At 27.8% G+C, this 63,637-nt stretch overlaps 2 protein-coding genes across 2 annotated transcripts; both read left to right on the forward strand.

The window, feature by feature from the left end:
* The first annotated feature begins 1,822 nt into the window (after positions 1-1,822).
* On the forward strand, positions 1,823-16,690 carry Osi1 (Osiris 1). The gene is made up of 3 exons (XM_088191219.1): positions 1,823-1,888; positions 12,285-12,765; positions 16,111-16,690. Exons 1-3 carry the CDS (start codon positions 1,823-1,825, stop codon positions 16,569-16,571), a joined length of 1,008 nt encoding a protein of 335 aa, XP_088047345.1. The 3' UTR covers positions 16,572-16,690.
* Positions 16,691-25,035: 8,345 nt separating this feature from the next.
* Positions 25,036-41,953, forward strand: NPFR (Neuropeptide F receptor). Its single transcript, XM_088192260.1, has 4 exons — positions 25,036-25,176; positions 35,523-35,723; positions 38,198-38,431; positions 41,027-41,953. Exons 2-4 carry the CDS (start codon positions 35,523-35,525, stop codon positions 41,801-41,803), a joined length of 1,212 nt encoding a protein of 403 aa, XP_088048386.1. The 5' UTR covers positions 25,036-25,176; the 3' UTR covers positions 41,804-41,953.
* The last annotated feature ends 21,684 nt before the right edge of the window (positions 41,954-63,637 follow it).

The raw sequence follows: 63,637 nt of genomic DNA on the forward strand, positions 1-63,637 counted from the left end.
ATGGCTATAATACTGTTCATATAATGGGAATGATAAAAATAATAACTCCAAAATCTGAAGTTATATCTGATGACCGCATAAAGAAATTTACAACAAAACCAAGTGCAAAGGAGTTAGCAGCACTATCACATATACCCCTTCTAGTGTATGAAAATCATGTCGTACCCGGATTGAGCAAGAGATTCAAGTTCAAAATTTTAATGATGTAGAAGAACTAACCGAACAAATATTAAATGTAGTTGATTTGTTGTGGAAGTACGGAAAGTGGAAAAATATCTCACCGTTGCCAGGGTGGAATAGATTTATTGAACAACTTACAAAAAACAATGAAAACTTTGTAACTTCTCGGATTCTGTTTCTTACTTTTATTCATCATCCTGTGAGTAATATGGACACAATTTACACTACATTACAGTGTGCTATAAACACTGCCAAGAAACATGAACAAAGAACATGCTTAATAACTTTTGATCAGCCGTTGTACATAAAAGCACGTGAAATCGTAGCAGCTTCAGATGCTAGCTCAGACTTGTCCAGAGTAGTTGTGAAACTAGGAGGCTTTCATATGCTTATGTCTTTTATTGGATGCATAGGGTATATAATGAATGGAAGCGGAATCAAGGAAGCTCTCAGTACAATTTATGCATCGAATTCTGTCGACAAAATGTTGGATGGTCCCGCTTTTGCAAGAAGTATCAGAGGCCATACGTATTACTTTTTGCATTATCGATGATGATTTTTGAAGATATGGAGATTGAAAGTTATAATGCTTTAGATGGGTTCATTCAGCAGATAACAATTTGCGATGTTTTCTACGAAACTGTGGAAGAATGTACAGGTAACTCTGGCTCCGTAGTTTACATAGCGTTATCCTATAAACGGATGCGCGCTTCCCACTCCCCGCGCTATATCTCGAAAACCATTAACCATACGAAGAAATAAATTACAACAAACTTGTAGAAAATTTTATTTTCTATAAGTTTTGTTAAACATTTAATGACATGCGACGCAAAAGAGGTGAGATATTTGCAAAAAAACGATTTTTATGACCTTTGACCTTTAATATCTTGATTAGCAGACACGATATCTTTTGAGACTTTTCACCATATATTTAGAACGCCAAAACAAAGGTCTGTGCAAAATTTCAGGTTGTTATCTTTCATTCCGAGGTTAAACCCTTATTTGACTGGACTAGTTAGACTCTTTTTTATCGAGGAGGAGAATTATTGTTTGCTTTACAAATTACACATTGCCATTTGGCAATTTTGACAAGCATCGCGTATGAGCCTTCGGCGGTGATAGTTAAGAGAGTAGAGAATGGGTTTGTATTATACTATTAAAAGAATCACGATAAATTGGTATTTATGGCTTATGATAGATAATGAGGAAATGATTCACATTAATCACTAAAATATTGTCCCTAATAGATCTATTTATATTTTTTTATTATTTAAAATATATTTGAGAAGCATAAATACAAAAATATGTATTTTTTTTGATATGAATCTTTTGTTACCGTGTTAATTTTGATTCCTAATATTATTTTAAAATAAAAATTAATACATATTTAATTTTATAGGTACATTTTTATATTTTTATTTGCATTGTAAAATATAATAAGAAATGTAAAGAGGCGAGACTAGTAAAAATTGAAGCAAATCTTTGTTAAGTCATGCAACACGCATGACTTAACAAAGATTTTCACGCCTCAGTCGCAACTCTGTACTAGCATTGTGTGCTTAAAAATGCAGTGAGTCTAAATACTTGGATAGTCTTCATTCAATTAGGATACTTAACTAGTTAGGATTTAACACTGCGCGTAATGAGACTAGTTCCGACCACCTACCTGGGCTCTCGCAAGTGTCTGCGAGCGAGTGGCTGCGGTTGGGTATGTATTGTATTCAGAAAAAAGAACATTATTTTTGTTTTCATTATAGTCACATAACGGATGACTTGGTGCATTAATTAACAATCAGTATTAAATGGTAAGTCGAGTATGTATATACATATATGTGATTTATAAGATATAAAATTACACTCAAACTATTTTTAGTTCAATATGAATAAAATCTTGAAAATTAGCGTATCTTGAAATACAATAAAAATAAGGAAAATAGCGGTGAAACTTTTTATCAAAGCTTCGCTTTACATCATTGACATACTAGTTTGAATACGAATTACAGACCCCATGGTGTAAAAGAAGAATTACATTATTCATGTGTATAAAAAAATAGTCTACATTCCACATGGACGGGACATACCTTCGGGCTATTCTTTTGATTCTTACGCACAATATTTTTAATGAAGAAAAAAACCAATTGGTTTACTATTGTCAAGAAACTAATTAGAAACGAAATCTAAGTGTATTTATAAGTACGCAATGAGTTTAAACTCATTACAGAGCAAATATATAAATACAGATTTGATTGTATCAATTCACTCATATGCAACTATCTAGTCATATTATATTTACTTTCTCAAAACAAAAAAAAATAATTAAATAAAATTTTTTAGTTAAACTTTAAGGTTAATATATTTTTATAAATTAGACTATGCTTTTTAATACGCTAATAACCGTTAAATGAAACATATCAGTGTTAAATATTCACCGATAACTACTCTTGATTATATTAATTTACTAAACCGGATTTTTCACACATCACATCATCCTTGCTTCGAAAAGTTTCACCTACGCACTTTTTTTGCTCGACAGTCGTGATTTTCTTGACTTTTGTATTGGGGTTGGCTCGGAATTTCGTACAAAAAAAAATGATATTCCAATATTAAAACTTAAACTGTTTACGATCAAAAAGTCGACATGATTGCTCATCATCCTTTCATATCCGGTTGTTTGTTAAAAATGTGTGTCGTGCGTATCTTTACGATCAATTTTCGATTTGGCGCTACTGTCGGAATGTTTTTAATTAAAGCTTTATAATGGAACTAGATTGAATCAAACGGACATTCAATTTGTTAATATGTTGCAAATAAAATTTTCAGCAAAGATCTTTTTGACCTGTTTTAAATAAATCAAATTTAGACGCTCAGCAAAGTTGCTTATTAAATTCAATTTGCTCACACGTACATATATAATTAAATAACGAAAATCTAATTTTTTCCGGAAAAATGTCAAAGCTCGGTATGATTTTTTAACACATAAAATAAAATATTTTTATTTAAGATTGTGTAGGTTTTTTCATGAATTTTTAACGAAATGTTGAATTAGTAATATATTTTTTCAAGCGAAGTTTATTGCTCTTTGCGGGTCGTAATCGGATAGATGAGTCTGGAGAAACTGAAAAATTTCCAGTGTCGAAATTTTCTCACGTATTTACTTTCGAACAGTTTCATTTTGTTTGATCGTGAAAATGTAATGGAAAAGATTTTTGTTGGTATATTAAATTATTTATTTAAGCTGGACAAAGATTAAATGTTAATGATTTTGTACAAATCAATAAAATACAAACATCTTATAAAAATATGAACATTATTTATATTTTATATTTAGTCGTAAGAAGATTATTATATATCATATATATATCGTCTATAATAATAAATAATTATTATATAATATTTTATAATATTACATAAATGTAATATAGTAATGCAAAAGTCATAATAAGTTTTATATTATTTCAATGTAAAAATGTACTAAAAATATACACTAAAAAATATTTATTTTAATATGCCTCAATAATATAATATATATGTATAATAAAACTCGCGAAAACCTATACCAAAACATATATGTGTATATGTATATATACACATATGTATATATTAAATATTTAATAATAATATCGGTTAATGTCTGTGTGTATGCATACGTTCACTTATGTATAATATATGAGTGAATGTTTGTGTTGATGTATACTCTATGCATGCATGTGTGTGAAATGTTAAATAAAACTTTTTGTATAAAGGCTTCATAATGCATTGGGTAAACAATCTTGAATATTAGTTCTATAATAAATACATATTTTTAACTTAAATAGCTAATATACAGGCGGCCCTCGACTTTCGCACATAATTGGTTCCTAAAAATGTGTGCGAATGTTGAATGTACGAAAGTCGAGGGAAGTAAAAAAAATTGAAATTGTGTGTATTTTAAAATATTTATTTATCAAGTAAATATAATATGTTTAAGAGGCGTTTAAGAGACACTTTTAAGTGGGGTTTGCGGGTGTTTCCTTTGAAAAGTTATCAAGAGTTAACTGTTTTCTACTATTCTTTTTCTTTTCTTAATATAGTGTTTTATAACATGCTATGTTTTTATTGCTCGCCCCACGCACTTGAGATATGCGTACTCTATTGAGATCGCAATCTTCCATTATATTCAAAAATTTGTCAAGGTGCGTGAAGGCTTCATTCATATTTTTCATTGTTAAAGAGTTTTCCAAAATAAACCTGCCTCATCTACATTAAATATTTGGCTAGAGGAATATTCTACATCTTCAATAATTTTGGAAAATTAAGAAATAAATTCTCTTGCAGCATCTTTATCTGCATCAGCCGATTCTTCAATAAATTTAATATTATGAAAAGAATACCTCATTTTAAAATTGTAAAACCAACCGTTACTTGCTTGAAAAACCATGTTAAAATATTTTTTTAATCTATCCTTCCAATCTTTGTGCATACTAAGAGTTTTTGCTTGAATAATTAAAATACTCAGAGAGACATCTTTTTGATGTTGGTCATCGATATACGATGATAAAGATTTTCCATTTCATCCATGTTTTTTTTTTGCTGTGTTTTTTTGGAAGCATATCATTAAAGATTGTGGAAATATATCTTTATTTTCCACAATTTTGAACGTATTCTTTAATTCTATTTTTATTTTGCAAAATTGAACATATCGTAAACCTGTTTGTATCATACGAATGTCCGATTGAAGCAAAAGATTCACCGCTATCAGAACGTTTTTTAAAAAAAAAAAAAAAAAATGAAAAATAGTTTTTTTTTAAATGTGCGAAATAGCGAATTGTGCGAAAGTCGAACGTTCGAAAGTCGAGAGCCGCCTGTATTAATGTCATAAAAATTAAATATTTAACTTTTAATATTTTTAATGTAATATATGTACATACATACTTATATATATACAGTATTTGTACGCATTATTTTTTTAGTAATATTATATTAAGTATGAGTCATGTTTATGTATAATTAATATAAATATAAATAAACCTTATGTATATTTAGGTTTATGTGACATATTGTTGATAATCAAAATACTAGCAATTAATCTTAACGAGGATTATGGTAATTTGATTAATAACAGTAGGTTTGCGGGATTATATTAGCATTTGCTCTAGTGCATTAAGCGAATAGAGGAAATCTGATACAAAGGTAAGCCATAATTATCATGCATAATTCCAGAGCACATGAAAATAGACTGTACTGCATATTGTGAATTTTATATTAAATATCACTCTTTTTTCGATCGAACTTTCGCAGGTGTTTTAAATTATTTTACCGTGGCTTTTCTTTTAAAGACAAAAGTATAGTGGCCATGTTGTTTGTCCATTGAATCCAATATTGTCTAAACAATTCATACGTCGATCGCAGTTAATTTTTGCTGTCATCCAAATTTCAATTTAATCCTGTGATAATAATCACAGGGAGCGTTTTAGTCACGAACCAAATATTCGCACAAACGTTTAGAATAAGACTTAATTGAATCCGGCCGACACAAAAGCTTTGAATTCTCATGATTCTTAAAAAGCGAAGGGTGTTTTTTCAAGGTATTGAGATTTGGCAAGCTGTCTCATACTTTATTACAATTTTATATTATACGTATAGGCACATATGAAATACTCAATTTTGAATGGAATTTAAGCAATTTGATCCATAGTATTAGTATCTGTAAAAAACAATTAATAATAATGATCCATCAGCATGCCGTCTTAGCCGACAGATATGTTAATAGATGATTGACGCTTGATACAAAAGCAGTAATTAAGTGTGAACTTTTATAGGTAACTTTATAGGTTAAAGTACTGCGCTACATTTAAATTCACTAGATATTATTTTATATTTTACGCTGAAGAGAGAATAGAGAGATTTAATACAGATATTGTATAAAGGTTATTATATTTTAACACGTATTGTATTATAATAGACAATTGAAATTGATCTTAAGGCTATGAAACAGATCAAAACTTATTCTATATAATGTATGTAATAAATGTATCAGTTAATAATATACTAGTAAAATTTATTACTTTCCTTTAATGTTATCTATAGCATTCATTGTTAACTGGAAAATTTATATAGAGACTTTAAGTTAATTAAAAATATAAATTGCTTCTTTCAGATAGTGCCCTACATATAAACAACATTTTGAGATAAATATATCATTATTAATCTATCCGTATTATATAATATATAAAAAGTATGTATTGTTTAATATATATATAAACTAATGTTGAATTTAAAATTTATATTAAATAGCTGTGGATACTTACGATATAGTACATGTAAAATTACATGCTCTATCATTTTATAATATTAATTTTATTTATTTTTCTGTATATGTGATGTTTTGTAAGACTTTGGTTTTATATATATTATATAATATATACTCATTGTAATATTTTAAACTATGGTTTAATTATTTTAAAATCGGTGAGTGATGAAAAAACAATAATGTTAATAAATATTGATCGTTTCATAATATACTACACAATATTATTTTAGTAGAAATAAAACGCAATTAATTATGTAATATTTTTTTAAAAATTAATACCATTTAATTAATTGTAAAAAAATATATTATAAGCATTTTTTATTATCGTAATACAATATTTATAATTAAATAGATTTTAATAATATAAATATGTATAAGTATGTTTAGTTAAATTTGAATGTAAAGAACTCAACAATATTAAAAAAATGTAAATTCCGATCGCCTTTTAGTTTTGCTCGATTTTATAAAATTAATTTACCTAAACTCACGGATATAAACATGAAAGTGAATTACTGTTGCGTTTAACGTTTTGCACAATCGCCTTTTACGAGTTGTAGCTTATATTCATTACGGTGTTTAATGAACAATAAAATTTTGTGTGCACTTAGAAAAATCAGATGCTTGAAGTTATATGAGACTGTAAAATATAAAAAATACGTATAAAATATGTTTATTTTTATAAAATAAGTACATTTTTATTATCACTAGATTATTTTTGTAAAACATTTGCAAGAAATTAAATTATAATATTTAAGAAGAGTAACAGAGTAACTGTTAGAGTAACACCCATGAATATATTAAATTCGACATAGTTGTTAAGGAATTTTTTTTAATTTACGTGGTAATAATAATCCTATTTTATAATTATTTAAATTTAATAAAGTATTCGATAACTTCTTGCATCTTATTGACTACATAATAACACCTGAAAAAAAATGAAATTAACATTTCTTAATAACGATCAAATGGTCATTTATTTCACCATAAATCGTGGCTTTAAACAATCGCTTTAAAGGTTATTGAAGAAATATAAATATATCTTTAAGTGATTCTTTTTTTACTCTTTTTATAAAATTGTAATTATTTTGTGGTGGATTATTATTGTTTTAATTGATTTTATTTCTATAAAACATTAATAAAAACTATCAAAAAAAATCAATATGATGTGTAATATTTAAAAACATGTTTTAAAAATCTATAATATACACTGTGTTTTATTAGAAAGTGAGTAAATACATATATCACGACTGATATATTTTACAAGCTTAGTTTATTTTAATATGATTAATATGATTATTAAATGTACACACATATGTTACTAGTATATAACCATTTTCATATATGTTTTTGTGTTATTATAATACAATATGATAAAGAAGAAAATAACACATTAGAAGGTAAAAATAAAAACATTTAAAATACTGTTGATAATTCTAGGTTTAATAATAATTGAGTAAAAATCGCAATTTTTTCCGGATGCTAAGTGAATGCAATGATTTGTACTATTTATGTTAATGTGAGTCTTCGTTTTATACTATAAAGTCGAATACAAATAAATATTGAATTAATATCATAAATATTTTTTTTTAATATTTATTAAAATATGTTATCAAATAATATACTTAAAATAATAAATAAGCAATCATCAGAAATTATATTGAATATATAGATTTTTAGAGATGTAAATTGTTAATACATATTTATAAATTATATATTTTGTATTTATTATTTTAAATTTATTTTTGTCCTTAATAATCTTAGTTAATACTAGAAGCAAAGAAAGAAAGGATCAGACCTTAAACAGACAATTTTCAGTAAGTAAAATAAATTAAAAAAATTTAAGAAAGAAATTTTAGATTTCGCTATACAAATGAGTGCAAATAAGCAAGTCTTGTTGACATAAAAAAGGAAGTTTCAAGATGTTTTTACTATTTCACTACTTTCTTTTTAAAGTGGAAATTATATTTTTAAATTAAAAAAAGAATCTTTTGTCGTATTTAAAAAATATCACAAAGTGATTAAATAAATTGTTATTAAATATTTGTGTATCGTGATATTAAGATATTGATGTAATTAGCTCCAGAGTTAATTTGAAATTCTAATATAAATTCCATTCTTATATTAAATCACTGTTATAAACTGAAATTACACATTCAGTAAATTTTATTTGTTATAAAGTATAAGTCTTTTAACAAAGCAAAATTTTCTTTAAAAATATAGTTAATTTTTGTTGATGAAAATGAAAAAAATACGTTTGTTTATTTAGTAACATTCTGTATATTCCTCAAGTTCTAAGCTACACCTTAGAGTTCTCTGGCCAACCGCAATCGGATCTCTCTGATGATTTCTCCGGAAAATTGATCTCGTTCGAATTTTCACCACGACACATGATCCTACCAACGTTCGTTCTGGTGAGCGAGTGTCTGTGTGCGTCGAATAAAATTGACGAGTGCGTGAAATGTGATTTCTCTGGTCACTGGGTGAGCAGTTTCCGTTGCTTCTAGCCCATTCTCAATGTCAGTATAAAAGAGTACTCTTCGGTTACCGTGGCATTATTCGTCTCCCAACCGCCGCACGGTACGATCTCCCGTGGTGTATAAAACGATAAAGTACAGTTTTCGACTGAAAAAGTCGACCGTGATCAGTGAACTTTTTTCCGGAGTAACAAGCGACAAGGTCTGTGATCGTACACGAATCTAGTGATATTTATTTTTCGCGCCTAGTGTTTTTCTTATTGTTTTGGTATTCAATTATATAAACATATATACAAAAGCTGTTTCGAAGAGCTTTTTCAAATAATCGTTTGGTAGAAACGCGCGTTAAACTATTTACAGAGAGAGAGAGCACATGTGAGATAAACGATCTCCGGGATTAACTATACGCTCCATTATCGAGGGGATGATTGCGCTGGTGTTAGTGTGTGTATATTATATTTTATTAAAGTTGAATACTAGTGCTTTGTGGTAATTTTGATATATAAAATCAATTTAAAATATAAAAGATTACTGCTTCATAATAAATTATCAAAACTTAGTTTAAAAATTTAAATAACGTGATTTTAAAAAAAAAATAGGACTTAATAATATATACTTGAAAATATATAATTTCTTTCTCAACTGATATTTAAAATTATTAATAATAAAAAATTATTTATTGTTTGAAATTTTTATTTTAAATTATTTAAAATCATTTATTAGTAGCACATACTACAATTGCATATATTTTAATATAATATTTAAAATAATAACAGCTTTATTAAGGACTAAAAATTTATCTAAGAAAATAAAAAGTTAAACTTAATTCATTACGTATTAAAAAATCGTAAGATTTTATAAATATACTTATAAAACATTTAAAAATACATATACTTATTAATTTATTTATATAAAACCGTATATTCAAATTAATAGAGCTAAAATAGTATTCGCACAAAGTAAAAAAATATTATTTTAAATGACGTGTTTAATCTGTTTCAATTTATTTTATAAGATTTTACATCAAATTTTTGCATTATCAGATATATGATTCTATACTCAATTATTATTAACTTATATAAAACGATTTTAAAGATTTATTATTACTGTAAATTTTTTAAGTAATTAGAAATTTTTGGAGTTTATTTGGTAGAACATTAAATCTGGATTTGTCTACGTATTACATTCTTACGTATTACATTCTTCGTCTGTGATTTTTTCAAACTTAATTTATTGAAATACAAAAAAAAACATTAAAAATTGTGGGTTACAGTATATGTTAAATACTTTATAGTTGCAAAAGTAAAGTTTAATAAAAGTAAATATTTTAAGTAATATCACAGTTTTAGTTACACCATGGAGCAAAAAAAAAATAATAATTAGTTTTTTGTAGTAGGTTGTAAATTTTTTTGAATTAAAAAATAATTTTTAATTGCATCTTACAGCATTTTTAAGCTACTTATTCTAATAAAATTGAATTTAAAAAATAATATAGAACAAACTACTATTTTTATAGATCTGCAAATTTCAGTTATTTAATTTATTTTATAATTAGCTATTCACGTCTATTAGTTTTTAAGTATTTTATTATTTTTACGGCAAAAAAAAAATTACAAATATTTATAATTTAACTTTAAATATAAATTTATTCAGAATATAAAAATATATGATTTTAATACGGTAGCTAAAACTTTATATGGTTCCATTCAAAACATTTTTATTTCGTTTTCTATATGTATTATGCAAAACAAAAGCTTTAAGTTTATGAATTGAGAGGAAAAAACTGTTATACAGATTTCGCACATTAGACTCACCTAACTTTTCAGTGAAACATGAAAGGAACTCATTCAAAGTTTCTCTGAGCTTCAATAACTTTAAAATGTAATTTTTAATGTATTACCACAATATCACAACTCATGTAAATATTAAATATATTTTATTATAATAATTTAATTATCATTTTACCATCATCAAAATCTATAATTTACCAGGTTTGTCATATATTTATAAATTTGCGAGAAATGCGAGCTGTGCCTTTAATTCGTTTCCAACTTCACACATCTAATATAGAATGCGTGATAATTTGAAAGTTTAATGTAAAATAGGGCGGTTAAAATTCGAGGGTTCTAATTTCCAATTTACGTGTACAAAAGACGCACACACGATACCGTGCAGTCTAATATACATAGCTAATTGGATATTATTTATTTATAAATCGTTCCAAACTATAATAATTTAATTAAAAATCCTTCAATAACGATAAGGGACGGGTTCATAAACTGACCGCCTGAGTATCAAATATTTTGTCTGTTATATTATTAATCTCGGATTTTCACTCGGAGCAGATAAGGCGTTCATATTAAAAGTGAGTTTAGCTTAAATATTGACTTTCCAGTGAAAACCAAGAGTTGGCTATCGAAAGTTAAACGTTAAACGGAGAAATTTTCGGCTAGTCAAACTTGGAGCAACAGATGCCGCGGCGGTTAAATCGAACAGTTAACTTTCGTTAGTATGGTTATTCGACTCGGTAATAACTCCATACATAATATAATTAAAGCGTTGTTAATAGCTTTCGGCGTATAGAAAACGAAACTGTTTTAACGCGTAATATTACTAGGCGATCTATTGTTTTTTTATATCAAATTTGTATTTTATATGTGAATTTCTAGAAAAAAATTGAACCAATTATCGGCCTGCGTGGAAAATTTAATATGTTAACTTGGTTGCGGTTAACGCACAAAGTAATATTAATTTAATTGGAATTTATAGAATTATAACCAAAGTTTTCAGTATATGGTTTAAGTGCTTGTTGAGTTTTTGAGAAATTGGAATAATTTTACGCTCTAAGATTTTGATAATCATATGCAATTGTGATGGTTGTTTCTAATAAATGTTACACTACGAATAATAAATAATGTTTAAAAATAAAAAATACTAATGAATTAAAAATGAATAACGATAAATGATATTTAAATATAATATATTATCAAGTTTAAGAATTAATCCCTTAATTTTTATATGTTACACAATTTAATTTATAACGTTGTTAATTATGTGAGTATAATGATAAATTTATAATAATATACGTATATGAAGTGTATTTTAATTGATACATACAGATGTCAGATATTTTAAAACACATTTTGCACTAAATATTACAAATTTAATTTTGTAAATTATATTCATTCACGAGAGATATAAATGGCTTTGACATGCTAAGTCTCCCAGGGGATAACACAGAGCCATCGAAACACCTCCCTTACAAAAGCTTATGGAATGTTTTAGGGATAACTATAACCAGTTTTATATGAAATATACTTTATTATTATTTTCTTTCTCAGATCACCATGCATCGGACCAGGGATAATTTTTTCTCCTGCTTACAATTCGTTGTGCTATTGTTGGTATGCTTTCCGCTAAGATCAAAAGGCTTTGAGGATACCTATATAGCGGATGCACAGACATCGTGTTTCAAATCGAACGATGCCTATTCTTGTCTAAAGCTAAGGGCTTTGAAGTACGTTTCTAACTTGGCCAGTAGCGATTCGTGGCCCTTGAATGAAGGATTTGCGAACGACACATTAACGTCAGCTGGCAGGATGGTCAGATTGGTGAAAATAAAAAATTACCAAGACGAAGACCAACCGATCGATAAATCCGGAATGTTTGATGAGAGCAGGCAAATGGAGGGCGATACAGAATGGGACAAGTTCATTAAATTCGGCAAAAGACAAATTTTCCATATGCTCAAAACCAACGGAATCACATTGACATTGCCGGAAGGAGCTAGAACCATTCACGAGGATGAGATCAAATCTAGTGGTAAGTCGAAACATTTTTCTAATGAACCTATAAACTAAATATTGAGGTCTTAACGATGTTACAGTTGAATAGTTCACGATACTATAGAATAAATGAGCAAAATCAGCCATAATTTATATCCGCATGGATGGTTCTTGTCTTATTGACCACAATAAACGATGATTGAGTTCAATATTTTATTACAACGTGTTCTATAAATCCGCAGACGTTTATTTGTAGCTTGTGGTTGCTTACTTTATTGATTGTTATAGATAAAGGGCAATAAATAAATCCTTAATAAATATAGCAATATCATATTTTATGGGTATGACAGGTGATATATGTATAGTAACATTTAATACAATATATTGATCATCGTTTGTATATTTCAAGGAATTATAAATTATATTTGAGCAAACTTTAACTTACAAACCAGATACAGTACTAATAGATATTATTTTGAAATTCCATGAATCTAAAGTTACAGCGTTATTGTATTGTAGAGTTTTAAAATTATATTAAGTCTTGATTCAATATTCTAGACTTATAGTTCAATTTCTTGTTAATTATAATAACTTAAGGCACACAAATATAACTTATTTTAAAATAATATATAAATGCTATTTCTCTATGTTGTTTATATAATATAATATTTATTTTCACTAAAATAAAAGGGTCAAATTTTATTTTTCCCTGCATTTCAAGCATTTCCAAATACGACGTAATTTTTTGTACATTTTGGATTTTTGTCAGCTAGTTGTATTTTTTATTAAGAAACGCTATATATGTACATATTTTAAAAATACGACTTAAAAATATTCCATTGCATCTGATTTATATGCCTTTCATAAGTCAGTGTGGTTTCTGTAATATTATATATGGTAATCGAAAACCGAAGAAGAGAGGTGTAAAATCCATCTAAAATGTCACTTTGACAATGCATGCATAGTGAAAATGTGAATTATATGAAATGCTTAAAATATATTCTCCAGTATCTTTTCCATTTGTCACTTAGTTAAATTTATAGCTTTGTTTGAAACATACAATTATACAAATGTGACGCTTACATATACTTCATTTAAATAAAACTGTATGCACAATATTATCAATAATTCAATATGTTTTTATTTTAATACAAGGACGGAACAGCGTAGTCCGTAACGTCTCAGATTAATTGCGAGTTCGAGCCCCGGCAGCGGCACTCAAATTTTTATTTATAAAAAATGCGCTATTATTAAAAAAAAAAACCGGGCCCAACTGTATAAATTGTATGGCACATTATAATTTATAACTTATAATATAGATGTCACCGATTCCCAGACTTTCAGTCTAATGGTTAATACTTACTTGTAGGTATTCATTATGTCTGATTGATTTACTCGGTACAGATTTGCCCGTTGTAACGCATTGGGCTTACGCCTGTCAGGTTACAAAGGAATATTTAATCAAAAAAATTATAAAAAATAGCATATTATGTAATACAATATTTTTGAGACAAGTTTGTTGAAGTAACATGTGTGTATATTTGCATCATAATAACGATTATCTCTAAATAGCAACAAATAATGAATCATGCACGAAGCTGGCAGATACATGCTCTATTATAATAAGCGTGCCATTAAACGGAAAACCGATTATCCAGCATGTTTGATTATACGTTGCCATATATTAAACCCGCGATAATTGCTTCAACGTTAGCTTCTTCTCGCGGAAGTTTAGAGGGGCGTTTACTCCATTGATTGGTGCCCATAAATAATCCGCATTGCAAAAAAGCATAATTAGATCATGCATAAAATAGTTCCTAAACCGGTTTAGTCCGATGTATTCTGTCCGCACTTAAAGGCCCACATGTTTTTTTTACCACACCTGATTTTATGACGACTCCCGCAAGTTCCGTCTGCAAATTCAATTACATGCTAGAATGTGGGCTGCGAAGATTTGAGCTTCGAAGGAAAAAAGCTTTGTGTATAATAAAACGTCTACATACGTTTATTTATGTGTGTAAAAGGAATGACTGAGTTTCTAGTTCAACGATGATTTCATGGATGGCGAGTGATTTTAGAACGCAATTATTTTGTGTGTATGTAAAAAAGCTTCAAAGGAGTTTTTACCAACATTTATTTTGGCTATTCATTATTCAGTATATTATTATACACCGAGTCTAAAACGTGCCTATTAATTTTGATATACACAAAAAATACATTTTAAATTGTTGTGGTTTGTTCTTTTAAGCATTAACTTTAATATTAAAATATGTCGAGAATTTATAAACGGCAAATGGGTATACAAATTCAAACCGCATAAGAAACCTTCCTAAATACAAAAATACGTATTTTTCAGCGACAATGTTATTATATAAGTCTCTGAAAGAGACAGGTAAAGTGCTTTATACGTACAAATGTAAGGTATAATATGTTAAAATATATAAAACTTAGTATTGTATAAGAAAAATTATAGAACATATTTATGTTTTAAGATAAAAAAAATACTATCGCGTTAGATTTATTTATAATTCTTTTTATATAGTTTTAATAACAATTAAGAAACACAATTTTATTGGACAATGCGAAATAAATAATCAAAGACTGTAGCTTATATATAATATAAAATATGGTTTGCTAAATATGTATTAAAACTGATATTAAACAATAATCTAAATTCACGTTGAAATTAATGCCACATGAAGTCATTATGTTATGTAACGAATTATCAAACTAAATAAATTTATTTCAATGTTTCAAATATTGCTTGAGATATTAGACAACAATTGTGTTATATCAACGTTTTTCTGAGTAAAGAATGTGATTGATTATATAATAAAGCCTACGTTACGTCAATATTATATTTGATACCCTTCAAACGCAATTTAAAACTTATTCTTAAATTTAAGAAAAAAAACCTTTCCTAATTTATTAACTTAAGCTATCTAATAACACTTTAAACTGTATATAATTTGTTATGAAGATTTATTTTCATCGTACAACAACAAAACATTAACAACCAATTAAAAAATCGAGATATTTCAATTTTTATTATTTTTTTTATAGTAATTGACCCACTGGGCTTTAATCATCATATAACTAGCAAAAAACTGGCATACCTCTGATTATTCTTAGTCTATATTTTTTATACTTTAATTGAAACATTAATAACAAGATAGCCGACAAGTGCTTAATGATACACAACCTACAATTTATTATTAAAAATAAAATCATATAAAAACAATAATACATCATATATTATTTTATTGAGATCTTATTTCAGATACATTATAAATAATAAGTAATCAAGTAGCGGTGTCTTATATCAACTATAATTACCCCAATTTGTTTTACTTTATTAATGGCTCGATATTTTTTTTTGTAGTTGATGCTCGTTCATCGCCAGTAGAAAGAGAAGCCAGAGGAAAAAAGAAGAAGTTGGCCGTACTTCTACCACTCCTTTCACTACTGGCCCTGTTTAAGATCAAGCTAGTGCTCATCCCTATTCTCTTGATCGTGTTATTCATCAAGAAGATCTTAGTTTTGGGTACCTTATTCTTGCCATCAGTCCTGTCTACTTTGAAGATCTGCAAAGCACCTCATATGCCACATCACGGTCAATGGGCTGGGGCTGAAGTCAGCGCTGATTATGGGGCAAGCTATGGAGGTTATGGAGGTGGTGGTGGTGGTTATGCTTCTGCGAATGGTGCATATTCCAAAGACTGGGCCGCCAGCAGAGCATACAATGGATACAAACAACCAAATGGATATAAAACCTTAAACGAAGCTCAATTTGCGGCGCCTAATCCGAATTTGGCTTATTCAGCCAGTGCTGGTCAAGTTTAAAAGTATAACGCCATCTTCGCAAGGAGCATGTTTATAATAATAGTACCACACTACTGTAATTTACTCAGAATATCTCACAAAGTCATTATTTGTTTGTAATCGCGCTAGATTAAAAGACAATACGGGTTGTAGTATACGTTTCAAAGTTTCGAAGTGTATCATATAGCAAACTAAATGAAGTACAAACACACATTATAAACGAAACAGCTCCACGTTTAATTTATTAATTTATTTAATTTATTGTTATTTATTTATTTGTAAATTGTATTATTTATTTAAAATAAATTATTATCATTGTTATCCAGTTTTTATTTCTGTACACATCTTCGCATTTCACACATGTCTAGTTTGATAAACGTAGCGGCATTAATCTAACTACCCATTGTTTCCTGAGTAAAGTAAGGTTTGCTTGTATATTTATTTATATGTATATAAAAAGCTAAGTAATTTAATATGTTTTGTGACAATATTTTGAGAAAACAAACACAAGTGTTACGATTATAAGACACTTAAGGATTTATACCTTTTAACCGAAAGCATAAATTTATATAATATATGCGTCTTGTTCGAAATATCAGTAGCGAACAAATATGTGTACAATCTATTAAACATAAAAAAATACGAACTAGTTGCCAATGGAATGTCACTCAAGATCGGAAGATAACAATGTGTGAAAAAGCTGACACTGTTACTTTTCAAATTCACGCTGTTGATATTCAGGTATAAAAAGCATTAAAAAAAAATCATCTCTAATAGACATGTTTTGTCAATGCTTTTTTATTGTTATTTTATCGCCGAATTATGTTAGTGAAAGCTTATAAAAAGTTTAGTTTTCACTAATTACTTTCCAGCAGTTTTATTATTATATGATATATAAAGGTTTATTCGTTTAAAAATAAAATTTAGAAAAAGTAAATTAATATGTGAAATTTATTTTTTTATTTTAATGTTTAAATTTTTAATAATAGTATGTAAAAAAACAATCTTTTAACTTTATAGTGACTATGGTTTGAATATTTTTACTTTACCATTAAATACATAGCGAAATTTTTATCAAGTGCAAAATTTATATTATATTAAAAAAATGGTAACAACGGCCACTAAAAACATTTAAGGTGATTTATTAGATATCCGTAATTATTGAAGATGGTTAAAAAATTTGAACGGGAAATTACGATATCAAGAATAGTCTAAGTAATGTGGGAGATCAGCAAAAATAGACAATGATGCAAAAATGGAAGCAAATCCTACTCAAACTATCTATCAGTTGCCCGAAAAACTTAACCAGTCCGATTTAATAGTGCATCGACGCATAAAACATATTGGGAAGTTTTGGAAACAACGTGTATGGATTCCACACTAAAATAAGTCATATATCACAAAAACTTCTGGATGCTATCCATTTGAGATATGGGTGTTGTATGACAACAATCGTCTTAGAAGAGAGTGGTTATCGAAAGGTCAAGTAAAAACACATTTTGTGTGTATTGTAGTATTGCAGATGGATTGTGCATTAGAAAACTCTCAAACCAGACCAGACAACAATAAAAAGCTTTTATTGTACTCAGCTGGATCTCTATACTTATAGAATTAAAAAAATGCCATATTTTATACTAATAGAATTAAAAAAATGACCAAATGGTAGGTGAAGACTATAGATTTGAAAATAAATAAATTATTTTGGTGTTTCATAAAATATATGTAGTTGCCATTTAGCTCTACTAATCTCCTTTACTTAATCTATATTTAATCCTGAAATCATATGCATATATTAGATACACATAAAAAACTAGGACGTCCGAGAAAGTGGTTTAAAAAAACTTGAACTTTAATAAAAAAAAATCTATAACAGGAAATCGGAACAGTTAAATGCTCTAAAAAAATTTCGCACCCACATGAGATGATAAAAAATATACATATGTGTTATTTTAAAACAATCAAGCTACTTTTGCTTACAATTATTTTTTAGCTTATAGGAGAGTAACAATCATCGTAATTACTACATAGATACATTGAAATATAAGCAATGATATACTGTGTATTCGAAATAAGCAATTCTATAAATATAGCAATAGGTATATTCTTTTTTAATATTTTTTTAATACAAAAGTTCAAAGTTTAAAATATATTTAAAATGTCCAGTGGGAAAATAGGAATATATGTGTATACATTAAGCTCGTTTTAAAATTGCTTAAGGCAAAAAGCAAGACAAAGATATTGGTATGTGTAAAAATATTGTCGTGTAAGGAATTTTTCATATGTGCTGACTAAGTAGATACGCGACGAAAATATGTAAGTTATGAGTTGTAGTTGAATATTTATAAATATATACTTAAACCACATCGCTTTAAACCAGGGGTTTTTAATCTGTAGGTACGCTTCTCAGGGGAGGTATAGAGGGATTGTAGGAGAAGTGTGGGTTTCCTCTCTACTGTAAATTCTATTATGCGTAATTTGCGTACAAATTGTACGAAATTAAGCAAAATTTTAGTGCGCGGATGTATGGTTTAAGCTAGAAAAATATTTTTAATTAAGGAAATGTAGCTATAACAATTATTTTAGACCTTAAAAAGATAATAGAATATCAAATGAGTTTCGGCTAGTTACATGGGTTTACGTGTTTTTTTATAGCGAAGATAGAATCGATAAGCCTGTGTTTTTTATGTGAAAAAGTTCTTTGTTTATGTTAGAGATACAAAGCTAAAAGAATATTAAAAAAATGCATATACTAAAAATGCTAAGGCAAGAAAAAGTAAATTTAATTTATTAAGATGAGTTTTGAAGCTTTTGACATGATAGATCAGTTGTATAAGTCGGTGTCTAATACCCGAAAGACCTGGATTCAAATCACATATTGATCTTTTCCTTTCATTATTTTTTTGGAGATGGTAAACAGTGTATGGTAAGTGTATGGTTTTTTGGAGATGGTAAACAGTATAATTATATAGCAAATTAAATTATTTTTATAATACAGTGTCATCCGTTGGTTAAAAACTTCTGGTAGATCATTGGTATAGAAAAGGTAGATGAGTGGGCCCAGTACACTTCTCTGAGGTACACCAGCGTTGATCTTCTTAATTTCTGAATAGCCGTTTTCTTGTTTAATTTGAAAGTAGCGATTTTTAAGATATGATTTAAATATACCTGCATAATTTGCAGGAAGGGCTTTTCAAATTTTGTGGTTTAGTCCATCATGCGAGACCTTGTCGAATGTTTGGGAAACGTCGAGAAAGACAGCCAAGCAGAATTTCTTTTCTTCTAGGGCTTGTTCTGTGTCTCAGATATCGATAAGATTACTTAATCGATTGTTAAATGGTTTTGTCTGAATCCAAATTGATGGTTGGGTTTTAACTATCTTTCTTTTATTATGGGCGTTAATCTTTTGAGAATAAGTTTTTCAAACAATTTGGAGAGCACTGGTAGCAGTGATATTGGCTTATGTGATGTGAGTACATTCAGCGGTTTTCCTGGCTTAGGGATCATGATTACTTTCGCGATCTTCTACAGTTGTGCTACATATTTTTGTCGAAATACTGCAGTAAGGACTTTAGTGACAGATTTTCCTCCTAGTTCCTTCAAGACCTGTCTATTGATTAAGTCATAGTATGGGTTGATATATGATCTTATCATTTGACTGTAGCTGTTTTGATAATTATTTTTGTGATTTGTATTCGTTCTGTTTGAATTTTAATATCTTCATGATATTAAACATTATGATACCACCTCACCCTTTTGCAGAGTTACTAGGGTGATAAGCATGGTAGAATTTGTATTCTTTTAATCTGCGTATTGATTATCGTGTGACATGTGTTTCAGAAGACTGCCTCAAGTTCATTGCGCTTAAGCACTAGTCCATTAGTATTCCAAGATATTATTGTTATATTGTTTATGTCTGATTTTTAAGTTTACACACTGAAGTGGAACCGTTTAATATTTTCTTCAATCGCTGATCCATGTTATTATATAGGTTTTTCAGTCAGACAAATTTGTAGCATGTTTTCCATTTAATTTGCTACGGGTATTCTTTTTATTTATATGTAGTTTATTATTTATAGTTGATGCAAGTGGTTCTTTAACCACTTTCTCTGTATTTTCATTGTGTTGTTCAAACTCTTTCAGTGTTTCAGAAAAAAATTTGTTGTGTTTTTTTTTGTTGCGTATTTCTTGCAATTCTTTTGCAACTTTGGAGCTTTACACAACCGTTTCAATTCGATTGTTTTGATTTCGGATCGCGCATGCGGAATTTCTCGCACAAAGGAATTTCTTTGACTCTGCTCTATTGTGTTGTATTGATAATTTTCAATGCTGCCAACTCTATAGGCGCAAACTAAAAGTGTTTTTATGTTAAATTTTGGTGTAGATGGAGCACCCATAAATAGTGATATTATATATACTTATGAATTGACATCAAAAATTATTTCTCAAATTCATCGTAATTAAAGTTATAAACTTCATATGGCCTCGGACTTCAAATCACATTCTTCAAAACGTATAGCATCAAAGTGCACTGGATCTCATGTAGACGAGATTCAACTTAACTTTAGATGGTGTATATAAGAAATAGAAGGAATATTGGACTATGTAATATTTTACTCGAATTTCCACTGTCAATTTATCAACGGAAGTCTTCGTCTATACTGTAAAATTATTTCGTTGGACAAGGGAATCTGGAAAATATGGCAACGTGACACGTTACAATTCTAAAATATTGTCGATCGACCACCTTCACAGCGATTCCAGGTTTTTCTGTAAATAGTGTGATTGAAAAGCGTTTAAAAACCACTGTAAAGATACAAAAACTTTTTAATAAGAACAAAAGTAGACGAGAGAACCAAATTGATTGAAAATATGTTTTAAGTAGCATATTAAATTACACGTTTCTCACGTTTCACATATACGCCCATTTTCAATTGGTATAATTGAATGGGCGTAAAAATATTTACATATGTTGAATGAGGACGTATAAAAGTTAACGACTTAAGCAAATATTGCATTATTACTAATAATAATATACTATTTAATATGTTTGCCTGCAGTTGTATCATTAGGAGCAATGCGCACGATACTAAATTATAACATTTAATAAAATAAAATAACCAAGTAATTTTGTGAAAATAAATTCGATTTTAGGATAATTTAGAAATATTTAAAAAAATATACAACCAGATTGATAAAAAATATAAATAAACTACAGTAATAAAATAAATTTATTTTTGTTATACGGTTATAAGTAACGCATAAATTTTTTTGGTATTATTATTTTCTTTGAATAGAATTAGGGTTTCATAAGATATAAGTGTATGTAAATTTGGCAATTTATGCTTTTGCGAAAATTCAATTATATGATCAAATTGATTACGTCGAATATTTAAATTAAATATGTATATATTTATTATCGAATATGAAAAATATTTATGGATGTTTATAACACTTAAAATAGATAAGTATATAAAATGTGTCAAAAAAATAAAATAAAGAAGAAAGCTAAAAAAAGTTAACCAACTGTATAACTTAATTTTAAACGTAAACTAAAATACGGAAGCTTATGATAGAAAAAATATTATAGACGATATTTTCAAATAAAAAGTCAATCTTGAGAGTAATCTTTTAACACTTTATGTATTTTAGTTTACCAGCAAACGTCAAAATTTATGATTAATAGCCAACGTGTGTTTAAAGCGTATTAAAAAATTTCATTGTTGATATATACCGGGTGCACCTGATTAATGTACGGGAATTTTTGGAATTGTGTACTAGTTATTATATTTTTTCTATGAATTTAATATTTTTATTAAAAAATATTTTGTGGCTACTGTATTTTTGATACTTCATTATTTATAAAGCGTAAATATTACAAACATTCTGAATCACTTATCGATTTTTCATTGAAACATAAACTATGATAGTAAGTTGTATAGATAAACTCCATTAAGTGTGATAATGAAATTGACTACCTTTTAGCTCATATCCAGATGTAAACAAAGCTTATTACTGATAAATGTGTATGCCTATGATCGAGTATGGTTATTATATACATAGTATGTATATATTTATTTATTACATATGTTTGTATTTATAAATTTAATTAATTAAGCTTGAAAAACTGGTCGATGAACGTGTCTAATTAAAGATTTACGTGATGTTTAAATTTAACGCTTTGGCTATTTCACAATATAGCCAAACGATAAATTAAGTAGGATGCCAAGGGAATAAATAAGAGTTTTGTTATCGTTTTTCAAGAGTGTATGAAAATCTATTCAACGGCGTAGTAGAGGATATATTAACTAAGTATTGAGTAACTATTCATGTATGTACCATGTTAAATTTAACAAGCATAACATATGATGTACAAAGTAATTAGATAAAAAAATTAGTAGACCCTTTTCTCTTAAAACATGTAATGAAGATGAGTCGCATTCAATGCATTACCCCTTTTTATATTAAAGATTCTTGAAATAAATTAAATTTTTATGTTTTTAATAAAAAAGTACCGTTTCAAATATCATTAGGGACCCTTTGTGTTAAAAAATCATACATGCATTTTGGTTTAATTAATTTTGTTATAGGAGCGAAAATTTATTCCGAGTATTTAATATACAAAAGTTTAATTAAAAGAGTTTTTTTAGAATTTATTATAACTTATAATTTAATCAAGAAAAAAATTAATTCAATGAACAAAACAAGACGTACAACGAAGTGAATAGTTACATTTAGAGATTTTAATCTGACTTTGAAGAAAATTAGTTTCAAGTGTTAGATCAATACGAAAAGGCAACGTTCAAGCTTTCGAGCGTTTCTTGAAGTTTAAATTAAATAATATTTATTTTTATTTATAGTGAAAAATGATTTTAGCTATAAGCGCAAATAAGTTTTAACGCAATATGAAGTGTGAATTGTATTTTACATGCAATACTATACTTACAGATAAGAATACATGGTGCATATGATGGAAAATATAATAAAATCGATATATTATCAGGAAAATGATTAGCTTTTATTTATAGTATAATAAAATAATATATTTAAATACTAAATATTTATATAAAAAAAACTAATACAGAAGGGTAAAATATAAATTGTTAAAAATTCTAATAAAAAAAAATATATTAAATTTAAGATAGTATAGTATGAGAAGTATGGACTTATTAAAATAAATTTATATGAAGAAAAAACTATAAAACTTAAAATGATACACTTATTCTTCGATTAACGCGGTTAAGAAAAAACATTTTTTAAATTATATATTTTTTAAATTTAATCAAACAAACGCATGGGTTAGCTTACTCACACTTCTTGCACTTGACCCACAACTGGAACCTCTCCCATTGCCCATGCAGTGTGCCCTTAATTACTTTTTTGAGTGAACGCGTGTCGCTGAAAATTTCGCTCGCTTACTTTAAAATATCGATTTATTACAACTTTTGCTAGGATCATTCCGAGAAAATTTGTTTAGGGATCAAATCGATTAAGTACACATAATAAAGTATATATAAAAAATACTAAGCAATCGGTAAATTCTAAGCTTTCTGATTTAAAAAAAAAATAAAATCTGTAACCCTAAATTTAATAATTAATAATCGTGGTATTTAAAAATAAATACATTATATAAAAAATAAGATGTTTTTTAATAACTTGGCCAATAAATAAAGCTGAATTTTTTTATTACAAATAACAGGATATCGTAAGAAAACAGCATCGACTTTAATTATAAGATATGCAATTATATTATATGTAGCTAATGACAGATTTTAGATCTGTGAATTATTTTATATGCAAATAAAGTAATCTTGTCTTTGTATAAAATCTCGATGGAAATTATAATTGACGGGAAAAATAAAACAATTTATAGCTATAGTGTGCTTTGGATAAACAACTTTAATTTTAATTCTATTCTATATATAAAATTGTAAAAATATATATTTGTTAAGAATGTAGTATATATATATAATGTATCAGAATCAATATTAAGATATATTTGGATGTATTCCAATGCATTGGGAAAACTAGATAGACTCTATTATTGTGATTGATTTAGAGCTTGCTTTGGCTAATATTTTCTTTGCAAATCTATTTACACCACACACCCAAAACTCAGATAATTTAGTATAAAGGTTAATGCAACATATAAATAAAATTAAAAAGTATCATATTAATAACTGCAATTCATATTTTTTATCGTGCTCAAATTAAATCAAATTGAAAAACAAACACTAAAATAATTTATTTTAAAATTAACGCAACATCACATTTTCTACAGTTTTCCGATGTGCGCAGGATTTTCCAGTCGAGAAAACCGACCCTCGTTCAGTTATTTCGTGTCGGTCGGCACAGTTAGACGTTACTCGCTTTTGAATAAAATACACGTACGATGTTTAACTTTTTTAGAAATACGCAATTCAGTTATGTGATTTAATAATTATTAACATTAAATAATGTGAAAAGTGCCTCGTGATGTTTAAGTTTAAAATAAAATATTAGATACGGTGAAGAATAATGACTAAAATCGAACAAGTTTTATTTGTTACCAGTTAAAAATGTCGGAATATTCTTTTGCGAGTTAATTTGACGACGTTTGATTTTATATGACATATTATATATCAAAAAGGTGTGTATAATTAATTTAAATTTTCGTTAATGGATTCATGCATCACATTTCGCACGCGTTGATTTTTAATTGTCTCGGAATGACTGATGAAATTGATATAAGTTGATATTATCGTGTTACACGTCACACTGAATTTTGTAACAAATTATAATCATATTTAAAATCATCTTTTCAAAACTTGATATTTATATAAATATAGAATTATGTTATAATCATAAGAATATATAAAAATTCAGATTTATTTCACATTACATGAATTTATATAATTGAACTTGAACAGTTATATTATATGTATGTAGTAATATTTAAAAAATAATCAATACTTAACAGAAACATCACAATCATTTTATTTTATATTCATAAAATTTATTTTACATAGTAACTTAAAATATACATTTGCTGTATATACATAAAAAAAATCTGAATAGACCATTACATCGTAATATAAAAATATAAATGGATCTGATTATGCCTTAATTATTTGCTCAATCTCTAAGGACCTATTAATATTTTTTGTCAATTTATTGGAATTTCGTTACATTTTATTATTTATATATCATACAATAATATACCACATATTTTTTACGTTAAAGTAAACGCTGTACTAATTTTCTACGGTTTATATGTTTATTTCAAACATTTACTTCTATAATAATTTTTATTTTTATTACTGCTGAATTGTGATACATAGCACATATTAAATTTATTTAAGGCTTTGCTTTGGGCTCTAGATTATAATTATATGAGCTTTTATGTAACAATTAATAAGGAAACTGTTTTTGATATGAAATAATCATTATGTAAATCACGTAAATTATTATTTAAATAGATTCATTTAGTGTTATTTTACATATAAAGTGAGTCTTATATTTGTTTATTTAATCGACGTGTTTTTCATATTTTTTCTTATGGTTGGTATTGATTTATTGAAAAAAGTGTCCCTTGAGATTGTTACTGTGACGGAAAGGCTATACAATTATGTATTATCAATAAAGGAGACAAAAAAAATTATTTTAATTTCTTCATGCTTCAATGCATAAATACATTTATAATTTAGCACATTCAATTAAGTATACAATAGATATAGAAAATATATTAATCGATCTAAATATAAATATGTTTAAAATTTACTACGTGGTCTCAGATCCGACATTAGACTAATCTAAGTGTGAATATTAAGAAATAATTTTATTTCACCTTCGTCCGGTTTATAGTATACTTTTCAATCGTCGAACGCAATTTGTGTCTAAGCTCGGCGCTATATAAACCGAGAAAATTTATTCGCCTCACGCCCAATGGCCAGCTGAAACTTTTGATCGAGAGCACAGATCGATTCTGCTAAAAGTTAATTTAAATCAGAGGAGAAAAATCTTACTCGCAAATAAAAAATATAAAAAGTATACAAGAGTCCAAGGATTCACATAGGCTATATAAGTGGTAAGGTTCATAAATAAATTTGTGCGATTTATCTTCAAGCATTGATTCCGGGAAAAGAAATAAAACCTCTGACGGAATCTCGTTCGTGTGAAGTTGCGAATTTCATTAAACTCATAGATTCGAAAATACACGACGAAGAATTCGCGGATTTCGACGTCGTTTGATGAGGTGAAGAATTTTATTTCAGCGACGAAGAGGTGTTTTGCCGCAGCTAGAAATATTTTTCGCCCGCAATTCTTTACCAATAATTCTTTCTAACCACAATTCTTCGCCTACAGTACTAAATATATTTTAAATATTATTATTTTTTTTGTTATAATTATTACTTGGAAATCTAAAGGTAAATTTATAAAAAGAGTTAAATATTATGTGTATACAAATAGTGTTAAATGTGCGTATAAAAATAAATAAGTAAGCATTCAATTTAACTAGAAGCAAATCTTGCTTGTAGACAATAGTTTACTGATAAAAAAATCAGATTCTTTAAAATCATAATTGAATGTAAACGAATAATATATAAATATTTTATTAAAAGGGCTCAATTCAAGATCCACATATGTATATATTGATTTTATTCGACTAAACAGTCCTTGGAAAAAATACGCTCAATATCTTATAATGTAAAATAAAATAAAATAAATAAACCAAATTTCTTTGCAGTAATGTCTAATATATTATTTGTAATCTGTTTTGGGAAAAATCTTCAGTAGCAACACTAAAAAAATATGAATATAAAGGACATGATCCGAATTTTAAATGAGGATTGAAAGTGAGTTTTTATGAAGTCTAATTCGTGAATTGAAAAAGCATGGAATGAGATTGCATTTAATGTTTTAATTTTATATATTAATTTTGTGTGATTGCGTAAAAATATACGTATTTATTATTATTCTATTAGTAGTTTTGTAAGCTCAATACACAGTATTCTCAATAAAAAAAATATTATTAAACAAATATTCAGAATCTATATTAATTGTTTATTTATTAAGCAATAGATACTTTAACAAAACTAATAATACTTATGTATGTCTGTTGTTCTCTTTAAATCATTTATTACAATTATTATTTCATGATTGACAAGAATTGTTAAAATTAAGTATGAGCTAAAATTTTTTTATTATAGATTTTTTTATAAATTATTAAGGTCGATAATAATAATATGGATAGATATGATAAATTTACCTTAATAATAATATTAAAACATAAATTACCTTATAAAAAAATACAAAGTAATTTTTTACGTTTATATATATATATATATATATATATATATATATATATATATATATATATATATATATATATATATATATATATATATATATATATATATATATATATATATATATATATATATATATATATATATATATTTATATTTATATTTATATATATATATATATATATATATATATATATATATATATATATATATATAAATATATATATATCCATCGTTAGACGAATTCGTCCGAAGATGGCTGGTGTGATCCAGTCGAAATATCACGACAAAAAATCTATACATCAGTACTCGCGAGAACATATATCAAAACATATATGTTAAACATATAACAACGCGAGAACATATAACAAAACATTGTTTTATAATTAATCATTAAGTACAAAAAACTGTTTATTTATATGTATTTAGTCCTCATATTTAATAATTTAATTAATTACAAAACTATAAAATTAATTACAATATATAAATATCTATGCATACGTATGTATGTTAACCAATGTACATATAACATTGTTATATATTGGGAACATTAATTAATACTATTGTTTGAGGCTGATCAGTTGAGGAAAACGCTGAGCAAATAATCGAAGCGATTCTAATCAAAATATCTATTTTCATTAGTAGTTGTGTTTAGTTGTTCTTTGTTTCATTGTGCTATTAATTAATATATTTTTATTATCATTTAAGTAAAAATATTTTTCAAACATTCCTTAGTTTAAGGTGTTTAACTGTGCTATGTAATTTGTATAATATGATTATTCGTGCGTGTAGGTTTCGTGTGGTACGCAATGAATTACCTTACTGAAGATTTTATTCAGATAGCTTATTATTTATGATATAATAGACGAATGCTAAGGACACTAGAAAGCATTGCTTGACAACAGCGTTCCTTTCACGGAACTGGGCATTGTCTTCGAAAAATGATATTTCTCTCTTCCCACATATCAAATGACAATGGCATTTGGAAAATATTTCTTGAGTCTTACCACGTACATATACTGTAATATATGCACGTGTTAGAAAACTGCCTTTCATCACACGATGGTTTTGAAGCGTTCGTTTCGTTGGCTTTTCTGCGAATACCTAAGTCATTTTCTATCTTGTGAATTATACAAAAACCATTGAATGAATGACAAAAGCTCGGGCTCATACTATACTAATGAGTAATATGAAGTAAAATATTTTTCACGCACACTTTTACTTATTAGCTTACATTAAATATAAATTTTCAATATCAAGATTGATTTTTGTAATATATACAATAATATATACTTACAGTGGATTTTAAAAATAAGCACGAGAACACCTACCTTTGCTGGCCAGTTAAGGTTTAAATTAAAATAAGTACTAATTTTATATAATTTTATATTAAACATAATAATTAATAATGGTAATAAACTTTTTTAAAAAAGCCACAAATAATATTCAAATCACTGTAAATGCTGCTAACTGAAAATTATAGGGATGCTATAATATCACATAAAAAATTTATTAATCGACTAATATTAATAATAGGAATGTATTAAACATATAATTGCGATGAGGCGCCTTAAATATATATTTAATGTTCGTTTAGGATATGACATGATATATTAAAAAAATATAGTAATACAACAAAAAAGAAAGCAACGTAATGTGACATTAAATTACATAATACCTACATCATAATACAAGTTTTTATGGAGGCAGATTTATATTAGACATGCAAGTGATTAATGATAGAATTGTTGCCAAAATAATTCAATACATCTCTACTATATATTACAATACATATTTCAATCAATAATAAATTAAGATAAGTAAATATTCAATTTTATATACTAACATGAATAAAGTTTGCAAGAAATCCTTTGTTTGTATTTACGAAAATATTATTATATATGGAGAGTTTCGGTTAAAATATTGCTTGATTTAGCTGTTAATAATAGTTCTGTTTAAGTTTATGATTAATCAAATTGCTTTAAATCAACGGTTCATTCGTAATCGAATGAAAACAAGAGTTATAGGATTATAGCACAATTTACATTATTTCGTTCGAATTTGTGGATTTAAACTTTAAATGATTGTAAATATTTAATTATATTTTTTTTAAAATAATAAAATGAATAGATTTAGTATAGTCCTGATTGCGTTAAAACACTGACTTGTACATAATTAAAAATAACGCGCCGGGATGAAAGTTTTGTGAGGAAAAGTTAGCGGTGGAGTTAAAAATTAAAACTTAGTTTTCATCCTGTGGGAGTCGATCAAGAGTAATTACGGATTAGATAAATATTGATATTTTGGATGTTAAAACTTAATAGTCTCTCGCGCTTTTTTTTATATAAAATTAATTATTAATACATATCAGATCTTTAGTTTAACAGTATTTACTGCATAAATTATTATAAACCTATATTATTTAATTATTACTGTAACTGAATAAAAAAAAGATAATTCGTATCAGGTATGAAATTATCGCTTGACCTACATAAGTTTGCGTGCAGTAGTTTCAATGGTAAATCTGAACCAAGTCAGACAATTTTGATTAAAAATATGTTAAATAAAAATAAACTGTACATCAATCGTCAAAATCGTGCGTAAAGTCAGTCGGTGTTTCTTAGTATATTTTAAAAATTCTGTTTACGTTCTTTTAACGGCTTAGGCATTTTTTATATATGAATAACAACATAATATACGTCAAACATTTCATATAAAATATGTATAAATATTTCATCAAATTTTGATGTTTAATGATTTTTTATGAATATTTGTAAAGTTCAATTTCAGATTTCTTAGAATTATTTTTTAGAATCGGTGTATATTAACTTTTTGTAGGATAAAATCTCTTATATAGTTTTTTTTAATATTGCTAGTGGTAACTTGTAAACAAGACATACGAGTTTTTCAGAGAAACAATTTTTTGATAAAAATCATCATAATAAATTATCTTTTCTAGGAACAAATCTTATAATAGACTAAAATATCATTTTAAATAGTCAGATATTTTTTATCTAAAAAAATACTTATAAACACACAAAAAATATGCTTTTTTAATAATAATTAAAAAGATTAAATTTCATTTTATTTATATAATACTTATTTTTCAGTTTATCGCAAATTATATATTGACCCTTATAGTGTGATTATGATTTAGTATATATTAAAATAAATAATTATAGAAGGTAATTACCAAATTGTTTTTTTAAATTATTAAAAAAAGTCTCTTTAACATGTTTGCTCTTATTTTAATGATTCCCCCACTTCTCGGTCTTTTTTATATTCCATTAGCACAATATGTGTTTTTGATGCAAAATATTTCGATAGCCCTTTTTTCACATCGTCTGCATTTTTTTTGCCTAGGAAGCGCTTAATCGATAGAAATAAATGGTAGTCGAAAGAAGTAAAGTTTGGAAAATAAGGTAAATAAAATTAAATTTTCTAGACAATTTCCATGATGAGTGAATTTCGCTTTAACACGAATGGTTCTACAATCGTGTTGTAGAACTATTATACATTTGTTGACAAGAGCATGATTTTTTACTTTCTTGTGCAAAAGATCTAGCTGCTCACAATAAAATCTTGCTGATATTGTTTGGCCAAATTTAAAAGTTTCATAATGCAAAATTCTTTTGAAATCCCACTATACACTCAATGGATTTTTTTACATTGTGCCTGGGCTTCGAGATAGATTTTACTACATGACCTTTGACTATCCACTGTCTTTTACGACAATTTTTGTCGTATAACACCCATTTTTTATTTTCGGTTATCAAAAGAAAACGCGACCAGCTTCATGATGCAGAAGTTCTTTTCTTCGCTCAATTCATGTGAAATTCATACACCTTGTCTCCAAGCCTTCCCAACCTTCTTTATGTGTCGTTACACCATTTAATCACACCGATTGATAGATATTTTGAGTAGAATTTGCTTTCATTTCTGCAGTCAAAACATTATCGTCTATCATTATTGGTCTTTCACATATGTAATTGCCCTTTTGAATATTTTTAAACCGTCTTTAGCACATACGGGTATCAAATAAATCACCTCCTACTACTTTACAAATGTTTTTAGGACCGTAGTTATTATTTAAAAAAAATTATATAAACTGTTTACTTGGTAAAAATTTAAGTCTATTTTAAAAAAAATAAGAATATGGATCTCAGATGTAGAGAAACACAGATATAACAAAATAGGTACTCAAGTTTCAACGGCTAAAACACAACTGTTGAAAATTTAATTAAAAAAAAATGACATTTATTTTGGGATAACCTAATACTAACTGAATCATATGGATACTATTTTATAGTTATCACAGTACATTAAATATTATTTACGTTAGAATAACCCTAACCAATTTGAAAATGTTTACATTGCTAGTGAGATAATGTTCTAAATATATTTAGTTTAATACACACAAGAGCACATTCAAGGTTCTAAATGGTTATTTGACAAGCATTGCCGTAATGAGTGGATAGAAGAACCTCAAAGATGAATATATACATCCAGATAATGATTATTTGCAATGTATCATAATACTTTTGTGAAAAGAAATACATATTCGAAATAATTGCAATATACTTGAATATAGATATTATATATAACTCATCCAGAGATATTAGGAAATTGAGAGACATAGCATATAGCATATTTTAATTGATTTTATTTTGTAATTGTCTTATATGGTCTTTAGAAAAAACACGAATTATTTTTATTAATACATTTAGTAAACCTGTCATAGAAGTCTTGTGTTTGCTCTCTTTTTCGGCAATAAACGCGTGCAGTTTCCGAGCATTTTAAAGAAAGGATATCGATTACTTTTTGCCGTTGCTCATAAATATTGTTGAAGGCACATTCTAATTATTTTATTTTTATTTTTTCGGAAATATTTGCAGTCTACCTTTGCACAGAATTAATCACTCAATGAGACGCGCACTTAGTGAAATTATGGGTTTATACATGGGTTCGTAGTTTTGAAAAGGGCTGTTTTGCCAAATGAGAAAAAAATCGATTCTACTTTTACTAGCCCTCTAAATTTACTTCTTGAATAAAGTCAATAGGTTCAAACAGGATATTAAAATTTATTATAAATAATAAATTTAATATAAATCAAAATCCAAAGAGCCGTATATTTTTCTGAAACGATGTTAACCGCTCATGTTCGTTCTATCGTAACTTTGATATTAAGGTCACAATAAACGATTATCTATCTCACTAAAAAACATTATATTATAATTCTTTGTTGTTTAAGTGAAATGCAAAAATAATATTATCCTAAATTTAATACGTTTTTATTCATCGAAATATTTTATTAACGGCTTCAATTAGTGAGGGGCATTTTATAGCATTTCTTTATAACTGTTTCTGAAACTTCGAATCGAGTATTTTGAATTATCTATTGTCCAAAACTTTTTTGTCGCACCTTACTTTTTATTATGGTTCATAAATTTTAATCGGGTCTAGATCGGGATTTTTTCCAGGCCATTGTATTGTTCGAATCCTGACTTTCTCTTTGTATTGACTTCTATGAAAAAAATAATATCATATTATTTACAAACTGTTATATAAATTGGCTCAATGATATCAAATAAGTATTTTAAAGTGTAATAAAAATTGCTAGAATTCGACAACATATTATTTTAATCTTCTCATTGTTATCACTAATATATTGCCAAAAAACCATAATCACTAAAGCTCTTGAAAATATAAAAAATGCAATTTAATATCTAAATAAAAATATAGAGCGTCTCCTATTAGAACATAAAAAAAAGTAAATCTTCCACAAATATAAAAATCCTTGAAAAGATAAGGCGTATAAAAATAGCAATATACACAATCACCTCACGACAAAGACACATTAAATAAATCAACAACATAACTGAAAAAAAAATTCTAGGGAATAGAATGAGACAATCCAATAATAATAAAGTGTGCTTGGGTTATGAACTTATGACTAGAGGAAACTACGGAAAAACATCATTTGTGCTAAATTATACTTTCTCACTTTCATTAAAATTATGTAAATAGCAGAAATATTTTTATTGGGCGTGTTCTTTTCTTGAGATGTTGTGAGCCATGTTTCGCGTTCAGTGGCTGTGATGTTGAATTTATACATAAAATCAAACTATTTATTTTAACATTTTCAGGTTTATAAAACTGCACAATCTGGACTATTTTTCAAGTCATATAATGACCAATATTTTTCAATGGACAATTGCAAATGGACTATGATGCTTATTTAATTGGCGCATCATTATTTGCTCTTTCAATAAAAAATCATAAGTTATAATTTATTTTATTTAATTAAAATTTAAAGTGATAAGTAATATTATTTTTATGAGAATCTTTTATGTCATATTTAGTAATTAAACCAGTACTTTTTTACATTCTTATGTATAATATGTATGTATTAAAAATATTTCTTATCAATAAATAAAAACAATAAAACTTCAGATAACTTCAATCTCAAGTTAATATTTTTTATGACTGAAACAATTATGTTAACAAAAATTTAAGCAGGAAAAGAATATAAGGTATTATATGATAAGCTAATTTTTATTTTAATTATTACGAAGCCGTGCCATTAGTGAATAAAATAATTAAATTAAACTACAACGTATTATACTTACTCTTATAATTAAAATTAATTCATGACCAGTTTGTGCATCCCTGTGATATTCATAATGAGTACTTAGCAACTAGCGCACTTAAAGTTATAAAGCCAGAGTGGTAAAGCGCTCTCGTATGCTATAACAGCAAAACGAAATAAAGACCGGTAAGTTTTTGAGAATAAGGTTCAGATATGAGCTGGTAAGTAAATTAATAATTTAAATAGAGTGCAATAAAAATATTAATACAATTATTTATATATAAGGTAAGAAATTAAAATAAAAGAAACGATGCATCCATAGCAAGCATCCAATGGATAAGCTTATAGATATTATCAATACCTCAAGCATATGTGTTGGAAATATACATAAACAGTAGATAATAGCTGGTCATACATGCGCAGGCACATCCGACAGATTTGTCCGTCACGGACAAATCCGATCGTGTGTGGCGAAAAAGATACAGATTTGTCTGTCTGCTGTCCTAGTTTTAAACGAACGGATCGGAAACGGACAGGCAGATGCAAGCATAACGTTTGCATTTGTGTACGCTTTTTGTTTGTCCATTCTTAAGAAATTCCTTTGAAGCAAATAAATTAGATCTCAGCCCTAATTTTTGGCTAGCCAGTTATTATACAAATTTTTGGTTAGCCAGTTAATAGTAATCTGCGTTTATCACATTTATGTTATGAATGCTATCAGCATTAGGTTAACCTGTCAGGTCATAATTTTAATCAATAAAAAAATAAATTACAATGCATTTCATTTATTATAAATTTTTAATATGTAACATATAGTGACAAACTTAAACATTATTTTAAAGGTTATTTAGATAAAAAAAACACATTATTCAGGTTTCATCTAAAATAAATTTAACTAGATAATTTTTCAGTGCCATTGCACTGAAAGCTTTTATTTTTAATTATTTTTTTTATGCATACATTATTTGAGTACTCATATATATATATTTAAATTCAGAAAATTCTAAAAAAAATTGTCTTGTCTTAGATTATTTTATTTAAATTATATGGCTATGTTTATAATTAAAATACGAATGATCATTATTTTTTTTCACTCAGATGGATGCCAGCAAACTTAATTGGGATCCTATTGAGGACAATTCGACGACCAACACGAGCAAACACGAAGAAATGAACACACTTTTGACGTCTTTTCTAGACAACAGAAGCCTGGACCCGCCCATGCACTGGACGCTGATTATACTGTACACAATTGTTACTGTGATTGGCAGCGTTGAGAATGCTTTTGTTGTGACGGCGGTAAGAAAAATAACTTCTATTTTGTTTTAAAAAAAAAGCTAGGACGCTAAAAAAAGACAAGCTTTCCAATCGGAGTGAATAAATTCGTCGAGTCGTAAATAACCGCTGTTTTGTGCAGCTGTGTTAAGATTTTATTATTCAGCGCTTGGATTAATACAATAAAAACATCGACTATATTATTTTTATGATCAGGTGCATAATTAAAAAAATAATAAAGTATTTAAATTAGGTTGTTGAAGTAATTGCGTATTAAGCTGATAATCGTATAATTACTTTTTTGTCAATTTTCATATTGCACATATTGACTGACTCCATTTTACATTGGATTTATCTGGGATTTTTTCATCTTGTTCTTTCACTGGCGAAGTTCATAGACGTTCACTTTCTTTTCTGATAGCTTTGTGAATATAATAGTGAAGTGATTTTTATTTTACAGTGTTATCCTCAGTGACAATTGATTTGTATATGTAATAGTAGAAAAGTGAAAAGATATGCATTTTTAATCAAAAAATATATTGTATTATCAATTATTTTTGATTCGTTATGTTATATCAACCACGAAATAGTAGAATACACATTGATTTTCAATTCTATTTTATAATATAATACAACATGACAATAAATTGTGAATGTGACTCGTTAGAAAATCAATATAAAAAACGCAATGAAAATTTTCAAAACATTCCAGCTCTCTTCAAACTAACATTGTAAATAAAAATAAAAATCACCTATCCTAATCGCATTAAAGTTTTTTCATTACTATATGAATAAAAACAGTTGTTCTTATGATATTTCCCATAGTAAAACTGGTAGTTATTTAGGCGTTAAAAATATTTTTTATTTTATAATAATATTCCTTGGACTATTAAGAGTTAGCTACTAAAACAATAATACTATTCTACCTTTCCATTTAACAATTTGCTCAAAAGAGGCTTTAATCCAAAAGTTCTTGAAACGTATTAAAAGATTTTTGTCAAATTCAGTCTGAGAATATAATTATTAAACTATTAAATCGTAAACCGTGGTGATCAAATCAGTTCTGGCATTTTAAACGGCCAAAATAAAAAAGAGGCTTCTTTGTTGAAATGGAATACCACCGTGAAAAAACATTCACTGCGGATTAATTCAAAGTACACGCAATGAATCAGGAAAATCAGAAGTATCCACCACGAACACACTGTATCGGATTGCGTTCGTAATCTGCTCTAGCATACAACGACAATCTGTTCTGTGTTTGGATATCAACCGAAAGGGATGAAAATCAGAATCTCATATAGAGTTGGGAAAGAATATAAATACGGATCTCAAGAAAATTCCACGGACACCTAAAATCAAAGAGATTCTTTGACACTTTTACTGACATTCACACTTGAATACAATATTAGAATTTCAAGAGCTCTTCGGCTTTGACTCATACAAGAAGAGGTCAATCCAACTTTAAAGCGGCCGCTTCTCTCTTCACATCCCCTGTTCTAGCTCAACCTCCGGAATCGAAAGTTGAACCACTTTGGAGACTATTAATGCATCCACAGAAACTTTACGATTAATTAATATACATAGTTGTACGTAATGATCTTAATTTGTACAAATAAAAAATGAAAATGAACACCAGGACAATAATTTTACAAATAAAAAAAGGAAAACTTTACTCGTAACGAGCGATCTCTCATATTTTCACCACTTTACATACGATAACTGGACAAGTGCGCGTGTGGGAGGGCAATTGATTTACTATGGCCAAAATCAAGGTGGCACTAATAAAACTTTCTTGGGCGGACTTTGACGGGAATATGACGATCTGTGGCGCCTCGTCCACTCGTGCTAAGAAATCAGTAAAAAAAATTTATGAATTACATTTTTAAGCAATTATCAAAATGATTTTTCAGCAGTGGCAAAAGCTTTTTTATTCATCATGATTGTCACTTCTTTCTGCTTCAAGCTCAGGAAACGATTTTGCTACATTTTACATATATGTTTATAACGATATCGCTATACAGAGAAAAAAGTCCAGGAGCAGTTTATTTTTCACACAAAAGATTCTGAACGAACCTCGCCCTTTTAAACTGTGCTTAACGATATGAGAGCGCCAGCTTAAACGATAGTGCTGGGGACGCTAAAAATCGCTTCGAATATTCCTTTTATAAAAACGAGTCAACTGAACGATAAAATCCGTGTCGGAATTAAGAGGATTATACTCGATTTGTCGACGTTTTCCGTTCCAGTGTAAAACGATCGACTTATCAGGAATAATTATAATAATATTTATGATAATTAAATTACTTGAGACTGATTACTTTACTGTTAATTTTATAAGTTCGATATTCATAATAAATGATATTGTATAAGAGCTCATTCAAATTTCATGAAAATATAAATTATGTAAGGAAGTAAGCAGTCGTACTCCGATAAGCATATAAACCCTTTCAGCCAAGAAGCTTTTACACATCGTCGCTAATCAAACTTCCTGTTTGCAGGTGGTAAGAAAGCCTGCTATGCGCACAGCAAGGAACATGTTCATACTGAATTTGGCAATATCCGATCTGTTGCTATGCTTAATTACAGCACCATTCACGTTGTCTGAGATTGTCAGTAAACACTGGCCGATGATAAGATGGGCGTTCCTTTGCAGGATAATTGGAATCTTGCAAGGCACATCGATATTCGTCTCCACCATCACAATCATAGCCATCGCCTTGGATAGATATCAGGTAATCTAATATGCTTCATGTTGACTATGCAAGTTACGTTCGTATTTGTGTTTTAGTGCTTGTTTGATTTGGTTATTTTAACGGTGCTTAAATTCATATGCATGCATACTAGAAAAATAAAATATATATTTAGAAACATTGCCAACACTATTTTATCAAATCATTGATTCAAGTTCATATACATTTTACTGTTACACTTTCTTGATACTGATCCACATATGATTTCAAACATATTATGAACACTTCCTGAGCATTCAGTTATTTACGATCCCTTAATTTATCATGCTTGAGAAATCCTTACTCTGTAACTTAATGGGATCATTATTTTGTATATTAGTACTCACTTTTGATCCTTAAATTGTAAGGCAATTTAAACGTGAGATTATATGTATTTGCGGTATATTATTATTCTGTAATTTCTATGCCTTAATTATATAACATGAGATAGCCAGCGAACTTTTGTATGATATATCAAAAGTTTACGCTTGGCTTTTAACTTTTTGGCAAAATATTGTGAAGAGAATACCATTGAAACCCGAGTCCATATAAAGTTTGTAATTTAAATAGCTCCGGAATAATTTATTAAGCCATTGCATGATTATATAGAATACAGTATAAAATAACCACTTTAAAGACTTCCGCTTTTATTAAAGCTCCAATAGCAGATTTAATTTCAAGGAGAGTTCACCACCAGCACATATAAAATATTTTTTTTGAAAAGTATTTATATTTATGTCAAAGATCAATTATTGCATTGATCTAATTGAAGTACAAAAGTCAAAGTAAAATATAATTTATAGCTAAACAAAAAACTTACACCTCTTCTAGAATATCTACACCTACTAATGAGGCGCACTTCAAATATTAAAAATCACTAAAAAATATGTTTTATTTCATCTAAGATACATCAACTGATACCCTCGTTTACAATAACGACAAAAAATTATACATAATATGATGATTTGAACGACATAAATTTTTATAATGCACTGTTTCTACATTTACAGCAATTGAATAACGTTGTATCAGAATTGAGATTTTGATTGAATAACGTTATATGAGTGATTCTGTGATTTCAACCAATTTCTTCAAAATATAAAAAAAACTATAGCTAAATGAAATATTATTTAATATAAAAAAATGTAACGTTTTTAATTTTTAATTCGTTGTTTTATAAATTTTTTTTATCGTTTTTAAATATTTTTTGGATTTTTTTTTATTATATCTTTTTAAAAGACCACTTTTATATTTAATTTTAAAATTATGTATTAGTAGATAAGTTTTCGACAAACGTTATACATGATCCATAAGTACTTATTATAATTCAGTGGAGCAACGTTACAACATCATAACTTACGTTATTCCACAATTGAAAATTTTCATTCTTGACAAAATCCAATATCGTGCTATATAGATACTTTAAGTATGAAAAACTTTCTGATGAATAAATTGTGAAATATAATATTATAAAAATCCAAAAATGAACGTATGTAAATCTGTAAATTATTTTTTCACCTCCTGTAAAGTTGACTATTTACATATTTAAGACTTACTATTTTCTCTCTTAGTCAACTGTTTTGATAGCTATTTAAACTCTGGTTGCTAATGACAATTTAGTAGTAGCAAATCTACATAAAAATCTTTTTTCTATCAATTTTTTTACTTAAAAAAACTTAAGCAATTGCCTTGCTCTGTGATGGATCAGTATGAAATTTTTTGCTCCCTTATCTGTATTTTATATCGACTGTTAATAGACCAACTTTTAACTGCTTTGGTGGCATTGTTTTGACTGATATTTAAAATCTAGTTAGTAATGACAAATTCGTAGTCACAAATTGTCACAAATATCCGTATTATTATTCTGCAGTAATTAATTTTGAAGGAAATGTTACTGAAAAGATGTGCTGCCTAATTTTATTTTAGCTCATTTTTTCATCGTGGCAGAGACATGTAAGAAGTCATTATATAAATTACGAATATATAAAAACTTGATAGCGCTCGTGCCAACCATAGCTAAAGGTTATAAATTACCTATATCAAAAAAATAGCCAAACGCGTCTATTAAAACTACACGCATGACTAAATTAAGTAGCGTTTCGTGCTCAAATTTTACATTGGAACAAATTATGATTGTCACTACAACACCATCTATGTGTCACTTCTACAAATTTTTGGAAACCCCTTTGTATGTTAAGTAGTTATAAAATATATGTATGGTACGTTTTATGTAATAAAAGCACTCATTTATATTTTGTATACCGTAGTCAATTTTTATATTTGTATTTACATTTTTATTGTATATGTACAGAAATATATTTGCATGAGACTGTTACGCAAAAAGTCTGAAGCTCATATAAATTGTTTGATAGCATAAACTTGCCTATGAAACACACAGTAAAAAATATATTCTCTCAATAAATTGATAGAAACAGCGCCTGGCATGAATGTAGATATGCAATTCGTCGAAGCGGAATGCTTGTTTCGATGTGCACCTGTAGCTCTGCTTATATACAATATGTTTAAACAAAATGAAAACTATTGCATACGCTTCATATCGCAGGCGTATATTTATATTTCTATTTTATTTTTAAATAGGTCATCGTCAACCCGACGAAGAAGTCCTTAGACGTGGGAGGCTCTATGCTCGTGCTGTTGATAATATGGATATTGGCGGCTGCGTTGGTATCGCCGATTTACATATTCCGTGATTTGAAAACGTTTCCTACGGGATTAGCTGAATTGGAGTTTGTGAGTTTTTGCGTCGAAGAATGGCCCATCGAAAATGGGAGGGCTTATTATTCGGCGTTCAGTTTAGTCGTTCAATATTTGATACCCATTGTCATAGTATCGTCCGCCTACCAGCAGATTTATTTGAAGTTGAAGAATAGATATAGGTCTACGAACCTGGGCGCTGACATGAAGAAGGAGATGGAGCGCGATAAGAAAATGCAAAAGACGAACGCGCTATTGATAGCGATAGCTGTCGTCTATGGTGTCAGTTGGCTCCCCTTGAATCTGCTTAATTTAATCTCGGATATAAAGGGCAATTTTATGGATAAAAAAAACTTTCTTTTACTGTTCTCGTTCTGCCACCTGATGGGCATGTCTAGCGCGTGCTCGAATCCCTTGCTTTACGGGTGGTTGAACGAAAACTTTCGCAAGGAGTTCGCCGAAATATTGAGCTGTAAGAAATCGTCCAATTTCTCGGGTGCCACATCGACCATAAGGAGAAGGGATTCACCTGACATGACGCAAAACGCCAAATTTGAACTTCAAGTGTTGAAGAACAATAAGTGTCACGGTGTCGAGCTTTCGAACGCATATCGGAGAGATATTGATACCGACACTGAAATCTCAACCCTAGCCAGATAGAATTGCGATGATAGGCGCTCTAGAAAGGAGTTCGCCGAAGAATCGTATAGACTTATTACTCACGAAGTGATTGTTGAAGAAAAGTTGGCTTAACGACCAAAGTTATATTAATCAAATAATTAGATTATGTGACAAGTTGCGCTAAGTGTACATATTATTATCCACATCATATAATCGCATATTATTATACAATTTTAAATAGATTAAAATGCCTTAATTCTTCGGTTAGGATCTGTGGTGCATAAATAGATTTGATTATTGTAAATAAAAATATATAAATTAATAAATAATACATGTTAATTATTTTTATTTAGATTTTTTTATTGTATCATAATGATTATATGCGTTAAGGTGAATTTTGTAAAAATTAACGAAAAAAGTGTAAGGGAGCTTTAATTAATTATTAAGTGAACGTGTACGTTCTCACATACTTTGTGATATAAAATATATTAATGTCAGGGTTGGATAGAAATTACACGTTTAATTCGATAAGCTTATATAAAGTTTGAGGTGCTCCAGTAATTTCAAAAATTTCAAATACATACATTGTTTCTTTCTGTTAGTAGCACCAAAAAACCGTTTTACGAAATTCAATTACATACTTCGGAAAATTAAGATACAAATTTAAGAAAATATTTTTACAGTAATTTATTTTTAAATTGATTTATAATACATTTAAAACACCGTTTCATTTATTTTAACCATAGTAAGCATGAAAACAATTTTTTTAATTCTTACGTCATACAAGTCTCGCATCTGCTATTTTATGCGTTAATATTTTTTTATAAAGATCGTTTTGGCACGTTCTAGTGTTCTAATCTTTCGTGTTTCAGAAACAGTGGCAAAATCCATCTATGTGGGAATTCTTTTTTGAGATTTTGAGGCTTTCGACAAGGATGATTTAACTCGGTCATTTTCAACTTGCGCGTAACCTTGCCGGTCGATTGCATATTCGAAAGAATATATCACTTCTTCGAGGATTCCTCAAGGGTCCAAACTGGGCCCGTTGCTTTTCACGTTATTTATTATTGAAGTACAAATTAAAGTTTTTTCTGTATAAAAATGATAAAAAATTGTTTAAATGCATTCGATCTGTTGTGGACTCCTTTTATTTATAGAGTGATTTAAATTCTGTATGGATACCGGTTTTCATCATTTCCTCAATTCTGATCACTATAAAGTTATTTTGGCTAGAAAAACTTTCACTTTTTGAAAGCAAGTGTACATCTTCATGACCGTTAGAGCCAGGACGTCCGCACTAGCCGACTCGTTTATGACTGTCACCATCTGGATCCTTAATAAGTCAGTATAGCAAATTTATCTATTTCATGTCAGCCACGAGGAACTGGTCCGGTTTGTATCATTTAATTGTATTATTTTATGATTTTTTCTTTCTTATGAATTTTTTTATAATAATGTATTGTTTATTTTTTTAACATCTTAGAGTATAACCTGTTAAGTCACAGTGGTCTCAATTTAATTTTATTAAATAAATATCTGGATGATTATTGATATCGTTCGAAAATTTCATCAATTATCAAAAGCCTGGAAAAATATTTTCTTAATGCATTATGATCATAGATGACATTTCTTCTCAACATAATTTTGACTTTTCATCAAATCAATGGTATAAAATAAAAACTGAAAGGGCTCTGCAAAATTATTACGGCAATTTTAAAAACTCATTTTTAATGCAATATTGTTATAGAAGTCGTGTAGGTTTACTTTCTGAAAAGTTTTGATGTCAACTCTCAATGGCAGTAAATCTTCAATATCTTAATATAAATAACAATACTTTAAATAAAAATCTTATTTGCAATGTTTCATCTTAATTAAAAATGTATTATTTACATGATTAAAAACGACAAGAGCGCAAATTTTCAGGAAGTGCGCCTCGAGTCAATTAATTAAATACAGATCAAATTTTTCAATGAAATCGTTGTAATGTTTGTATATGTTTATACATTGTTTTCTGTTTTTGTATTTGACATTTTGATAAAAGAACATATTATTTACAATAACAATAATTGAATCATTTAAAAAAACATGTTTTTCTAAGAAAACATTTTAATCTATTAATCATAATTAAAAGTAAACAATTTCAACTTGAATTATTTTTTTATTGTATCATCACAAATATACAGATTATTAGTTTGTTCTAAAAATAGTCTCAGAATCAGATATATTTTATTTAATATTTAAGTATAAAATAAGTTAATATCATAAAATTGTTCCACAAATATTGTTGTACAGTTTAAACAAAACTTGACATAATTTATAATACATTATGATTATATTGTATTTATTTTGAAAATATTGTAAAGATACACGAAATATATATTAGACCAATATGATTACATTATATGATATAAAATCATATTTTGTGTAAATATGTTAATAATAAAAAAATACACAGTTAGATGATATATATAAAATTTTGTTATTATTCTTGTATATCGTGTTTAGGTGTATATTTAAGATATATATTTGATAGAAGGCATAAGCTTGTATTCTAAGCATATTTATTGTGTTTCTGAATAATGTAGTAAAACTATTTTATTATTATCTAATTATGCATAAAAAGCCACTTTTTTGTCGTTTTTACTATATTATATCACAATCCAATAGTATTTATTATATAACCAGTTACATATTGTCGGCTTAGTTCTAACATCAAGTATTTATTTTTCTTATCAATAAATTATTTCATTAAGATTATGTATCCTAATATGCTTAATATTTATTTGGTGGAAAGACTAACTTTCAAACACAAAAGTATAATGAGAAGTGAGAACTAAACCGATGATTTATAGAAATTATTATAGCTCACAATTTATAGCATGTGTTCTATAATATATAACCATTTATTACTTAATGATATACTGCATTATAGTAGAAAAAATGTATTAGATATGTCAATTTGTATAAGCATATATATATATCGTTTAATCATTTGAACAAAAAATACTTATATTATTATGTAAAAAATAAATAACTATTGTGATTTGTATATATTATAATATATTACACTAAAACATACATATTTAAAGTGATCAATAAATTAAAATGACTCTTTTATTAGACTTGGTTTTTATTTCATATTTATTAAAATATGTCTAATATTAGACCCCCTTTCTTTCATAACTGCTCGTTACGTGCTATTGCACTTTACTGTAAAAAAGGTTTAGATTGATAGCTGTTATGACAAACACATCAAACGCAGACCTCGATCAAGCGTATTTAATTGTATTTTACGTGTGAATATTGTAAGTATATATTTATTTATTTAATACTTAGATACATAACGGTTTTGTATAAATTTACCAGTAATAAAGTTTCATGATGGAGGTCACGATGCTTGAGCGTAGGTAGAAGTTATTTGGAGATTGAGTACTTAAGATGCTCTAAATAAAAATAAGTTTTATGATTACAATACAGTTTAATGTAACTCGTTTGTAGTGTGATATTGCGTGCGAGAATATATTTGGGTAAGTATTTTTGTGTGGGAAATTCAATAATAACTTTTTTCTATGAACATGGAATTGATACGGCATTTACCTTGTCAATTGGACATGCTTTTGTATTATATTACATGACCATGTCGTTTGTTACACATTTCATGCGCAATTGCATATTCAAGGAATTGATTTTTACTGTTTTTATCTACATTCATATAGAGTGGAATGGTTATAGAGGATCTATTGTAAAAGTCATAGCATGATAATACTAAAAAACGAATGAAAAATCTAATACAAATATGTACATGCATATATATAAGGATTTGACCCGTATGCTTAAAAAAATTCTGCAAAGAATATACATATATATGTATGTACCTATATTTTTGGTTGGTCAAGAGTCATACAATTATTAGTTTGTGTATTGACATTTTTTTGACAGATTTATAAATACTTTTTTAATCTTCTTTAAACAATATAATAAATATTTATGATGAGTTTGTATTGATATTTTCGTTCAAGCGGTTTCTAGTTTATTATGTATTATTATTAGACGTGCAACAATTTTTGAATCACGTATAATTTGTGCAATTACTATAAATACGTGATGTTCTCGTAGCTTTGTCAGGATCACGTACCTGGACCAGAGTTGATCTGAAGAGGGAAGCGGCTGCTCTCTCGGTCTTCTAAGTGTAAGGTAGTAGTTTTATTTGGTGCAAATTGAGATGAATTTTTGTATGTAATTAGTGAAAGTAATAATTGATGGTTCCCGTAGGAAATAAACAATGTTCGATATATATTCATCTATTATGCTTAGTCAAGATAAATAAGGTCCTATTACTGTGACCATTTTCAACGCAAGCACACTGCGACGATTTGGGGATGGAATTTAAATTTTCTATCATTCTGCAGTTAATATTTGTACAGGTGGAAATTTGCCAACACTAGTAGTTTTGAGTGGCACATTCCAGTCAATGCAATATTATAATTTTGTGTTTGTGAAGGCATTTAACGGCCGATGTTGATGGACTTATGATGCTAATTTTTTAAAATTTTCGTTGTCACGTACAAATTCATTTGTCGGAAATTTTTTCAGTACTTGGGTTTATTGCGCTTTTAACGCGTATTCGCAATAATAACTTTCGCACGGTCAATGTGTATATGCGTTAATGCTTTCTATCTAAGTAAACGACCCTGACAAAATATTAAATAAAAATATTTTTGCAGTAAAAATACGATAACAAAGATAATCATTTGTTAAAAAATAGTAATAACTCAAATTTATAGAATGTGCCTTCTGTGGCACCCGTAATATTTGCAGCGGGTTCATCTTAAACATAAATTTAAAGAGATCTGGAGGACCCATTGAAATTTCAATCAATGAGTCATCTCCTATCTCGCTGCGCCATTGAAGTTTTTTTGTTTTGTTCGTGTGACCATGTGGCCATTTTATTTTTATAAACTATTATAAGACGACGCTTAACAAATATGAGGAACTCCTCCATACTTGCACCACTGTAGCAGAGAGGGATCAACTTTCGCTGTACAATCGCTACCACGCCTTTTACTAGACCTTTGAGGACCTCCCACGGATATCATCCCTGCGCCAGCGTCTCCACCACTGCTCGGAGAAAACATCTCTGCATTTATACTCTGTCGCAATTGTAATATAATCTAATAAAACTTTAACTAAATTACATTAAGCGTCTCACTGGCTACGAAATCACATCCCTAGGGTTCTCAAACCTTAAAAATCAAACATGAACTTATATAGCATGTGCATTATTATTATAACATATGCGAATGAAACTTTTATATATATTAGCACAGCACACCCAAAAGAGATGTGCACATAAATTATATCAGATCCTTAAAGATATCTGACAAGCTTGTTTAAAATAATGTGTAAGGGAAGGTTTCTCAAGTGCTGTATTAGTTGAGCGACGACGGATTGTCGACACCACCAATTTTAGCAAAAAGGCACTGGGAATAAGCACGAATTCGATCTGTATTTGATATAAAAAAATCTTTAAATATTCTGTAAGAACAAGAAGTCTTTGCTAGGACAGGACGCAAAAGGTCAATAAAATATTTAAGTGACGCGCTTAACATATAAAAGTCTTATCGTAAACTTAAGCAATGTGATAATAATTAATAATTGTGTAATTGTAATTTGAGCATTGGTATTTAACACATTAATTAATCACTAATACAATTAAATATAGAAAATAGTTGTAGAATTGTTTTTACATTTAAAAAAATAAAAATACACAGAAAATAAAGTATGAATTTCATCCACATTAAAAGTCAATATATATAATATATATGAGCCCTCAAATAGATATTTTCCAAAAACAACGAAGCTCAAAATACTTAGAAGGGTGTTTTAATTAGCTTCACTATTGTATTTATATATTTTTATAATCATATATTGGAAGTTATAATAAACATTTTGCAATCCCTCCGATTTAATGATTTTCCTTATATTAGTGGTAGAGAGTTAATCGATATTCGTATGTAAAATAAAATAGTAAAATACGTAAAAAAAGTTTAGCTTGAGACCCTTTTTCCATATTGAATTTTAAGTTCACAAACTCATTACAATGGAAATAGAAACCGTTTAACCGACGAAAGAACAGAAAAATAAAATATAATTTTAAGCCTTTTATATAGATTTTAGGTATACTTTTAGTAGATCTAACATTTATATAATGACTATTATGATAAGTTGGGCTCCAGTTTCAAAAAAGAAAGATACAATTTTCATGTTAAAAAAAAATATAACCTTTTGTCAATTTCTCCTTTCAATACATATATTATAATTAAACTGTCACTTTGCGTCAACTTGGTTTAATCTATGTGCATTGTTAATGTATTATACATACACCAAAGACAATATCAGTAATAATAAGTTGTACATTAATGGAAAGGCCTTGGAACATTTTTATTTATATCAATAATTGTTTAAGAAATATCAGTATTTAAAATATCGTTTTCTGTTTGGGTCCACATCGTAAATAATATATTATAATAAGCACACGTACATGTATATAGAAAGCAAAAATTGGGTTTCCTAAACTAGATCGTCGATCCAAAACTGCAAAAATGTCACTTGAATAATTTATATGTTTTGCACGAGAAAATTGTACGTATTTTGTGTCCTGTTTTCCTCTTCACTGCTTTCGTACATGGCATTTAGACTCAAAATTTAGCATCATGTCATAAATAAATATACCAACATGACCTTATTTTGGTCCAGTCGTCGTCAAAGCATCAAAGTGAATATTGCACCTTAGTTTTTGTAAAAATGAATAACTTTTACTTCAATCGTTATCATCCTGATTGGAGTTGTAATACAAAAAGTGAGTATATTATTTATATAATCTATTTATCAACGTTTTACGATATATTATATCCACTCGTACAATGTCAAAGTCCGAACGATTCCGGTTTCAGTAACTCCATTAAAGTGGGTCAATATGTTTTTGGGTAAAACGCATAAAGATATTACCATTTTAACGAGTCGCCTTCGCACGGTAAATAATATAAAATATTAGCAATAAGTGTTTTATTTACACAGTAGTCAAATACACGTGGTACACTTGAAAAATCAATAGAAATAAAATAAAATACTTATGTTTTTTTTTTCAAGAATATTGAATGTATCTATTAAATTGATTTTCCCTAATATGTATTTAAATAATATGCAGAAGTTTAATTGAACGACATTCTACACATATATGCATACTTGTTATATCTCGGTCAATTAATATACTGATGAATAAAAAAATAATACCTGTTTTAAAAATATCGCATCCTCAAAATTACTGTTATAAAATTTTGTATACATTTTTAATGATTTATTGCAAACGAATGTGCGTGATGTAAAAGGTGTACCAAAAACAATAAACGATTATTATATATAAATTTAATGTAATACATCTTAGTCATAAATAATCAATTTTACTTAAAATTGAGACTATGTATAGTACGTTTCTGGAAACAAGATACAGTTATTTCGTACACAAATTGTGGCAGTGCCTAATTGGTCATAAAACTCATTATATGCGTATTATGTTACTACAACTTTAGTGGTTTTATTAGTAAATATTATTATGTAGTTGTTTTTTTGTATAATATTACATCTTAACTGTAAATATCTTAGATTAATGTATATAAAAAAACACTACAGTTACACTTATACATACATAGTTTAAATGTAAACACACAAGCGATTCCTTCTCTTCTCTTTTTTATATTTATCATTAATAATACAGAAATTTTGTGCAGATATCTTCCGTTTCAATAATCCTATTTAGTTTCGATAGTTCATCATCTTGTCTTTTAGTTTTTCGACTTGCTACTTTTTTAGTTTTGGTCTTACTTTTTGCTAAATGATAGATATATTTTTTTTTATTTAACTTTTACCAAGTAATGGTCTGAATCGGCATTTGCTCCTCTGTATGTTTTTAAATCATGTATGGAATTTGTTCTTCTTCAAGATATCAGCACATGATCTATATAATTGCATATTGTGCTACCTGGTATTTTCATGTACCTTTATGCATTTTCTTACGTGGGAAGCATGTAATAGATTATTTTCATATAATAAACATGCACTAATTAATAGATTATTGTCTACCGCAAAGTAGCATAGTCGTTCACCATTTTCATTGGTATTTTCGTGTAAATTATATCGTTCTACCACCAGTGGCGTAGCTATGGTGGGGCGGAGGGGGCGGACCGTCCTGGGCGGCACTTGCTTGGGGGCGGCATATTCGCGATGGGATCATCCAGTGTGGTTATTAACCCTGAATGCACTAAAACACATATAAATCCATAAATAACAAGAGCTTATTAATAACCAATTTATTATTTTAAGAAATGCTGATTTTACGATTCCGCAAAAAATGGGGGGGAGGGGCAATTTTAAGGATCGCTAATAAGAAATAATATATAATAATAAGTCTACCACTTCTCTAAATATATCTTTCTTGCCTACTTTCGCATAGAAGTCTCCTAAAATTATCAATGCGTCATGTTTGTGGACTTTTTCAAACTGATTTTCAAGTTTTCATAAAATCTATCTTTATTTTTTTCTGCCTCTTCTGTCAGAGCATATGCATTTACGAAAGTTATATTGAATAAGGTTTAAATCCTATAACCTTGGTTGCTCCTCTGTTATAAAGAGCGTAATTTCGTTTATTTACTTGTCCTGCTTTTTTTCGACCTAATTTTTTGCAGATCTACTAGATCTATTTTGTGTTTTAATTTTTTTGCAACATACACAGCAAATGTTTTGAATTGATTTTTTTTTATTTAAAAACACTTTTGCTTAAGTAAAATAAATAAAATAATAGCAAAAAAATATTTTTAGTTGCATTTTAATTATTAGTTATCGTATTTTCTATTATTATTATTTTTATTAAAAATCTGTTCATTGTAACTTGTTTTCACAATCATGATGATCATTATACAAATTTTAAAATAATAGTTATAAAAACAGTTACGGTGCACACATAAACTAGATTTGAATCATCCCACATACATTTTTCCAGCTCCGCATAGCTATCACCAAAAATATTGTATTTGTTAAGACGTTGAGAAGCTGGATAAGTAGTGCAAGATGAACGTTCTCAAGCACTGTCGTCCTGGACGCAACTAGCACTTTAAAGCTCGCAGCCGAAAGTCACCGAGCATTGACGGGTTGTGGACACCGCCCCTTAGCAACTTTAAGAAGTGCTTCATTGAGTAGATGCTACGTCAAAAATACATGGAATTGTATCCCACCGTTCCTAGCAAAAAGTCAGTAGGATACAAATATGGATATGATCCATATTCGCTCTTGTAGAGTTATTTTAGAAATCTCACTCCCTACTCAACTGTCACTCTCCAGTCATCGACGTATTTCTGCTTATAGCACCTCTGCTAAAACTGTAAAAGAATTCCACCGGGCAAGGAGAATCGGAAAATGTGACAACGTGACACTTGTCAATGCTCATTGGAGCGACGATTGCCATAGCTCACATATTGACGGCAGCGTCTTAAATTTTTTTTTATTATTTTGTATTTATTTATAAACAAGCAGTTTACATATGTTATAATAAAATCATATTTTTAATAACGAAAACATGCCTCTCCTTATTTATTTATACAAATTATAATTTATTTAATATAATACTAATTTATTTGTTATTACAAATTTACTATTTTACATTTATTATTTGTCAAGTCTGTTATATGTGTTAGATGGTCTAAATCAGGGGTGGGTTTTTTAAGTTTATGGGGTTATTTTAAAATTAAAACTTGTATTTACAGAACAAAAAGAATTAATTTTTTCAACATTATAATCAGATATTCATCAAAATGTACATTTATCGTATAACATAAAACAATAAGATTAACAAAAGGATTATGCAAAATAATAGATATTTAAAAAAAAATATATAATAATCCTTTTATTATATTATATAAAAATGGTAATTAAGAAGAATCTCAAGAAGAATTTTATATCGCTATACGAATCTTATATAAAACTTAATTTATCGAGGCGAATAAAATTTTAAACAATATATCTTAAAACATACAACAATTATACATCAAAATTTAATTGATTAAGATCACTTATAATTTTTTGGATGTCTGGGGTAAATTTTGTTGTTGAAATTCTTTACACTGCTTTTAAATGTCCATCACTAATATACGTTCTTAACGAGTTTTTGTAATATTTTAATATTGAAAATGTTTGTTCACAAATGTACTTCGATCCAAAAATAACGAACCTCTTTTTGGGCAAAATTTTTCAAATTAGCAAATCTATCCGAGTCCAATGATTTATAAAATGAGCATATTTCATCACTGCGATGTAAATATTTTGAATCAATATTACATTACAGGTCTATAATTTCAAGTTTAAATTCACTCAGTTAGCTTTCAATGTATACGGAAAATGGTTTTGCGGAAATCAGAAAATATTATGGAAAATTCTTCACCTAATCTGGTAACGATATTTATATATTCATTAAATTTACTATTAAATATATATTTAACGTTATAACTATTAGAAAGTGATCTAATTTTTTGTTGTTGATAATTGTTATTTAAATAAATTGAGTTTTAACTAAAACTTAATTAATAAATTATATGCATATTTAGTTTTTGCCTGCACTTTTAAATGAGTGATTAGGTCCAGAGCAATGGAAAAATCACAAAGATAGTTATGGTTTTAAGTTCGGGAAAATCTAATATATGTTTCACTCCCAAAATTAAAATTATATCATTTTTCAATTCAGGATCAAATAAAATCAACTAATTTAACAATATAATATGTGACGTGTTCAACCTGTAGCACGTTTTTGCACAATTGTTGATATAAAATACAATAAATTGTAATTAGTTTCTTATATGCATTCCTCACTAATTTTGTCTATATTTTCTTTAGAACTCCCGAATTTTTTCCGGTTAAACTTGGTGCTCCATCAGTTGACACACTTACAAGTTTTTCCATGGTAATTTATATTTGATTAGGCAATTTTTACTTGTTCAAATATATGACGCCTTGTTGTCTGGTTCTTCATGGAATCCATTGATAAAAGTTCTTAAATTATGTCCAAATAAGGGGTACATGCTTTTATAAAAAATAATAATTGAGCTATATCCTTTTGATCAGTAATTTCATTGCGAGCAATTGAATACAACGTTATCGATTGTAATATTGCTAACAGTTTCTTTTTCTCATCATTAGCAATACGTTAAATTTTACCTGTTATTGCCCGTCGAGATAAACTTACATCTTGTAATTGATTTTTTATACTCGGACATACAGTATCAGCAGCTGGAATCACGTATTTCCCATTGTGGCATCTTCTTTTTTCTTAGTAATTCGCGTAAATGTATTTTGTCGTGATAATAAATTATGACTAAGATCGGGCTTTCGACTTTAATTCTAAGTTATATCCATTATGTTTGTAATCGACTGTAATATTATCGTGGCAGATAAGACAAATTGATATATTCTTTAATAAGTAAAAAAGTATTAAATTTCCATTCTTCATTAAAAAACGATTCTCCAGATAAACTTTTCGTCTCTTATTCATTTTAGGTGTATTATTTACTATTTTTTAAATATTTGTGTTAATTAATTAACTTTTATTATTACGTATTTAAGAAAACTATATAAAAAGCAATTATTTTTAGATGATCAACACTTTTATTACGTGTTAACTTGACAAAATTGACGAATCAACTAATAAACGAAGGAAGAAACTGTGCAGATGTGATAGAAACGTTTCATTTTAAATTGTCCGGTTGGCGGCGATATTGTATTGTTTCGCGACTACCTACCTAGGATGTGGGTCGTGAAATTAACAGACCTTTTCAAGATAGTCATTCAATTTGTGAATGCTATTTTATGACGTAAGTAAAGTGTTGGCAGGACACAATCGCAAAACCAACTTTAATTTTTTTTAAATTATACATACATACTTACATATTTTTTAAAATTAAAGTGATTTCTAAAATGGTCGCGGGTCGGATAGAATTTCGGGGCGGGCCGGATCCAGCTCGCGGGCCGTCGTTAGCCCAGACTTGGTCTAAATCGTTTGGTGTCGTCATATCTAGTCAAGTAGATCGGTTGAAATTTCGTTTGGGTGGAGTTTAAGTTTGTCTCTGTATGTTATGTATTTGTTCATTATTTATCGCATACAAGAGAGCTTCGACTATCATTCGTAGAACCATGTTTTGGAATATTTGAATGGTGGTGATGGTGGAAGCATAAAATGTCGATACTGATTTGATTATTGATTTGTACATTAGACCAAAGTTACTTAACTTACCTTAAGTAGCCCATGACAAACTTTGTCGAATGCTTTTTGAAAGTCGGTGTAGACTACACCGTCTTCTAAGGGTTAGTAACCGTGGAAAACCACGATGTTGGTCTCTCAGAGTTTGCAGGTGTTTGTGGATATATCTGTGAAGAATTACATAAAATAACTTGGCAGGTGCCGAAAGAACGACGACCCGTCTGGAGTTTTCAATTCACGATTTATTACCCGTTTTGTGGATCGAGGTTCTACAAATCAGAAAACGATGAAGTTTTAAACGAAAAATTGAAAATGACAGTTCGTCAAATAAAGTCAGTGGAACTACGCGATTTGAGCTTCTCAAAGCCGTCTTCATGTCTAAAATGTCAATTTAATTTATGGCTAAGATGGACGACCAGTTAGATCGTGAGGTCAGATTGTCTTCATTGCAATTGGGAGCTGAACATGATTTGTCATAGACGAAATAAAAATACTCTATATCTTTATAGCCATCGAAAGTTTTTGTTTTCACTGTCGGCGCGGATTTTGCGTACCATTTCAAGTTGACAAATATATTATTATGTATTAATAATTTAATATATACAGCTAGGTTTAAGGTTGTATATTAAAAGTGTTGATTTTTGCTTTATTAAAAATATGAAAGATAACCATAATGTTTTTCTTCGTTTAACTCGTTAACTAGCCCTATGTGATTTTGTGATTATAGCTATAAATTACAATCTTTTAATAAAAATTTAGTATATATTTATAAAAAAATGTAACGGAGTATGCTTGTAAATTAAGATCCAAATTAAGATGTATAATTATTATTTAATTACGTAATATTAATTATTTTAATATTATTATAAAAAATAAATTTCTGGGTTAATTATATTTGATATTAAAGTTATAATAAAATTAAATAAAAGCAATAAAATTAATTGAAATATTTTTTAAATTAAATCTAACATCAAATATGGTAAAATTGTTGATCGATTAACAGTAAATCTAAATGCTAATGATTATTGCTATTTATATTAACTAATACTTCCTTTATCCTGTATTCATATACATTTGTGTTACATTTAACCAATTTAATTTTGTAAATTATTAAATGTCAATTTTGTAATAAATTATTTAACGTGTTTAATAGAAAAATATATAAACCGTTATTTTAAAATATTTTTTAATAATATTTGCTAATGGTCCATCCAAATATATTAAATCATTAATGTGCAAACTTTACAGAAAATATCATGATAGTTGTTATCCATTTACTTTATTATCAATGTGTATAATAGCTACACGTAATATGTAATAAGTGAAACGTAAATGACTCGGCAGTGGTAATGAAAATGTTAGAACAATCTCCGGATAGACAATACACAATTTCTCAAACTGTTCTTAATGAGTTTCAAAACAATTAAAACGAAATCAGGTGAAAGATAATAAAGAGTTTACAGTGTCCTTATAAAGGAAGTCCGTGCAATTTCGGAGCAGTCACTTTCATTTTAACACAGAAAGTACCGGTTTTTTTATTGAGGCGGATCTGTGATTTTGCATAAAAAAATCAATTAAACAAGCGTTGTATATAAGTGTGTTTTGAGGTAAAATTAACGTTATATACGTCATCGATTTACCTACGTTAAAATATATAGTTGTATCGACGTGATTCGGATTTTATGGTAATTGTACTAGTTTGGTGAAGTGGAAATTCAATTATACGACTGAACGTTATATTGTAGTTATACGTATATAAAGTATATTGTTAGTATTGCCTAATTTTATTATAATAATGACGTAAATAACTACATATATAGTAAGATATGGAAAAACAGTGCTTTTATACATTAAGAAGCACCCGTACGAGGAAATGTAAAAGTTTGACCCGTTGCCCTCATTTGCGACGCAAGTGCTAACTGATTTCTCACTATGGCAGTTGTTATCAACATTTTTTTTTGAGTAATAATTTACATAATAATATGTTGTATGAAATAAAATCGTATATTATTTTACATAAAAAATATCAAAATTGCGTGTTGTCTTTTATTTTTTATTTTGTTAAATAATATTGAATTGTATATAATTGATTTTTTTACATAGTTTGATTCAATGGTAATTTTAATTTACATATTGATATGTTTTATATTAGAAGCAATTAATGAAAGTGTTAGAAAGTTGCTAATATCTTTATGCAAATATTTTATTAAAAATATATTTCTTCATTCGAATTAATTTATAATAAGAATATTAATTTTGTTTTTATATTTTATGAAGAAAGTGCTTTTAAATTTATGTTGTTTTTGAGAAAATTGATTTTATGAGCAAATTATTTAAAATGAATTAAAAATTCTTATCATTTATAGAGAATAAATTAAAAGTTTTACAATATTATACCTAAGGATAACAATAAAACGATAATAATGTGAGTAAAAACAGGTTTTTATGATAAATACCTTATTAATATTCATATTTATATGAATATTGCTAATATGTATCTAAATTTATATATCATAAATATTTGTTATATTATTTAAAATCACTTCCCGATCACAGTACATTTTTATAAAAGATTCAGAAAAAAGACTGGCTGTGAGTTAAATTATTCAGAAAGAAATGTTTTAGCTTCACTAACACTATTAAGTTTTTCACCATATAAATTATGTTGTAGAGAGTTAAATAAATGATAATCTGATGGTTTTAATTATTATTTTTTTAAATAAAATTAGTAATTAAGGCAGGCGCGTCGCATTGTTCTCGTCGCTTAGTGCGTTTTGAACCCACATGCCTTGTTTCTACACCTTCCCAATATTTTTTTGAATGCTAGACCATGAATACACTGTCTTATCTGTTCCGAATCGACATCTCTGTATTGGATTCAATTCCAGCAGCTATACGGCCATGATCGATGATTTTTGGTGACCCATTTGTCTTCTAAACAAAAATTTCAGATTTAAATCTTGTTAACTATTTTTTTAATTATATATAAATATTTTTGGTCGCTGTACCGATTTTTTTTGCAACCATACAAGTGAACTCAAAACGAAATCTTTCATTGAAACTTGGGGTCTTTTGTTGTTGTTATGTTTGTAACGCACTCTTCAGATGTTAAACCAAACACTACCAAAAAAAACAAATGTGACCCAAACGACAAATAAGTCACAACTGACCGTCAAAGTTATTAAGTATAAAAAGGTTTTCTTTAATCTTTTGGGTACCCCTAATATATATTTTCTTAAAATATGTTTTATTTCCAATATACTCAAGAATTAATACATCTAAAAGTGAAAATTTACTAACTCCACTTTTAGAGTAAAATGAAAATACCACTATGACAAAAAATTTACACATCCAAAACATTAAGTATTATAAAAAAAATCAATTGTCACAAAAAGGCAAGTATGTTCATTTTTTGAATTAAAGTAAACAACACAGTGCTTTCTTTTTACTGTTTAAAATAATGGGACAGTGTGAACTTAATTTAATATATGATAAACTTGAAGAAAATGATTCTGTTTATAGGAAAAAGTTCTTAGTTATAATTTGTTTTTAATGTAAAAAAATTCGATGATTTAAAAAGCATCATTAGTTTTATTTAGTCGATAATATGATATGGTATTATTTAAGTTATTGATAAATGTATATATCACAACTACATTTTTAACCTATTTTAGATTCACGTTAATAAAAACGTTTTAATGTACGAATAAAATAGTAATATACGATAATACTACTATTTTTAATAAACAGTTATAATAATATAGACGTGTACATAGTATGCGTTGAATAAGGAAATGTTCATAAAATATTAATACAGTTATCTCTAGAATTTTATTATTATTATTATGCATAAATAACTGTTTCTGAATATTGAAGAAAAGCAACATAAAAAATTGTAATAAACTAGTATAATTTTTTATGCAATGTATTTCTGTCGATTATTTGGAATCTAATGATTCACTTGACACCAAACATACCAAAGCATGAAATATTTAAATAATCAACGGTGAATTAACTTAAAAACTCGTTGACAGGTTAACGTCGTCGGAAAATGTTTTAGGCCACTGTTAGGAGACGGCGGTTTCATTCTGTTTACTTTGTTTACTTCTCTTTCCAACCAACGAAGAAAGTGTATAAATGGTCGGTCGTATTGTGAGACACAAGACCCGATTCAAGTTCAAGGCTCATCTCGGGTGCAAAGAACTGGTTTTTGACATTTTTTCATGCTCATTTTCATTTTTTTCGGATCACAATCTTCGTATCCGTTACCGCTCAAATTCTATTTCGTTTGGCATGGATTCCAAGAATTTGGAAACACATATACGGTACATACTTACACATTCATATGTACATATATACTGTACATGCGTTCAATGAACATGTTTTAGGCGAAATATCATGAGAATTAAATAAACAGATTTGAGAGAGCCTCGCATATATGCGACCTTTATAATCACCGACAGAAGAGGTATTGGTGAAATCAAATGGAAACGTCAAAACCGTATTACTCTGGATAAAAAATAAACAATTTTTGCATATACAATACAAATCTATATAATACACATATATAAGGATATATGAAAATATATTAAAATTATATTAGTAATTTATATTTATTATAATATAAAATGCGTATTGCTGTTATTAATATTAAATAAAATAGAAGTACACACATGATAGGAAATAGGTAATCTATATTATAAATACATTTATGTTATCTTCTTATAGAAAATGCTTAGGTATGTTGTCGTTATGGAGACAACCAGTCTTTTTTACTCTCATTCTTGACATGTGTTTTATAAGAAAGACGATTAACTTACTTTTTATTAACTACGATTTTTTATATCGACTACGATATCGAGTAAAACTTCAAATTCGGTCTGAAGCGGTACAAGGTTGACGATAATGCTTTCTCACAAAAGCATTTATTACTAATCCTATAAGAGATTACAGGAGTTCGTCGTTTGACCTTTAGAGAATATTTAATGATAGGTACTTCTCCCGATATAAGGCAAGTTTTAATATCTAAATTAAAAAAATAAAAACAGATCTATTATTGTAGAAAGAGTCAATAATATACCCATTTTTTTAAATATAATTAGTAATGAAAATTATTCATAATATATTAATTAATGAATATTTTAATCTAAATTATGTTATTACATTATATACCGGTGGTATTGTCGGTGACAAATAGCTGTAAGACCCGCGTTCGAAACTCACATGAACCCTAGTAATTATTATGTAATTATAAGTCTAACCGATCATCACATATTAGGTTTTCCTAGATTTGCATATTCTTACGAACGAATATCGTAATGAATAATTAAAATATATGAAATTAAGATGTGCACAGGGAAAAATTCCCGGAACCCGTTCTTCTTAAAGAGCTCTATTTTGGAAAAAATCACAACAATATATTTATAAAAAAAGTAAAAACTGACCTCAAATAATGGAGATATATCTATATACTTATGTATTTCAAGTATAAATTTTTTAGCCCTTTTTAAACATATTACACAAGAAATAAAAGGAGCAGAACATTGCCTTCTAAAACACTCACGATAAATATTATTATTCAAAAGGACAGATTGTAGTTTTTAGACAAGGCTCCGATTGTGTTAAAATTTATTTACAAATTATTGTTGATTTTATTGCTTTTTAAACGTTTTAAAAAATAGACGAGAGAAAATATTAAACGAATGAAAAATAGTAGTATAATTTGACAGATGCGAAACGTTAATTTACTGTTCAAACCCTTGTGGAAGTTTTAAAACTTTCATTAGGTCAAGTCCAATTTACAAACTAAGCCAAATCATCTCTCAGGGGAAAATAAGCGAAAGAATAAGTACAAACAGACATCGCATCTCACATATTGCTCCATAGTTTGTCTGCATTTCGATATTACACTATGTTTTAAAAATATGATACCTATCCTTACAGATATTTCTATGAACTTATAATATAAAAGGGCTAATCAAAGTAAATTCAAACCGAATTTTGGGCAATATGAGAGCGCAAAAATAATTATCATTTCTCAGAAGTCATAAATTCACGTCAAAAGCAATGAAATCGTTCCCACTGCGAAGGCGACGGCACGATTTTATTGCTTTTGACGTGGATTCTTGACTTTTGAGAAGTGATAATTTTTTTGCGCTCTCTTATTGATGAACATTTGGTTTAGGTCTGCTTTATTTGATTCTCACTCGTAATATTGTTATAATAAGTCTTAATATAAATGTTTGCTAATTGAGCGTTTTCACTGTGATTGCACGATTTTATTGCTGGACTGGAAATTCACTATATGGCAACACTGAGCAGCACTGAAAACACTATCAGCTAATTATTATGAGAAAATATTTTAAATATTTTTTAATATCTAATTAAAATATTTGCCATAAAATATCAGGTGGCTAATTTTTATATTTATTTGTTGCATAGAAAGGGTTAATTCGTACGTATATTATTTATTCAAGAAATTATATTAGGATGTTAAAAATTAATAGAATATTATTTTTGTCATGAGGTCCGGAATCATTCATGGTTAGCTCTCGTAGGCCCTGATTATATGTAGTAAATAACATCAAAATAGCATATATATATAATATTAACAATGTATATATTTACTAAGATTTCTGATAAGTACAACGATATATTTTATTTTATCTGATCTAAGCTTTATTTGAAACAAGCTAACATTTGTATAACACATACATACATATATTAAAGACTCTTGACATAAAACAATAAATACGTATCCTTAAAAATATTTGAGATATATTGAGAGATTTAAAATCTATATTTTGTATAATATATTTATTTTATAAATGTAGTGATTCCTTAGAAATAGGAAATATGCAACCATAACAACGTCATGCTAAAAAATATATAAAATGCCATTTTTGTCATGAGACCCAGAATTATGGTTTTCCTAAGGCCCGGGATTGCTCTCGGAGGCTCTGCTCGTGCACAGTGACATATATTGATTGTGAGCTGTAATAATAGTTTTCAGTCTAATGTCTTACTACTTATATAGTAGCTGTCGATTTTATTTACCTCGTTGTAACACATTGGGCTTATATGTTGTAATATAATATTTTCAATAAATAAATATTGCTTTAGTATTTATCTATATAAATAATATAAGTAAGTGCTTATAGCTAAATAACTGTAATTAAATTTAAATTAAATAACAAAGTTATGATTATTACTATTAGAAATTTAAATTTGATTTAAGGAAATATGGTAAATATATTTTTAAAAGAAAGGAAATTGATTATGTGTTCTATATCATCTATTAAAGAGCACAATATTTTATAGTGCAAGATAAAGTGATTACAAGCATTTTTTAATAATGAAATAAATATTCCTGAAATGAGATGAATATGAAAAAAACTAAATTGATTGAGTTTGAGACATTTATTACTGTTAATATTATAGTAGAAATAATGATATGATGGAAAACAGTTTTTATTTCAATTATATATTTTTTAGTATTGATATCTGATGTATTATAGTTACGCAAAGTAGTTTTCTCTGATAACGTACTTTTATGCCAACAATGATTGCAATTCACAAAATATTTTTAAAATGCACTATTTTACAATTCAACATCTTGTATTTATCTCATTAATGGTAGAAAAGCGTGCCTTTTAATATTATTTATATCTATAGGAAAAAAAAAACTCTACTAATGACCTAAAAAAATACTTATAAAATAAATAAAATCGTAAATAGATACCTACAAAAAAATATCGAAAAAAATGTACACGCCTTTTATAGCAAACTAATTTTATAACACTAGACTTTGTATAGCAATTGGTTTCTCTTACAAAACAGACACATTTAGCGATTCATACTATGTTACATCGTTTTTGTGTAATTTGCCTGTATTCGTCAAACCCAACCACCGGATGATGACAATGCTCGCATTACGGTCGTAAACAATGTTCCGCTTTGTAAATTTATATGACAATATAAAAAAATAATAGCCCCACCTTGCTATGTAATTTTTTAAACCGTCGATTATTCCATAACTGACGCTGTTAATCGCAAAGCGTATTACGTGCTTCGGGTCAGCTAGCTTGCAAGAAAACCAGAAAATCCTCATACACGTCCTAGTTACAGTGATGAGGTGTTAAAAATGTAAATCGAACTCAAAGGCACATATCCATAATCGAGTTTAAAATTCACTTTGAAAAGTTTATTAAGAACATGTAACCAGGGGCGGTAAACTTCTACCGTGGAAATAATAACCAACTCCGGTAGATCATTAGTGAGCCGGGTAATTGATACACATCTATTTGTTGAGTCCTTAACCCATTAAAAATTGTATATGTATAAGTAATCAGATTTTTTATTAATCTAAAATCTAAAATAACATTGTACAGCGTATTTTGCGTCAGATGAATGATTTTTATACAATTTTATTTATTAGGTCGTATTTTATTATATTTAATAATTGCTTGTAAAATAACCGTTTTGTACCTCTAATGTGCTCTTGTGTGTCGTATTATATACACAATATAATTAAATAAAAGATATTTAGAATGTTATCTCACTAACGATGCGCTCTATTTCAGATTGGTTGATGTTATTAAAATGCTATTGAATATTCTACGATGACTATATAATTAGTTTATCATTGATATTCTTTATTTCAGAATTTTATGGAAGAATAAAACTATACTATTAATGCAACAAGTATTATTTGTGATAATTTGAATTTATTTATAAATAATATTTCATTTTCTAGTTATAGATTCTAAGTAGTAAAGATTTTTCTTACTGAGTTCTATAACCTTTTAAATTATGCAGATCATGTTAATGCAATTTTTTTTGTTCATCCCATAGCCTGTTTCTTATAGTTTTCATTATAATTTGCAATCTTTGTGCGTGTCCTGACTATATTAGCCATTATGGGTTATAAAATCTAATATTTTTTTCATAGATATTAAGATTGTCATTCATTTTGATCCTGTAAGTTCTATACACGTTTTAAATGGATCCAAACATTTTTCTCAGTATCTTACGATGAAAAGAATCTAGCTGGGTGTCCGAATAAGTCTAAATGTTTTAAAATTCGACAATATGCAATCAAAGGATCATAGAAATGGGCCAGATGGAGCAAAAAAAAAATAAGTGGTAAAGTAAGAGATCTACATCTGTTAATTTAATATGCATGCTTTAAACTTACCTATGGTATAATTTGACTGTAATAGTTTTTCTTGGCTTGAAGACGATCGATTCATAATTTCCCCATAATACCGACGTACTATCATTATAATTTATTTTGGGTTTAAACTCGAATTCCAAGTTTCAATGATATCTAACCATAACCTTAATTTATTTTATTTATTCATGCAGTACCCATTTGTAAATTTGATGCAACTTTCCTATGGTATCTATATGTCGTAAAACGGTTACAAGGAGAAAACTATAAGTTTGCTGTGTCTGAACAATTGTTACGTTTCTCTGATTAACAATACCTACGCCAATTCCAAATAAATATTACTTGTGGCCTGCACCGTATTGTGGTTCAGTTTTAACTCGTACAAACGAAGTATATATTTTGT

This window comes from Plectrocnemia conspersa, unplaced genomic scaffold (genome assembly GCF_051122295.1).
Source record: "Plectrocnemia conspersa isolate PC_06_02 unplaced genomic scaffold, ASM5112229v1 ptg000009l, whole genome shotgun sequence".
Classification (NCBI taxonomy): Eukaryota; Metazoa; Arthropoda; class Insecta; order Trichoptera; family Polycentropodidae; genus Plectrocnemia; species Plectrocnemia conspersa.

Coding starts and splice junctions, on each gene's coding strand:
- Osi1 (XM_088191219.1), top strand. CDS start 1,823: ATGAGACTAGTTCCGACCACCTACCTGGGCTCTCGCAAGTGTCTGCGA. Junction 1,889..12,284: donor GAGCGAGTGGCTGCGGTTGG/GTATGTATTGTA, acceptor TTTCTTTCTCAG/ATCACCATGCATCGGACCAG. Junction 12,766..16,110: donor GGATGAGATCAAATCTAGTG/GTAAGTCGAAAC, acceptor TTTTTTTTGTAG/TTGATGCTCGTTCATCGCCA.
- NPFR (XM_088192260.1), top strand. CDS start 35,523: ATGGATGCCAGCAAACTTAATTGGGATCCTATTGAGGACAATTCGACG. Junction 35,724..38,197: donor ATGCTTTTGTTGTGACGGCG/GTAAGAAAAATA, acceptor TCCTGTTTGCAG/GTGGTAAGAAAGCCTGCTAT. Junction 38,432..41,026: donor TCGCCTTGGATAGATATCAG/GTAATCTAATAT, acceptor ATTTTTAAATAG/GTCATCGTCAACCCGACGAA.